General features: G+C 41.7%; 1 protein-coding gene across 1 annotated transcript; it reads left to right on the top strand.

Annotated features, from left to right (window-relative positions):
* Positions 1-39050: 39050 nt before the first annotated feature.
* Positions 39051-64487, top strand: LOC105030120 (adhesion G protein-coupled receptor B1). The gene is made up of 30 exons (XM_020050038.3): positions 39051-39478; positions 43700-44582; positions 45449-45598; positions 45725-45823; positions 45957-46127; positions 46413-46577; positions 48146-48310; positions 48442-48606; positions 48763-48864; positions 48989-49095; positions 49318-49512; positions 49739-49807; positions 51830-51938; positions 52510-52653; positions 52887-52956; positions 53199-53301; positions 53521-53564; positions 56176-56302; positions 59703-59806; positions 59912-60014; positions 60217-60367; positions 60585-60654; positions 60772-60838; positions 60969-61226; positions 61377-61475; positions 61619-61655; positions 61912-62573; positions 62805-62912; positions 63188-63238; positions 63472-64487. Exons 2-30 carry the CDS (start codon positions 43850-43852, stop codon positions 63658-63660), a joined length of 4617 nt encoding a protein of 1538 aa, XP_019905597.1. The 5' UTR covers positions 39051-39478; positions 43700-43849; the 3' UTR covers positions 63661-64487.
* Positions 64488-72089: the final 7602 nt, after the last annotated feature.

The raw sequence follows: 72089 nt of genomic DNA, 5'->3' as shown, positions 1-72089 counted from the left end.
GAATTTTATAGTTAAAGAGATCGCATATGCCTCTGAGTTGAATAAAGTTATTGAATGTTATGTCTTTGTCAAATATAGTCATTGTACATATTGTACAAAACAAGACATCCATAACAACCCTTTTATCTGTGGAAGGGGAATTTTTTTGGTGGGATCTGTCTCATCTCAGCAAACTTTTGGTGACAGAAAGTATTGACTGGATACGTAAAGTTAAGCTTCTTCAAGTGAGCCTCAGTTGTTTATGTAGGCTGGCTTCTGTCACTTATGTTATTTATTACCGTGGTGGGCGTGCCCGTCAGTTGGGTGGGAATTCCTGTGTGACGTATGATTGGGTGGGACATCCTGTATGATGTTTGCATGTCTGGTGAATGAAATATGACAGGGGTGAGGTTGGGCTACGATAAACAAGCGGCGTGTTATTGGGGATGGAAAGAATGTTGTATATTATTGCTGTGTTGTGTTCATAGAAGTTTGATGTCATGGAGGGTTATGCACAAAAAAAAACTTTAGAATGAAATACCATTGAAAGCTAGAAGTACAATGGTTGATCAGCAAGTTGCCAAAAGATTTCATATGGATGATGAAGATGTGACCAGGATGTCAGCCCTAAAGAGACCAGTTTCGCTCAGATTCTTCAAATACAAAAGGATAGGTTGGTACAGGAGTTGAAGATGGAAGAAGGATGGATTGGTGGAAACATTTTCAACCTTTAATACCGGAGGTCACATTTTATGCTTTGTCTGAAGGCGAAGGGTTTGGGCAAGGTTTGATTGAACAAATCAACTTTAATGGTAATTTATGGAGTTTGTTTGGAAAAGTGTTTTATAATTGATGCTGTAAATACTAGTTCTGCCTCATGGGGGCAGGGGATGTGCGTTATCATATGCATATAGTATCTGCGTCACAATTTATCAAGAAATTGACTGTATCACCAGCTGTGAAACTTGGACATGCTCAAGCGCTACTCTCAACCAATGCAAAGTACCCAATTGAGAGAGTGTGCATTAAGACATTTAGTTCACCTGCAGGGAGTCGTGTTTGTAATGAGGAAAACCAATTTTTAGGACCCCTGCCAAAATGTATTGTTGTTGGATCAGTGGGCAGTGAAATTTTTTCAGGGAGTTATTCAAAAAACCTTTTAATTCTAAACACTTTTATTTGGAGTTTATGGCCATGTATGAAGACAGCAACTTCCTGACAAACCATTCCTGCCAGATTACACATCAGGATCAGCAGTGCATATGTTTTACCAATTGGCCTTAGTTTCAGGAAAACACCTGAAGGATAATGCATGGTTTTGTCTCTATTAAGTAAGTAAGAATTTATATATAAATAATGTAACATAATAAATGTATTATGTAACACCAATTTGCTACCTTTCAATTACATTCAAATTGCCCGTCAACCCTCACATACACGCAAACGTTCTTCTGTAGTTTGGGAGACTTCAGCTCAAGCCTCTGATTCTACACTACCTCTGATGTCCTCAGACCTCTTTGTTACATTCTTGCACTTGGCAGGGCCCATTTGTGTGGCCCTTATCATCCTTCCTCTCTCCCCTCTCCTCCTTAATATGTTCTCCTCCTCCGTCTCCTCACAGAAATATTCCCAGAGTCCACTCTGCTCACAAGCCCAATGCTCATGAAGGAAAACCTGCTGAAGGATATTGTTATACATAGCACAGATATCATGACAAATCTGAAAACAAAGAGGAAAAACACCTTATGACAGAAAATGTAGGAGGTATAAAAAAAAAAGCATGTATCATTTGTGAGGCGAAAATAGTTTAGGTCCGGATATGCCTTTGTACTCATTCAGTTCCTCCACAGAACTGCTGTTCAGTAGAAAATGACAGTGGGATTTCCTGTAAATTCTCTTTGGCCTGGTGTCTCTTTAGCCTTTGATTGACAGGTAAAAAAAAAAATGGTGGACCATAGTGTTTCTCAACCCTCCTTCTTGGTGCCCTGCGTGTTTTAGATCTCTCCCTGCTCTGTCATACCTGATTCAAATGATCAGCTCATTATCAAGTCCTTTATTGGCTACATCAGGTATGTTAGAGCAGGGAGAGATCTAAAACATGCAGGGTAGGGGGCGTCCAGGACCAGGGTTGAGAAACACTGCCATATAAGAATGCAAAGCACACTTCACTGTTGCTTCACAATGTAGTGCATTACTTGCACAGTATAATGCACATAAAATGTTTTGCATTATGTTCTTCTCCACTGGGGTAACGCATTGCCGTCTCATGATTGTGTATAAGATACTACCAAGCAAACACAGAACCAAACAGGTGAAGGCAAGGGGTATGTGGATTTGCACATCAGACTTAGTAGCCTGATAATTAAATAGAACGGTATAAAATCTGCTATAGTGATAGAGGCGATCACACGTCAGCTGTAACACTTAAAAAAGTACCACTCCGGTTTCCTGGCTGAACTGGCAATGCTTATTTCAGCCAGAAAATGCCCCACACACTTTAATCCATTTATTAGGGAAGTTATTGGGGATGCACAGCAATGGACAAACAATATCTTGGCATTAGGTTTGGCACCTCTGGGTAACTCTTTGCCCTCAAATGATCGTGTATACAATACTACAAATAATAACATTCCTGTAATATTATTAATAGCAATCCCCATAGGCAGTGAGCAAGGTACACAATACCAGCCCCCGAAAACAGCAAAATCCACTGCCAGAAACTACGATGTACAGCAGAGCGCCATCAAATACTCTATTGAAACCGGCTCCCCAGGTCACCCATACAAGACCAAGTATTCATTCCCACATAAACACTGCCTCAGTGGAGCAAGATGAACCAGCCCTCTTGAAGTTGGGAATGAATACTTGACCACAGGCAGACAACAGGAATCATCTGGCAGCAACCAGTGCTGATGCAAAACCAATGGATTCTAAATGTGGATAGACCGTAAGACGTCAGCTGATCGAGTAGATCCGGGGCGAGAACCTGTATTGTGTCATCAGCTTGCCTGCATTGATGTCAAATATTTGCTCTCCATAGCGTCTCATGACCATTGTGGTAGGTTACGAGAAAAATAATGGCATACAGAGTTAGAATAGAAATGCAGCTTTAAGACAATGAAACAAACCCTCTCATACAGAAAGATTAATATAATGACTTAGAATGACAAGTCAAATCTACTGTCTGTCATTGTGAACTCCTGAACCAATACCATGCACCACTGCACAAAAAAAACAACCTGAAAGCGTATCCCTCCACAAAGCATCCACAAAGAACATCCACAAAGCAACATGCATAATCCCCCTGAGTAACATAAATGAATGCAACACCTCAGTACCCTAACTCAGCACCCTCCTGACCACAGTGTGCACCACATTGCAACTAAACTACGGAGTGCAATGCAACAGCCACAAATAAAACCAGAACACACAGATACCACGCTAACGACAGCACTATCGAGAGCACAACATATCCAACAACCAACTTGACGCCAGGTCTAACAGCAGCATTGAGCTCTGAAGCAGCAGGCCCCTACTAGATATGCACGCCACCATAATCACGCTAGTACATATCAAGACTGAAGGAGCAGCCTGACAATTATATAGACAGGTATGACATCTGATATTGTAATAGGAGCAATCCATCGTCAGCTGATGCGTTGCTGGCCAATTACCACACAGGTTTCCTGGCTGAACTGGCTATCCTGGCTATTACAACAATTAAATGTTGTTTCTGTAGCACGAGGCAGCTTGATGCGAGACAGGACGGGAGTCTATAGGAGGGCCTTTCATCGAATGGATCTCCTACTGCTGATTGAGAAGAACCTGGTCACACTGGCATTGTCTTTCTTGGCATTGAACTTGCAGCCTTACCATCTCAGGTTGAATATACTAACTACTGTACATGTCCACCAAGTTGGTACACTTTGATGCTTTTGTAAATGTTTTGTCCTTAACTAATGGGACAAAGTAGTTCACAATATAGTGCTGTACAATGCCTTTCTTTCAAATTGAAATTGTTAAGGATTGCATTGGTAAAAGTGGCTTTGACCATGAATAATAATGACGAATAACAATGGACTGGATTTAAATAGCATGTTTCTATCACCTGAGATTCTTAAACATTTGACAAAGGAGGAATCTCCATGGTCTTATCTACTAAGTTTGAAGGTTGAAGAGACAGTTATAAAAAATATATAAAACCTTATGTAACATAATTCTTAAAGTGCTGCCGTCTGCTTGTATTTGTTTATCTAGTAACAACCCAAGTGTCACAGAAGAGCATTTAGAAAGTGGGATGAATCCAGTAAAAGGTGAGGGGAATTGCATAATAGGACACTGTACAATGAAGAAACAATTGAGTGCATCTACAATAAACATAGTACACATTTATGAACCTAAACATTTTGCTGTCATACCTGGCATTTAATATGAGGCACACCTTTGCCCCAGAAAAATAAAATATTCTAGCTTTAATTTCTAAAAAATTAATTTCTACCATTCAAAAGTTTGGGATCACTTAGAAATGTCATTTTTTTACGAAAGAAAAGCAATTATTTTGTCTATTAAAATGACATAAAAGTGATCAGAAATACATTGTAGACATTGTTTATGGTGTAAATATTTAATACATTTAAAATACCACACAAGCAGGTTGCTTTTCTGAAATATATTATTTCACTATGAATGCATTAACATGTAATGTATATATTATGATTAATTTGCTTTGGATTATGAAGTGAGTCTCTGTTATACTTAGTTGGGAAATGTGTTGTTCCAACTATAAAGCTTTCTATGTCCTGATGATGACTTCAACTTCTATGGCTTTTGTGGAGACGTGGTGCCAGGAACAACAAATGGGTATAAAGAGAGTAACCTTAATGTGAGGGAAAGTGTCATTGGGTGAGGGATTATATTTTGTAATCATATATTGGTTGTATGTTTAAGATTTTCATGTCTTAATCAGGCCCTATATTTTTCAACTTATGTACAAAAGCTTCTTGTAAAAACATGTAATCGTAGAAACCTCTGATGACCAGTTTTCGTCTGATAAGATTGAAAAGCATTGTTCATGTTTTGAGTGATTGATTGAAGTTTTCTCTTCGTAACCAAAAGTCTTTACAGAAGCTTCCGAGACTGATGCTGTTCATTTGGAGTCAACTGAAGGATGTAAGGGTAGTTATTTTATCGATTGATCTTTAGACCTTTTGTCTTGAGCAAACAACTTCAGACTGTGGTCAAAAACAAACGGTGCTTAATCACATAAAGCGAAAGACTGAGATATCTTATTGTAATAATGTTTCTTTTCATACTGTGGCAATATAGAGTATGTCCTCATCTCCATAGTAACGTGGGAACCTGTGTTCCAGCTGAGTCATTTGAGGAAACCATTTCCTAATATCTACAGAGGGAATACTTTACGTTTCCATGGCAACCTGAGGAGATTGGATTTAAAGTAGGTGTGTGGGTTGGACAGGAAGCAAACTTGATGCAAGGTCAGGCAGTAGAAAAAGGGCTTTCTGATGGTTCACTATTTCCGTCAGGAATACAAGGCCATAAGAGCAGTAGCTTCAAACTCTGTAATACTGCTGATGACACTACAGAGAACACACTGTATTTACAATCTGGGATCATGTAAACAAGTAAGTGAAGCAAATGGGCCCTCAACGCCTCTTCAGACATTCTGCACAGTCCGAGAGATTCATAAGGGGCTGTGAGGGCCATCCGAACATGATGTAGCAACAGTTGTCAAAATGTATAAAAGTTCAATAAGACAGTTCTGATAAATGTCTCAACTGAATAATAGGGGAAGATATTCCACTGAGGAAAAAGTCAGCTGTCTATCAACTCTGTTATAGCACGTTTAATTGCATAATGACAGCCAGAGAACCAGGTTTGGCAGGGGCGGTTAGATCATCTGCCCAGTCATATCAAATCAATCAATCAAATGTATTTAATAAAGCACTTTTTGTGACAGTAGTTGTCACAGACTACTCATTCAGACACTCAGACTAAAACCCCAAAGAAGCAAACAACAAGAAGAACATGATGCACAGGAGCTTGGAAAACTCTCTAGTAGGGTTGGAACCTAGGAATGAATTTTGATAGAACTGCAACGACCGGCACAGCAGGGGCCTATGTCTGTTTTAGTTCTAGTTATCCTGTCTCATCATTGTAACGGTTTTCCCTTGTGTGTCGTTAACCCTTTGATAAGTCCCTATTTAAGTTCTTCCTGTCCTAGTTTCTTGTCAGTCATTATCGAATGTCATTGTTGCGGTGTGTCGCCAAGTGATGTTTCATGCCTCTGAACCCTGCGATTAAACGTGAGTTTATTGTGGATACCTCTGCGGCTGTGTCCTGCCTTCTACTGAAATGTGACAGTATGATACCATCCCTCCCGAAGGTTACTGGAATTCAGGCTCATTCTATTGGTGGTGTGCAATAGCCTGGGGATGAAGTTAGCAATCATTGAACACTGACCAAACGAGAAGTTATAGAATGCCTGTAATAGAGTCTGCTGCCAAACATCACTGTCTGACAGAGCTTTAATCCACAGCCAAACGCATTGTAAACCAGAAAAGAGCATGGCACTGAACAAGTTGATATGCTAGTATTTTTGTCAAACATCAAATGGTAATGATTGAATTCCACATTATGCAATTAAGTATATAGTAGTGTAACGGTGGTGGTAGTGGAGGAACCAGGCGCAGGCGAATACACTTGGTGTAGGGTTTTTAATGAAAATCAAACACGAGCATACAAAAACAAACTTAAAGAAAACAAATCTGAATCCTTAGACAGCAAACCGGAAACACTCACCGGTTATGTGTGACATACAGTCAGTACCAACAATGATCGACAGATGTGGTGAGCGGAGGGGAAACATTTAAACACATTCTAACGGGATGATAAGGACCTGGTGTGAATAGTTGAAGACATGTGACACAAAGACAAGTCCGGGATGTGTTTGTGGAGTGATGGGAACTGGAGGTGTACAGGACGGTGGCACTGATCCTCACAGCACCGTGGCGCTGATCCTCACCGCACCGTGACAAGTAGCCTATATCTTTTTTTTTTTACAACCTACTGATCCCCAGAACAATTTATCTATTAGTTGCTACCTTAACGTGGTGGAGGGGTTTGAGTACCCGAGTGACCCTAGAAGCTATTTTGTCTGGGGCTATATGCCCCTGGTAGGGTCTCCCAAGGCAAACAGGTCCTAGGCGACGGGTCAGGCTAAGAGCGGTTCAAAACCCCTTAATGATGAGAAAAATGTAGAGGTCCGTAACGTCACCCGGTATGGCGCAGCCGGGGCCCCACCCTGGAGCCAGGCCCGGGGTTGGGGCTCGTACGCGAGTGCCTGGTGACTGGGCCTTTCTTCATGGGGCTCAGCCCGAAGGAACGGCGTGGGGCCGCCCTCCCGTGGGCTCACCACCCACAGGAGGGACCATAAGGGGCCGGTGCGGAGAGGATCGGGCGGCAGTCGAAAACAGGGGCCTGGACAACCCGATCCCTGGACACGGAAACTAGTTCTAGGGACGTGGAACGTCACCTCGCTGGTGGGGAAGGAGCCTGAGATTGTGCGTGAGGTTGAGAGGTTCCGACTAGAGATAGTCGGGATCACCTCTACGCACGGCTTGGGCTCTGGAACCACACTCCTTGAGAGAGGATGGACTCTTCACCAATCTGGAGTTGCCCATGGTGAGAGGCGGCGGGCTGGTGTGGGTTTGCTTATAGCTCCCCAGCTCTGCCGCCATGTGTTGGAGTTTACCCCGGTGAACGAGAGGGTCGTTTCCCTGCGCCTACGGGTCGGAGATAGGTCTCTCACTGTTGTTTGTGCCTACGGGCCGAACGGCAGTGCAGAGTACCCGACCTTCTTGGAGTCTCTGGGAGGGGTGCTGGAAAGTGCTCCGACTGGGGACTCTATCGTTCTACTGGGGGACTTAAACGCACACGTGGGCAACGACAGTGACACCTGGAGGGGCTTGATTGGGAGGAACGGCCCCCCTTCAGCATGCACTGGGACGGTTTGCAGCCGAGTGTGAAGCGGTGGGGATGAGAATCAGCACCTCCAAATCCGAGGCCATGGTCCTCAATCTGAAAAGGGTGGCTTGCCCACTTCAGGTTGGTGGAGAGTGCCTGCCTCAAGTGGAGGAGTTTAAGTATCTAGGGGTCTTGTTCACGAGTGAGGGAAGGATGGAACGGGAGATTGACAGCAGCTTCTGCAGTAATGTAGTCGATGTATCGGTCTGTCGTGGTGAAGAAAGAGCTGAGCCGCAAGGCGAAAGCTCTTGATTTACCAGTCAATCTACGTTCCTACTCTCACCTATGGTCATGAGCTTTGGGTCATGACCGAAAGGACAAGATCCCGGATACAGGCGGCCGAAACAGGCGGTGTGTGTAAACCTGGTCAAGAACTACAGGAAACGTATGATCTCTGTAATTGCAAACAAAGGCTTCTGTACCAAATATTAAAGGTCCCCTGACATGAAATTTACATTTTGTGAGGTTTTTTAACATTAATATGAGTTCACCTAGCCTATATATGGTCCCAAATTTTCTAAAAATTCCATTCGGTGTAAATTGAGCATTTTCTATCTTTCTCTGACTTGGAGAAAACGGAGAATCAAACAGGCTGATCTGGACCCGTCTCTTTGTGACATCGCAAGGAGAAATTGTTAACTCCCATGGTAACTTCCCTTTTTCTGCTTTGCCCGCCCAGAGAAAGAATTTAAATAGAGCCAGGTGTGAGGCACACATGTGTGTGAGCGTGACTTCAATTTGTCTACGCGACGAGGAGGGGCATCATGGCTTTTGAGCGAAGGAAACACAATAATTGCTCAGTAATAGGATGTAGAGATGAGCAACGAAGCCTTTTTTACTTCCTTCGTACATGCCACAGAAGAACCAGTGGAATGATTTCATTTTCTCCGGAAAAGCGCCGACACAGCTTCCCAAAGTTTTGCATGTCTGTGGCAAACATTTCACCGACGACTATGTACATAATGTTACACAACAAAATTATTTACTCCTGCGCGCACATAAATATATAGGCTTTATATATCTTGTGTAACGTGACTTCATGATCTTCTCTAAACTAGAATATTTACTGATATAGATGCTAACACAGCTTTAAAATCATCACATATCAGAGAAACATGAAAAGGCAAAAGCAGATTAGCTTTAGCTTTAACTTACATGATAATCAGACATCCTAACAAAGTATCATATAGACATAATATTTTTAACTAACCATTCGGAAACATCCTTCTTCATCCGTTGCTTCTCCATCTGGATCGGATTCTGGGTCAAACTGAAATGCTTCAATGTGTCTTCGTGCCATTGCAATATGATTCAGACATACCGGTAAACATGCACGTTACCTTTGCCGCAAGATAGTAAAGGCCACGCCCACCCACCACCTTGCCCCGCCTTTTTCATCCTCATTAAAATTTAAAGTCACAGACACCAATACGGGCCGTTTGAAGGAAGCTCATTCTGTGACTGTATTGTAGTGACTATAATTCTGCAGCAAGGCTGAATTTTTGAAAAAAGATTTCAGATACAGTACTAGGGACCACTATGGCCTATATTAAAGCCTACAAAAAGTAGCATGTCATGGGACCTTTAAGTTATGCTTTTCTGATGTATCAAATACTTATGTCATGGAATAAAAAGCCAATGTATTACTTCAAAATCATACAATGTGATTTTCTGGATATTTATCCGTCACTCACAGTGGAAGAGTACCTATGATAAAAATTATAGCCTTCTTCACGCTTTGTAAGTGGGAAAATCTGCAAAATCGGCAGTGTATCAAATACTTCTTTTCCCCACTGTAGATAAATCATGTCAGAACATTTTGCACCTTTAATGTGACCTATAACATGAACAAATCAATTGAAAAACAAACTGAAATCCTTGAGGGGGAAAAATAAAAAATAAAAAACTCACAATAACCTGGTTGCATAAGTGTGCACACCCTTAAACTAGTACTTTGTTGAAATACTTTTTGATTTTATTACAGCACTTTTTGGGTAGGAGTCTATTAGCATGGCACATCTTGATGTGGCAATATTAGCCCACTCTTCTTTGCAAAAGCGCTCCAAATCTGTCAGATTGCGAGGACATCTCCTGTGCACCCCACAGATGTTCAATTGAATTCAGTTCTGAGCTCTGGCTGGGCCATTCCAAAACCTTAATCTTCTTCTGGTGAAGCCATGGTGAACTTCCTCTTCATCTTCAGCTTTCTAACAGACGCCTGAAGGTTTTATGCCAAAATTGCCTAATATTTAGAGCTGTTCATAATACCCTCCACCCTGACTAACGCCCCGGTTCCAGCTGAAGATAAACAGCCCAAAAGCATGATGCTGCCACCACCATGCTTCACTGTGGGTATGGTGCTATTTGGATGATGTGCAGTGTTGTTTTTGCGCCAAACATACCTTTTGGAATTATGGCCAAAATGTTATGACCATAACACATTTTCCCAAGAGCTTTTGGGGGACTTGATGTTTGTTTTTGCAAACTTCAGCCAGGCTTGGATGTTTTTCTTTGTAAGAAAAGTCTTCCGTCTTGCCACCCTACACCATAGCCCATTCATATTATGAATACAGGAGATTTTTGTCACATGTAGCACACAGCCAGTATTTGCCAGAAATTCCTGCAGTTCCTTTAATGTTGCTGTAGGCCTCTTGGAAGCCTCCCTGACCAGTTTTCTTCTCGTCTTTTCATCAATTTTGGAGGGACGTCCAGTTCTTGGTAATGTCTCTGTTGTGCCATATTTTCTCCACTTGATGATGACTGTCATCATTGTGTTCCATGGTATATCTAAAGCTTTGGAAATTATTTTGTACCCTTCTCCTGACTGATATCTTTCAACAATGAAATCCCTCTGATGCTTTGGAAGCTCTCTGCAGACTTTTTGCTCTGAGATGCAACAAAGAAAATGTCAGGAAAATCCTACTAGAACAGCTGAACTTTATTTGTGATTAATCAGAGTCCTTAAGAGTTATGAGTTTGAATGTGATTGCTTAATTCTGAACACAGCCACATCCCCAGTTATAAGAGGGTGGGCACACTTATGCAACCAGGTTATTGTAAGGTTTTTATTTTTCCCACTCGAAGATTTCCGTTAGTTTTTCAATTAAATTGTTCACATTATAGGTTACATTAAAAGTGTAAAAATTCACGACACGATTTATCTTTGTCTCATTGTTTTACAACACAAAAACCTGGCATTTTCACAGGGATGTGTATACTTTTTATATACACTGTATGTTATTTTATCAATGTTGGATAACAAGTGAGTAGTTCACAAATGGCACTTCTCAACAGCCCCTTACTGGCTTTATAGATACCGTATGTAGTACACTACTTTCGACCGGAGTCCAACTGCATGTAGGGGGCTACTTGGTATTCAGCCACTGATATTCCTTATGTGTAAATGGGGAAAGTGGGTTTTTCACTGTCTGTGAAGAGTCTTTGGCCCACCTGCTGATTCGGGTGACTCAGAGACTTGTAGATGGGCAATTATCATTGTGCTACCACTGCATTTGTTTTCTTCATCAGTTCCTGGTTAGCCTGACTGGACTTCTTTCAGTCCTCACAGAACAGTGTCAGAGCTTTACGCCACACATTAGGGGGCCATTAAATTTATCCGTTTTTTATGGATGTGGCTATGAACAAAATGTATGAAAAATAACATCAACGTCATACTTCTATAAATGTAACACTGATGATGTCACGTCTTCCTATTTCTGCACTTTGAATAAAAAAAATTACTGGCCAGTGCTGTGTAATATTTGTTTTTGTTTAAATATTATTGAATAGCAACATAAAATAATATTATAATTGTAATACAGTAATCTTCCTAATCAAACTCAATTCAAATCTAGGTAGTTGTCACAGTGCGGGAGACAGGACACAGGCGCAGAGTGGTGGTTCAAATCTATTCTTTTAATACGGCTCAACAGAAACAAACTAAAGTACCGAACAAAATGCACTTGGCAAAAACAGTAATCCACACAGGGTGTGGCAAAATGCTGAACTTAAATAGGATCCCCAATTATAGGAAACAATGTACAGCTGCTTCTAATTGGGAAAAACAAAAGCAACTGTGAAGAGATGCCTAGAGGCCTCTCCTCTGTCAGGTCTCGACTATGGCCCCCAGTCCAGCGCAGAGATGGCTGGGGGCATAGCCAGGATCGGACAGTAGTGTTTTCAGTAGTAATTAGTTTTGCCAGGTTGTGGTGTTGACTATAAAATATATTTGTTTGCCAAAAAGTATAGTTTAAATGTTCATTGGAAGATAATGAAATATATTTTTAGCCTGGCATGGTATAACATGTTATGTCACAAAAAGGCATGCCTCACTAAAAGCATATAGGGTGGTGGTCTACCCCAACAAACAACTAGGTTTTATCGCTCCTACCAAAAATGTCTAGCTACAAGAATCAATGGACCAAACAGAATCGTGACCCCAGTGTAGAAACAAACAACTCCATTACGACGCCATTACAAATACGTGGGCCTTGCACAATGTCGAAAGTCACGAATGACAGAGGGTGTGGGCACCGAGGCACCAAATCATTAGGTACTTTATCAACTAACACCACGACCTGTAATACACAGACACAATAGCAATAATACACAGGTAATCTTGGCACAAAGACCCATTCAGAACTCTACGTCCTCTTACTCTTACGCCTCCACCTGCCCTAATTTATCATTCTCATTTACCTTTGAAATACATGAAATTGCCAGATCGTGCACTTCGAGACAATCAGTTCTGCACTGACTTTGTAAAATGGATAAATGGTTAAACTGCCTGGACAGATGTAGTGGACACAATTCTTTTGATGTAGCATTATATTAGGATGCCCTTTTTTTGGCTTCTGCCTAAAGCAGCATTTACTTTTCCTAGTTTCAGCACAATGACATAAGTATTATCTAGTTTGGTGTATGATCAATTTACCACATATATTTCCATTGAAAATATTATTATTACCGTCCAAACAAATCTCCAATCACTCCAACTAAAACAAAAAAAACAAACAAACATCAAATTCCCTTAACAAAATCAACACAGTGAGCATTTATTTATAATGACATTTCAAATCATGTTGACATGAAGACATGAGATACTCATACCAGTTATTTTGATAACTAATTATTCTCATGGGATTCACAGTTTGCTGTGTCAACATCAAAATGTGAATTTGCATTTTGGAGGGAGTGCTGGAGGAGAGAACAAAGTGGCCAGCTGGGACAGAAGCCAGGGGATCACAGGAGACAATCCTGCTAGGCTGTCTCCAACTGTTCACGTCTCTCTCAGTCAAAACAATAGCACTGAGACCCTTACTGGTATTACTGTGTGTGTGTGTGTGTGTGTGTGTGTATGTGCATGTTCTCTCATCCTGGGAATGATCCCCCAGAGGCACATGCCAGCCTCTGCTTGCTAGGAAGTTTAAAACAAGTGCTCCGGGAAGAGCCAGCAGAAATTGCTCTGTTATTTTTCATTTATTTCATTTGTTCAAATAGAAAGAGGCTATCGAAACCCTTTCCTTGATAAATGTTCCTTTATAAACATTATTATGCGTGATAGAGTTTTTTTTGTTTCCATCTCAAACAAATTATATAAACCTAAACTTAAGTTCTAGTGGAATTCTCCGGAATCTTTTGCAGAATCTTCCCCCAACTTATTAGAATTGTACTTTTCTTCCATCAATTTGAATAGGGCCTTTCAACGTATTAATTTAATGCCCCCACAAAGTGTGATCGATGGGAATCAAATTTTCCTGATGTCTTTGTATCTAGGCTTCTACACCTCCATGCCTGATGATGACTGTCCAGTAATAGCACCATAAGCCACATTCATTAGTAGGTGGCTCCTTGTGACGTGGTATTTGTGGTGGCTCCCCATTGTGCTGTGTATAGATGGCCGAGCGGAGCGGGGATCCATCCGTCACAGGCCAACCACAAGTCTCTCCTGTGATGCTTCGCCCCTTATGGTGCCTGGAGCCTGCCAGTCTCTTGCTTGGTTCCCCAATTGCTTGGACACTCTTCATGCAGACTGCCAGTCAGATGCTACCCAACGGAGGGTAAAGAGATGGGTGTTATGCGTCACAGCAGTGGGCTGCAATGATCAGCCTGCATGGCGGGGAGCCTGGGTGCAGTGTCGTGGGCGCAGGCCGACGAGGAAGCGCTAATTTAATCAGTGACTCCCGAGGTGTCATTTCGGCATCAGCGGCAACTTCACGGGTTTCTCTCCTTCGTCATAGAACGTCTGGGTGGGCAAAGGCGACTCGCCATCCAAGCCTTTTTCACACCGTCTCACAGCAGGGACGTGGTTTTTTCAGCTCGATTTAGGATATTTCCATTTAGCAGGCAGGAATAAACAATAACAAAAAACATTGCTGAGATGTAAACGTCAGAGATGGGTGAACATTTTTCTTTATTTATTTATTTGGATAAAGTATGGAGGTTTTACAGATATTCATATTTTGATCTCATTGGGAATGGGATCAATATACCCAAAACTTATTTAGAAATCACACTTAAAAACTAAAATCCAGGTTGTTTTCTGGTATTTACTCATTTTCCAGTCTTGAGTAATGTATAAAACTCATCTACTACCAGGGAAAACCCTTTCATATGTAAGCTTTCACTTACAAGTGTGTGGGCACCAAATTAATATTTTAAATGAAGACTTGTTTAAACATTGGCTGCTTTGAGTGAATCCTTGCTTCAAGGTTTTACACAAGATGCTCTCCCTTATTCAAATTTCTCAATTGACACACACACTATTCTGATTAAAATAAGCTCAATGTTTTAACTGTTTCATCATGCCACCTTCTCTTCTCACCATTTATTCCCTTCTCGACCTCCATCCTGCCTTCCTCCATTTCACTGAAGTAATTAACAACAGCCAAATGACTTAAACACAATTGACAATGAGTACCACGCTGATGACTTGTTTTTACTTTCATTCTTTCCTTTCAACATGTGTTTAAATGTTTTCAAATTTTTATTATTATTTAAACATGAAGAGGGGTCTTACAGAAACACTACACATGTGAAGCAACTTTTTAAAATACAAATTAAATTGATTTTCCTGTTACTGTTTTTTATGTACAAGGAATTTCAAATACTTTCACCAATTTTTATGCATTTCAAAATACATAATTTGTCGATTTTCTATTTCAAATTGTATTATGTTTTCCAAAAATTTATAAAAAAATTGCATTTTTTATGAATGGGTTGAGAGAGACAGTTGCAGTCAGACTACAAACCTAGAACTCAGCGGATGACGTTTGGCACTATCGCCAGGCAACCCTTTCCTTCCTCATGATGAAGTAAAAGGATATTGTGCCGGTATGACGTTTCCCTTGTTGCTATTTTGAACTTCCCAAAATATAGTACCCCTGCCTGAGGCGTTAGTTCCCTGGGCCAAACTCCCTTACTGCGAGTGAGAATCAGTGTCTACCTGATTGATTACTGTGAGGGTTTGTTGATTGTTTTCCAGACACATTCCATGTTGGCCTGTGTAAATATCAGCATCTTCACACATTCTGTATCTGTTATATGTATTTTGAGGTTTCTGCTTCTATATCAGTCCTTGGTTACTATATTTTTATCAATGGCTGAGACATTTTGCAGACCATCTGAACAGTAAGAAATAGGTTTTCTTTTCTGTTATAGGAAATGGTATCTGAACAACAACCAAAGAATAAACAATAACAGGTAGCCTTAAATGTAAAGTATGTATCATACACTGTAAAAAAAAAAGTGTACAAAAAATTTAATATTCTGGCAGCAGATGCGCCAGAAAAATACCGTAAAATAACGGTAAATAACAGTAAATAACTAACTAGTGAAAATATAGTAATTTTCCATAATGAAAATACAGTTTTTAGCCTTAATTTTACTTGAAAGCTAGTAAAAATGTTTGGCTTTTTAATGTTTAGAACAACATACACACCTATAAAAACAATTAACTAACTATTAATATGGTTGATCACTGCTATACACTGCGTGCACACTTATTAGGCAAGTGAGTATTCTGATCGTATCATTATTTCTACGCACATTTTCCAACTCCAAACCATATAATCTTCAATGCTCATTGGATTGAATCATGTTCAGGTGATATGTATTTGTGTAATGAGGGAGGGTGTGGTGAGAGTGAATTACACCTTATATCAAGGTGTGCATAATTATTAGGCAGCTTCATGACCTCAGATTTAACTGACACTGAAAAGTCAAAATTTTTAAAATACCTTTCAGACGGATGCAACACTCTTGAAATAGCTGAACTATTGATGCGTGGCCACCAGACAACCAAATGTTTTGTTGCAAATTGTCAACTGGGGTGCAAAAAATGCATGGAGATGAAAAGACGCAAATTAATTTCAAAAGACTTGAGAATAATTAAATGTGAAGCTACCAGGAACCAGGAATTCTTCAGCGCCACCATATTCCAGGACTGCAACCTACCTGGAGTGTCCAGAAGTACAAGGTGTCAAGTGCTCAGAGACATGGCCAAGATCAATAAGGCTGAAAGAAGACAACCAATGAATAAGATTCACAAGTTGAAGCGTATAGATTGGGCAAAGAAATACCTGAAGACAGATTTTTTTATGGACAGATGAAATGAGAGTGACTCTTGATGCCAGGGCCATTGCTGGATCGAGTCAGGCGCCAGCAAGGTGGAGGAGGGGTACTGGTATGTGCTGCTATCATTAAGGATGAGGTAGTTGGACCTTTTTGGGTTGAAGATGGACTGAAACTCAACTCTCATACCTTCCGCCAGTTTCTGGAAAATACTTTTTTCAAGCAGTGGTACAGGAAGAAGTCCTCGGCATTCAAGAAGGCCATGATCTTCATGCTCCATCACATGCATCCAAGTACTCCACCATTGGCTAGCAAGCAAGGGCCTCAAAGATGCCCAAATGATGACCTGGCCCCATTCCTCACCTGACTTAAATCCTATTGAGGATTTGTGGGCCCTTCTCAAACGTGAGATTTACAGTCAGGGAAGACAATGCACCTCTTTGAACAGCATTAGAGAGGCTGTGGTTGTTGCTTCAGTGAACATTTCTTGTGAACAGATCAAGAAACTGACAGACTCCATGGATGGAAGGCTCATAGCAGTTATTGCAAAGAAGGGTGGCTATATTGGTGCGAAGACACACATTTTAACTAATTGTCATTTTGAGTTACTTACAGTGGGAAGAACAAGTATTTGATACACTGCCGATTTTGCAGGTTTTCCTACATACAAAGCATGCAGATGTCTGAAATTTTTATCATAGGTACACTTCAAATGTGAGAGATGGAATCTATAACAAAAATCCAGAAAATCACATTGAATGATTTTTAAATAATTAATTAGCATTTTATTGCATGACATAAGTATTTGATCACCTGCCAACCAGTAAGAATTCCGGCTCTCACAGACCTGTTAGTTTTTCTTTTGATAAGCCTTCCTGTTCTCCACTCATTACCTGTATTAACTGCACCTGTTTGAACTCGTTACCTGTATAAAAGACACCTGTCCACACACTCAATCAAACAGACTTCAACCTCTCCATAATGGCCAAGACCAGAGAGCTGTGTAAGGACATCTGGGATAAAATTGTAGACCTGCACAAGGCTGGGATGGGCTATAGGACAATAGGCAAGCAGCTTTGTGAGAAGGCTGTTGGCGCAATTATTAGAAAATGGAAGAAGTTCAAGATCACGGCCAATCTCCCTCGGTCTGGGGCTCCATGCAAGATCTCACCTCGTAGGGCATCAATGATCATGAGGAAGGTGAGGGATCAGCCCAGAACTACACGGCAGGACCTGGTCAATGACCTGAAGAGAGCTGGGACCACAGTCTCAAAGAAAACCATTAGTAACACACACAGCCGTCATGGATTAAAATCCTGTAGCACATGCAAGGTCCCCCTGCTCAAGCCAGCGCATGTCCAGGCTCGTCCGAAGTTTGCCAATGACCATCTGGATGATCCAGAGGAGGAATGGGAGAAGGTCATGTTGTCTGATGAGACAAAAATAGAGCTTTTTGGTCTAAACTCCACTCGCTGTGTTTGGAGGAAGAAGAAGGATGAGTACAACACCAGGAACACCATCCCAACCATGAAGCATGGAGGTGGAAACATCATTCTTTGGGGATGCTTTTCTGCAAAGGAGACAGGACGACTGCACTGTATTGAGGGAGGATGGATGGGGCCATGTATCGCGAGATCTTGGCCAACAACCTCCTTCCCTCAGTAAGAGCATTGAAGATGGGTTGTGGCTGGGTCTTCCAGCATGAAAACGACCCGAAACACACAGCCAGGGCAACTAAGGAGTGGCTCCGTAAGAAGCATCTCAAGGTCCTAGAGTGGCCTAGCCAGTCTCCAGACCTGAACCCAATAGAAAATCTTTGGAGGGAGCTGAAAGCCCGTATTCCCCAGCGACAGCTCCGAAACCTGAAGGATCTGGAGAAGGTCTGTATGGAGGAGTGAGCCAAAATCCCTGCTGCCGTGTGTGTAAACCTGGTCAAGAACTACAGGAAACGTATGATCTCTGTGATTGCAAACTAAGGTTTCTGTACCAAATATTAAGTTCTGCTTTTCTGATGTATCCTGCTGCTAGAAGAAAGGTAATGAAGCCTCGTATGGCCATCACTATTTTAAACCCATTCTCATTGTGATGGAGTACAGAGCCAAAACAACAAAACCTGTGCTGCTGTCAAAATACTTATAGAATGCCCTGTAAAACCCCTCTTAGACCGAATTTCTCAAGATTCAGAACTCCTCAGACAAATTGTCTGTTGATTGAAGTTAGACAAACAACATTTTCCCTTTAAAGGAAAGTTCCCCCTTCTGATGGATTTAAAGCCCTGTTAACATCAGCTGTTGTCACAAAGCTCATATATAGATATTCAGACTAAAATCCCAAACAAAATAATTATAATGTCTTGTACGATATACAGAGGGAGATAAAGGCTATATGTAGCAGTAATGAATACAAGGCACTACTCAAAACAGACGTTTTGTTGCATATTCGCAACGTTGCTTCTCTTCTTGTTCATAGCTGATCCAAAGTGACTGCGTGTAAGTTGTGCAAGAACTAAGTACAGGAAGGCAGAACAATCATTGCAATATAATTCATTGTATTAGGAGATGGACTCAGTTATCAACCCATTCACGTAGGCATTTTTAATAGGATATAAAAATGCCTTTGTTTTAGGATTTGTGGCATATATATTAGATTAGATTCATCTTTAGTACAAGTCCAGTACAACGAAATGCAGTTTGCATCTAACCAAAAGCAAATAGAAGAGGGCAGCAAATGTAAAAGTACAGTATTAAGTATAATGTATGTTACAATTGGGATGTATAGATGTGCAATGAAGGCAAATGCAAGTACAAATGTTGATTCTAAATGTGCGATGAGGGCAAATTGAAGGTGCAAGGTAGCATGTGTAACTGAAATGCCGGGATAGCAGCAATGAGGTTCCTGAGGTAGACATGTACATGTAACAACTGAAAAACATCCTCATCAGACTTTTCAAAGCAGTGTCAGAGTCCAGTAGTACAAGAAGAGAAGTGCAACAAGGTCCCTGAGAAGCAGTACTATGTAGTGGGCGGGTGGGTATGGTTAGTGATGGGTACAGAGTTCCTGAGCCTGCTGGTGTGGGAACGAAGAGACCTTTGTTCTTAGTTTGTAGACCCCATCTTAGTTTGTACTATTTTCCAAAGGTCTAAAAACAACAGAAATACCCCATTTAAATAAGTATTTGCATCCTTTGACATGACACTCGAAATTCTATTCATCCTGTTAACATGATCCTACAACTTGATTCTTCCCCTTGTGGTAAATTTTATTGATTGGGCATCATGTGGAAAGACACAAACCTGTCTATACAAGGTCCCACAATTGACAAAGAATGTCAGAGTAAAAACCAAGCCATGATGTCAAAAGATTTTCCGTTGAGCTCCGATACAGGATTGTGTCGACACACAGATCTGGGTAAAGGTCCCAAAACAAAATTGCATCATTGATGGTCCCTTAAGAACACAGTGGAAGTTTGGAACAACCAACTTTCTTCTTACAGTATAATAGAGCTGACCACCCAGCCAAACAGGGCTATCGGGGCTATGGTGATGGGGAAACCTTCCAGAAGGACAACCATCTTTGCAGCACTTCACCATTCAAGCCTTGATGGTAAAGTGGCCAGATGGATGCCACTCCTCAGAAAAGGGCACATGACAGCCGCTTGGAGTTTGCCAAATGGAACTTAAAGGACTTAAAGTGGAGTTCTGAATGCACTGTATGTTTTCATCTTAGTTTAGACTAGTTATTCTAGTTATATAGCTTCATACAGGTTGCATTATATTCAAGTTATTTGTGTAATAACAATTTATCTGGTTACAAAAAACTCTGGACATTTTCCGAAAAGGATTCAAATGTGTCAGGTTTCTTGTTGACCTGACGGTTATCAAGAAGACATCTTGATTAATTGTAAACCTATTACGCTCTTATGCCGGAGGTACACACGGCAAGAGCCCATTTAAAGTGTTCCCAGAATGGCTTCAGCTCATCATGCTGTTTTTCTGAAGTGATGAGACTCTGTTGATTCTTGTAGCTGTATTGTAGCGGTACTGTTGTCAAGACAAACTGCTGTGTAAATGTCCTCAATGATGTTCCTGCTCTGGTCATTATTTTTGTATATACAGACTATACGTTGTATCCTTCATCAGAAAAATATCAGAAATCTAAAATATCAGAAAACATTTCATAAAAAAATATTCATACGTTAACAGTGAAATATTTAGACACAGCAAGTGTGAATGGGTATATGTTTCCTAACATTTGACTGGTACTGTACATCCCTTCTCAGGCTTTCAGAAAATATGTGTATAGTTTGATTAAATTGCCACCACTTTTGGCATTGGAGACAGTGTTTGTTTTGTTTTTTGAAAGAGCCTGCCTGAGGAAAATTGCAAACCATTAAAGGTCAGCTTGGCAAAACAACGTTGCCCCTCTCAGCACTACAGATATTGTGATGAGGGAGATGCAAGATTTTGCTCTCAAACAGTCATACACAGTGTCTGCACTTGTGTCTAGTTTCTCGCCACACTGTTGAAACAACATAGCAGTTTCGCATCTCAATGTTGTAGGTTGTGGAAATTCATCAATGCTGCCATTAACTTTGTGAATTTATGTCATATTACTGAATCTACACTCAATTGTTGCCCCCAATAAAGAACAAGATTGTGAACAGTATTATTTAACAACAAACCAAAAAATCATTATACAAATGCATTATATTTTTAAAGGTTCTAAATAAACTATAAATAGTATAGTCTAGTATAGTATGAATAGAGAAAATGACATGTTCCGGTTTTGTGTCCCAGTGTGTGCTGCAAGGAGAAGGAGGAGGAGCTCATCCTTGGCTATATAAAGTGACTTGTATATTGCTGTTATTTTGCCCTAAGGCTGTTCAACCATATACTGAAATTAGGGTGTGTATAACGTTGTCGATGCCATTCATATTGTAAGTTACTTGAAAAAAGTGCTAATGTGCCATTACCTTTGTCCAGAACTGTACACCATAATTATTGTTTTTAACTGTTTTTAAGCCAAACTATCCCCTAAGTCTCAGTACTGATTTGTGCCCAGGCACAAGCTGTGATCTGTTCTATATCCTCAGTGCTCTGGTGGAAAGCTTGCTATTCAACTGACATCTGCTCTCTGCCTTGGACCACTAGATGGGCAGAGTCTGTAATTTTACCTCAAAATGCAATTGCTATTGAAATAACTGTACAATTTCTATCCTCTATCGTCCTCTGTCGTTTCTAAAGATGAGTGTAACACAAAGTATGAGATTAATGTTTAAAATCTTTGTACAAACATCTGTTTGAATTTCAATATTATGCCAAAACATTATGACCACTCACAGCTGAAGCGAATAACGTTGATCATTTCCTAACAAGGGCACCTGTCAAGGAATGTGTAGATTTGATTTATTTGGTATGACCACCCTTTGCTTTCAAAACTGCATTAATTCTTATAAGTACACTTGCACACAGTTTTTGAAGGAACTTGGCTGGTAGGCTGGCCCAAACATCTTTGAGAATGAACCACAGTTCTTCTGTGGATGTTGGCAGCCTCAGTTGCTTCTTTCTCTTCATGTAATCCTAGACAGACTCGATAATATGGAGATCAGGCCTAGAGTGAATATTAAAAGTCTAAACACCCCTGTTAAAATTACCGTTTTTTGTGATGTAAAAGACAAAGATAAATAATTTCAGCACTTTTTACACATTTAATGTGACCTATAATGTGAACAATACAATTGAAAAACAAACTGAAATCTTCAAGGGGGAAACATTTAAAATAAAAACCTTACAATACCCTGGTTGCATAAGTGTGCACACCCTCTTATAACTGGGGATGTGGCTGTGTTCTGAATTAACCAATCACATGCAAACTCATGTTAAATAGAAGTAATTGCACACCTGCCATCTTTTATAGTGACTCTGATTAATCACAGATAAAGTTCAGCTGTCAGAGAGGCTTCCAAGAGGCCCACAGCAACATTAAAGGAACTGCATTAAAGGAGGCCTACAGAACTGCAAGTATTGGCTGTGTGCTACATGTGACAGCAATCTCCTTCTTCATATGAATGGGCTATGGGTTAGGGTGGCAAGACGGAAGCCTTTTCTTACAAAGAAAAACATCCAAGCCCAGCTGAAGTTTGCAAAAACAAACATCAAGTCTCCCAAAAGCACATGGGAAGATGTGTTGTGGTCTGATGAAACCAAGGTTGAACTTTTTGACCATAATTCCAAAAGGTATGTTTGGCGCAAAAACAACACTGCACATCACCCAAATAAACACCATACCCACAGTGAAGCATGGTGGTGGCAGCATCATGCTTTGGGGCTGTTTATCTTCAGCTGGAGGGAATTATGAACAGGCGTCCTTTAGAAAGCTGAAGATGAAGAGGAAGTTCACCTTTCAGCACCACAACGACACAAAGCACACATCCAAATCCACAAAAGCATGGCTTCACCAGAAGAAGATTAATGTTTTAGAGTCCAGACCTGAATGCATTTGAACATCTGTGGGGTGATCTGAAGAGGGCTGTGCACAGGAGATGTCCTCGCAATCTGACAGATTTGGAGCGCTTTTGCAGAGAAAAGTGGGCAAATATTGCCACGTCAAGATGTGCCATGCTAATGGCTCCTACCCAAAAAGATTGAGTGCTGTAATGAAATCAAAAGGTGCTTCAACAAAGTATTAGTTTAAGGGTGTGCACACTTGTGCAACCAGGATTTTTTATTTTTTCTAAAATATTTCAGTTTGTTTTTCAATTGAATTGTTTACGTTATAGGTCACAGTAAAGGTGCAAAAAGTTCTGACATGATTTATCTTTGTCTCATTCTTCTACATCATAAGAATTTGGCATTTTAACAGGGGTGTGTAGACTTTTTATATCCACTGTATGCGGGGGCCATACCATCACTTCCAGGACTCCTGGTTCTTCTTTACACTGAAGGAGACATTTGTGGCAGCGGTAGAAGTTCATAAGGATCTGGGAAGACAGGCGGGCCTTCTTCAGCCTCTTCAAAAAGGACAGGCACTGCTGAGCCTTTTTGACCCAGTATGGGGTGTTGAAGTTCGAGGAGAGGTTTGAGGAGACATCCTTGGAGATGTGGACACCCAGAAATTTGAAGCTGGACACATGCTCCACCTCAGTGCCATCGATGAGAACTGGAGCGTAACTCCAGCCATTAGACTTCCTGTATTCCACAATGAGCTCCATGGTCTTCTTTGCATTTAGTGCCAGTTTGTTGTCAGCGCATCATGCCGCCAGGCATTTTACCTCCTCCCTGTAGACTGAATCATTGTCACTGATCAGGCCTACCTCTGTGATGTCATCTGCGAAACTTGACAATGGTGTTGGAGCTGTGTACAGGAATGCAGTCATGGGTGAAGAGGGGGTACAGGAGGGGGCTCAGCTCACAGCCTTGTGGAACACCAGTGTTCAGGATCAGGGTGGAGGAGGTGACGTTGTCTTACCTGACAGACTGTGGTCTGTTGGTTAGGAAGTCCAAATTCCAATTGCAGAGAGTGGCGCTGATCCCCAGGTCATGGAGTTTGTTGACCAGCCTAGAGGGGATGACCGTGTTGAATGCTGAGCTGAAGTCTATGAATAGCATTCTCACATAGGTGTTGGTTTTGTCCAGGTAGGTCAGGTTCAGCTTTATTGGCTGGCTCTTTGTGTCCCTGTCAAGGCAGGCTTATGATAGATGATGAGTAACTATCTGTCTGTACTTCTCAGCATTGAGAAGACCATTCATTCTGACCAAATCTCCAAATCCATTTGCGAAAATGCAGCCCCAAACTTACAAGGAACCTCCACCATGCTTCACTGTTGCCTGCAGACACCCTTTTGTGTATCGTTCTCCAGCCCTTCCGCTACAGACACATGATGTGTGTTTCATCTGCTGCACAAGTTTCCTTGGCCGACCATTGTATCTGTATATCATTGTATCAGTGTTGCCCATTTCTTTGTGCTTCTTCAAAAGATCTTCTACAGCTATCTGGAAACCCCTGTCTGCCTTGAGATTTCTGCCTGGGAGATAAATTGCTGATGCAGTATAATTACCTTGTGTCTTGCTGCTGTTCTCTGTCTTGCCATGGTGAATGATGTTTGACAGTAAACTGTCTTCAGCAACCTCACCTTGTTTGCTGAGTTTGGCTGTTCCTCACCCAGTTTATTTCCTCCTACACAGCTGTTTCTGTTTGAGATAATGAATGTGTTTCAACCTATATACTGAATTGATGATCATTTGCACCAGTTTCATATAATTGTTTAATCGTACACCTGACCATATGCCTACAGAATTTCTGAATTTGTGCAACTGTACCTAGAAGAATTGATGCTGTTTTGGAGGCAAAGGGTGGCCACAGCAAATATTGATTTGATTTAGATTTTTCTTCTGTTCAATCATTTTGCATAATTTTAATTGATAAATATAAACTATTAAAAAAGATTCACACATGCTTAAAACATTTGCACAATACTGTATGTTTTTTTATTCCAAGCAATTTCTTAATTCTGAAGCAATTTGTACCCAGTCGTGTGATTTATGACAGTCAACCACCATTTGTCATTATTAATTTCTGAGCTTTTTGCCTTTCCCACGGTGATGGATGACAATGGGATTTTCTCAAATGAAATTCCTCTCCTCACCTCTGGCCTCCTTTTGAAAATATTTAAAGGTAAAAATAGGAGAGGAGCCAAGGAGAGTTAACTTCCATGAAAATATGCAGATATTGGACATTCTTCTTCCATCTTATCTACTTGACATGTACACCAGGCATCAGGCAGTGTTTCAAAAAATAAGTGTACAGTGAATAAATTATAAATTATCTCTATTATGTGAATAAATAGAGATTACTTCATAAAACAATAAGTAGCACATCGTTTTTTAACATCTGCATGATGTTCTCATCTGACAAAACAAAAACTTCAGATTTATTTGGCAGTAGGGTACAGATGACTGTCCTCAATGAACAGGCGCTATCAGGGACTTAAAAAATTCTAGTCTCCTTGACCATTCAATCACTTAACTGTTTTCTGGTCACAGGGCAGAATTTATGACAAATTGCTCTAATTTAAGACAAAACATGCATAAAGCAGGTATAAGCTACATCAGTCTTTGCAGGACTTGTGTTTTTTTATCCTTTACTCCTACTAAGAGACTACTTTAGACCTGGGACAAGATAGGATAATTGACTAAGTAAGGGAAATTAATTAGCAGGTACAAAAACTGAAATGTTTTGGTCTTCTAGGACTGAAATGGTTAACCCTTTGATTTCCCCAAGAGAATTCACCTTTTGGTTTGATCACCTACATACGGCTAACGCACCTTTACCATAATTATTCTCTTTTTGAACCACCCATGATGGTGATTTGGATGAGTGTCAATAAATGGAACACTTTAATTGGCTGCACTGAAAGATTTATCCACATAAGAGGATGACATTGCCTTGATGGCTATTTAAAAATGCTGTTGTCATTTGTCAATGTTGTTTTGAATGTTAGAGCTTGTTGGCTCACTCTGATGTATTCAGCCTCCATTACTGCCAATTCACTGTCCAGTTTCTTACTTCCTGAATTCATCAATGTATATTTCTGCGTTCCAAATGGAACCCTTTGGAACCTGATCTAAAGTAATGTATCGTAAAGGCAATAGATTGCCATTTAGGCTGCAGAATATGTCAGTTTGATTTAAGTTGCTCCTGCCACACTGACAGATTGTTGTGCTGTTTAATAGTATTATTTCCATCCAGAGCCCGTCAGAATAAGGCAAATGTCAATTTAAACAGAGTGATGTACTCTGACAACTGGGAAAAAGGAATTTATTTGGATTCCCATTAGCTACTGTCAAAACCTGCTCTTCTTGGGTTACACACAAAACTACAAATGTGACATAATACTGAATGGATAGGCACTGTACAAAGGCAGAACGACCTGCCTTTTAGAACAATATTGCAATACTATATTGTCTACTTAGATCGCTTAGGCCTTTTGTCATGTGCTGTTATCTATGTCCCAAATAGTATTTGTGTAAGGCTATGGTCCAACATGATGCACTGGGAGGAGAATAAGGTGGACAAAGGTATTGTATCAAGTAATGATGCACAGTTATGTCCGTAAATAATTGGACACAGACACAAGTTTTGTTATTTTGGCTGTTTACCAAAATATATTCAAGTTACAATTAAGTAATGGAATTGGAAAGTGCAGTCTCTCAGCTTAAATTTGAGGGAATTCACATCCAAATTGGAGTATGGGTTTAGGAATTACACCTCTTTAATATGTTGCCCCCTCTTTTTCAAGGGACCAAAAGTAATTGGACAATTTGACTCAAAAGCTGTTTCCCAGGTGTGGGCTATTATTTCATTATTTCTTCATCCATTAAGCAAGTAAAAAGGTTCTGGATTTGATTCCGGGTGTGGCATTCGCATTTGGAAGGTGTTGCTGTGAACCCACAACATGCGGTCAAAGGAGCTCTCAGTGCAAGTGAAACAGGCCGTCCTTAGACTGCAAAAACTAAAATCCCTCAGAGAACATTAGGAGTGGCCAAATCAACAGTTTGGTACATTTTGAGGATGTACTCACTAGTGAGTTCTGCAACATAAAAAGGCCTGGATAACCATGGAAGACAACAATGGTGGATGATCGTAGCATCCTTTGCTCAAAACCCTTGAATTAAAACTGAAAGTCTGCACTTCAATTGCATCTCGGCTGCTTCATTTCAAATCTTGTGGTGGCATACAGGGCCAAAATAATGAAAATAATCCAAATATTCGCTGACCTAAGAGTATGCTAAATAATAAGGCTATAATTTGTCATGAAGCATGTCTAGTGTATTATATCCATACATTATTTACACACACAAGGTTTTTCAATGCAGAACACAAATCTGCACACACGCACACACACACACAAACACTGAAATATTCATTGAGTATTACTGTCTGTAATACTACAGTTGTGTTCTCTGTGTGAATTGGTCAAATAAAGACTTAATTAGGTAGCTTGGCACAATATTTACTGATTTGACTAATACGCTAAACAGAGGAACATTGATAACATACGACAGTGTCCTCAGGATATTTTTCCCCTCTGCCAATATAAAAGACTGAACAATCCATTCGAATGGTTACACACTGTATATGCCAGTTTATGAAGGAGGCCCAAACTACATTTCGTTGTTGCAATTAATAGCCTGATTTATATCTTTATGCAGACAAATAAACAGGAGCTGTGCTTCCTATTTGTCACATATATGCCACCCATATTACAGCCAGGGGGGCTTTCCATATACAGGAATGCTATAATTGGATTGTTCCTTATGGGTAAGAGCATACAAAGACCAAGATTTATGCATGCTTGAGTCCACACCATTTTTAATTTTAATATAATATGCCTGTAGGCTACCAAAATACAGCAAGAAACTCTCCTCACAGGTCCGTTGATCCAAACTTATCTTACTTTGTGCATATTAATCCCTTTTTACAAGTCAAATTACCCTGTTTTTGGGAATGCCCCGATTTTTTGAAGAGGAAAAAAGACTTCAGAAATGTGTATATTACTCAGAAGTAATTCAACAGATTTTTGTCTCCTTGCCTACATATATCTGCTTTTCTAATAAAAAGTACACAGGTAAAGTAAAAGGGAATATCTTCTCATAGATGTTATTGCATTGACATCACACTGAGCCCCTTACCAAATTGATAAAAGAAAGTCATCAAAATGACTGGAAATGAGAACTATTGTACTAATAAACAAGATGCCCTTGAAAAAAAGCTGTGGATTCAAAGTAGAAAACAATGGTAGAGAATAAAAAGCCCAAGCACACATCTGCGCATTCGCCTGTCTCCACAGTATCACTGTGGTGAGAAAAGGACTTCCTGGCAGCCCAAATATGGGCAGCCGTGGATGAGGTGTGCAACCAGTGACTCATCGGCTAGCCACCCACGTCTGCAAACCTCGCATGTGAACAAGAGAGAAAAAAATGAAAGACAGGAACAAAGACGTACAGTATCACTGCAGTGGTGAAAAAAGCTTCCTAAGGGCACACAGACAGTCCTCCAAATCAAAATGCATGTTAGGCTACGTCCATAGATCTCACAGCAGAGGAAAAGCTGCAGAGGGAAATGCCCAGTTTCTGCAGACTGTGATGTAATGGTTGTTGTGCAGAGAGTCCTTTTGAGCCGTTGTAGGCAGTAACATGTGGACCCTTCCTACGCTGATTGTTCTGTAGTTTGTCCCTGATACGTCAATATTATGCAGAAAGCTTGACAGAAATGATGCACCGGCATTTGCTTGTTCAAAGAATAGGCATTGTTAAAAGGATCCCGACAAGCTTCTTTTGATTTATATAAAGGGTGTCATAGCTAGATTCCGTAAGTTAAAGGATTCTATTTGATTATTACACTTGTCAGTTGCAAACAAGGTCCGACTGAAGATGTACTTCAATTTTTTTCTTCTAATTAAAGAGGTGTGTGGGGCTGACACATTATCTGCAGAAGGAGCAATTAGGAATAACTCTCCTGCTCAAGCGCAGAATGACATATAACACCTTGTCTGCTGTGAGATTCGATCTAGCAACCTTTAAATTCCTTGGCATTTTGCTGTCTGCCATCAACGTGCACAATAGCAGGTTTATCACTCTTAACCATGCAGACATCAATAAATACCCTTGCCTTGAATCTTTTCAAGGCTCTGTGTTCAGTGCAGACAAATGTAACAGATTTGGGAAACTCATGTTGCAATGAGACTCATCTATTTCAAAGTGACATTTGATTCATTATGCATGGAAAGTGATGTAAACCTAACTAGAAACACCCCTCTCAAACTTACAGACCTGCTATCAACTCAACTGGGCTGCAGTTGTGGTTACAGCATCTGACCAGTAAGCAAAAGGTTGCTAGATTGAGTCCCTGAGTAAGTGAAAAATCTATCATTCTGTCCTTCAGCAAGGCACTTAACCCTAATTGCTGCTGTAAGCTGCTTAGGATAAGAGCTTCTGCTAAATTAGTAAAACATATATTACATCTCCTTAAAGGTGTTATGACATTCTCAGCTGACCTAGGTTTCCCTCAAAACAAGTTTTATCACCATACCAACCATCCAAATGATAATGACTTGGAAACACAGAACAGTATGTAAAGTATCTTCCCTGGCACAGCTGTTGTTATTGTTGATCCGGAGATGAACAGCACGCTTGCGTCTTACAGGGATTGTTGATTTGAACTGGGTTTGCTTCACTGGCAGGGACTGTGGAAGAAGCATCCTGCTGATCAGCTCTGATACCCACACAAACACAAGCACCATTGCATCCACACTGACAATATTGACCAACTGCAATGCAACGCTAGGCGTACTACCACCTGTAAAACTCCTTTATTGATCTGTGATTAAAGGTCATGAGGTGTATACAGTAATGGTCATGTTGTTTCGGCATTTTATAGTCAGGAGGCTTTGGAAACACGGCTGGGTATTACATTTGCCCAAGTCAATTTCGCACAGTCAAACTCCCTTTGTCATTTAGAACGGTGAAGTCCGTGAGCCCCATTGCAAACTACTGTTTAGCTCTGCATGTTCATATTGATTCCTATTCATAGGTGTTGTATACGCTGACATTCAGTAGAGGCAATCATTATTTGACCCCTCGGACAATGGTTTATATTTCAGCATCATAACTTTGAGATGAACCCCCCACTGTATTCCAATATTTACCCGCTGAAATTATTAAGCCTTGGGTGTTAGCCCTTGGATGTGTTTTAAGTGTAATTATTTTACTCATCCTGCATGCAGGCAGTATAATTTCTTGGGAAATTTAGAGGGTTTGTTTTTGTTTAACTAAGAGAGGCTTTTTATCATTACATGACAATGCTTTGTGGTTACTCTTCCTTTTTTGCAATCCAGTCCCTCTGATGAATGGCACTCAGTCCCCATCATGAGGTGCCTGGGGAAAAAACACACTCTGTGTGCAAACAGAAAGCAAAAGACAAGTTACATATAAAGGCAGAGGTGCACCATGAGAATTCAGCTGATAGAGCAGGTTACCTGTAACAACATAAGAAAGGGTTCAATTTCTAGGGTCACCGATGTGTAGAAATGAATGCATGACTCTTATTTGCCATTCGCTGTCTGATTAGTGGTATGCAGTATACATTTATGCATGATATATACAAACAGTGTGAGGGTATGTAGAGTTTAAAGCCTTGTCTGTGCCACTTGCTGCCCAGTGGCTGGGAAGAGCCCTGGACAAAGCAAATTGGCCAATATCGCCAAGGAGAGGGAGGTATCTACATCAGGGACTTCATGCTTTAGCAACTACCTAAGACAGCTTGACCTGAACTTTTCTTTATTGTACTTTACTGTATTCTACTGTACTCAGCTTCCTTGTTACTATGCAGAATGTTTCAAAAGTTACATTAATGACTTATCATTAAAGAGTGAATGCAGGTGTATGCTATTAGAATTAGAAAAACTACAGTCCTACAAAAACACTTTGTGTTTTGCATTCTCTTCCCAATGGTCTGGATAGACCACAGCACTATATTTTCGTTTAGGGTTCCCAAAAAAGAAATACACACTGTTAAAAACAATGGACAAGAAAGAGATGAGTTGCATCACAAAAAGTGATTTTCATATTTTTGTGGCTATTATGTGATCTTACAGATATTGAGTGAACAATATTTTTCATCACAGGCACACTTTTGTACCAATTCACTGGAGTAGTCTCTAGCATGATCCGCATATGTGCCAGAGAGACTAAACATAAATCTAAACAACGGCCTTATTGGTTGTGTGTTAGTTAATCTTTAGTTAAGACACCTTATTTTATTTCTTATAACTACCATCCAAATTAACAACCAGTTTAGTCTTTAGACAAAATGAACGGTATCAAGAATGAACGTGCCCTAGACCTAAGCTATAGCTGCTGTCTTGATGGGCACATCTAACAACTGATTTTGTACTTTGATTTCTAGGTGGAAGACCACTTGACATAACAAGGACTGCCAAATGAGGAAGCTAAGTATTGGTTTCATTAGGTCTTTTTGGAAGCATTTCTTGTATTCCATTCACTTATAGTTCTGCACGCTCATCTTTGCATCGCTGTCGTGGAAGACCAAGGCACCCCCATTAGGGTTGCCCAGGAATAAACACACCTTGCTAAAAGAAAACAGATAATACATAATTACATAAAAAGACCATGTGGCACCCATGAGAAAGATGGATGCTAGTAAAACAGGTTTTCCGTTCGTACAGGATACCTTGTATCTACATGTTTCTTAAGAATAAAGGCCTTGACATGGACTAAAGAATCATTCGATTCTATGGAGTGTTAGTGTCAGGAATATCTTTCGTTTCAGTTTTTTTCGTTCAGTGGGGAGAAAAAGTATTTGATACACTACCGATTTTGCAGGTTTTCCCACACAAAACATCATAGGGACTCTTCAACTGTGAGTGACGTAGCCTGTAAATGTAATTTCTAGCCTGGCTGTGTGTTTTGGGTCGTTGTCATGCTGGAAGACCCAGCCACAACCCATCTTTAATGCTTTTACTGAGGGAAGGAGGTTGTTGGCCAAGATCTTGTGATACATGGCCCTATCCATCCTCCCCTCAATACGGTGCAGTTGTCCTGTCCCCTTTGCAGAAAAGCATCCCCAAAGAATGATGTTTCCACCTCCATGCATCACAGTTGGGATGGTATTCTTGGGGTTGTGCTCATCCTTCTTCTTCCTCCAAAAACAGCGAGTGGAGTTTAGACCAATAAGCTCTATTTTTGTCTCATCAGACCACATGACCTTCTCCCATTCCTCCTCTGGATCATCCAGATGGTCATTGGCAAACTTCGGACAGGCCTGGACATGTGCTGGCTTGAGCAGGGGCACCTTGCGTGTGCTGCAGGATTTTAATCCATGACAGCGTAGTGTGTTACTAATGGTCTTCTTTGAGACTGTGGTCCCAGCTCTCTTCAGGTCATTGACCAGGTCCTGCCGTGTAGTTCTGGGCTGATCCCTCACCTTCCTCATGATCATTGATGCCCCACCAGGTGAGATCTTGCAATGGAGCCCCAGACCGAGGGAGATTGACCGTCATCTTGAACTTCCATTTTCTAATAATTGCGCCAATAGTTGTTGCCTTCTCACCAAGCTGCTTACCTATTGTCCTGTACCCCATCCCAGCCTTGTGCAGGTCTACAATTTGATCCCTGATGTCCTTACACAGGTCTGTGAGAGCCGGAATTCTTACTAGTTGGCAGGTGATCACATACTTATGTCATGCAATAAAATGCTAATTAATTATTTAAAAATAATACAATGGGATTTTCTGGATTTTTGTTTTAGATTCCGTCTCACATAGTTGAAGGGTACCTATGATAAAAAATTACAGACCTCTACATGCTTTGTAGGTAGGAAATCCTGCAATATATGTAGTGTATTGAATACTTGTTCTCCCCACTGTTTCTGGCCTATAAACTTCGGTCCCACAGCAAAAACAAATTAAACATTTCTGAAAACATTTCCTATGAATTAGAAATATTTCAAAATAATTCAAATATTTTCAGAAATGTTTTACATATTTGGGTATCCTCAAATGAAACCAAAAATATTGATAAATTTTAGGTTTTTTCTGTAAGCGATCATTTAAAACTATCACCACTACATTTATTTCTGTGTGGGTCTAAACTGTATGGGCAGATGACATGTCATTTTTTGTCTCAGAAGACACATACCAGTGGTATCAAAAGATTTGCTACAGTATGAAGAAATTGTCTTAGGTCACACCCAAAGTCCTTTCCAATCTCATACACCTTATTGCAAATCCTTGCAAGATGAGTGGTACTGGGTTTTTGACTAAGAAAGTGGGGATAAAGCGCTGCTACTGTATGATATGGTATGGTAGTAAAGTATAGTATAAATCTGGTTGGTGTTGTGGCATTTATTATAGAGCACAAACACATTTTATTTGAATTTAGGGGGTATTTTGGGGTCCCCAAGGGGTCATGGCGATTGGTTGTCTACTTGTCATGTTTACTTGGGGAAGAGGTCCCATACATATGGTCGAAGGGAAGTCAAGGTGCCCATTAACACAACACAAAACAATCCTATACAGATGACACATCTTTGAGCCGTTCCAACAGGACTCAAATGATCCATCAGCTGGAGGATATGATTGTTCTCTGAAAATAAATATTTTCTAACTGGAAATGTGATTTTGACAAACTATGTTTAGGAGTAACATATGGCTGCACTGGAATACACTATAATATAATATATATTTAAAAAAGCTACTTTATATGAAATGATGTGTGCATCTTTTTTGTGTGTGTCGCTCACTTGTGTGTTTGCATGCATGTTTGCATGCACGTTTGTGTGCTTTTCACACAATTTCTCATACTTCAAACAACAGGTGGGTTACAGACAGTTTAGTTTTTGTACTCTTAATTGTAGATTTTACACTTGTTGAAGAAGATTGTGGACCTTTACATGAAAAATCTGGAAATGCATTAAAGATAGCAGTTTTTTAACCATTTGTGTGTCTTAAACGTTAAGCATCAACATGATATTGCAATCTTGTATATGATTCACATTTAATAAGCTTGACTTGAACAACAGCAAACCCATTTCTTCTCAGCCATCACTGAGTTTCCTGAGCTTTCTAAATGTTAACATACACAGACAAACACAGCATATCCACTGTCTCTGCTCTTCTGGATTATAAAAACAGCTCCCTCTAGAGTATATATTGCAGTACAACCACATGAATGAGGAGGCAATATACTGTATGTGTTTGACACTGAGGATTTTCAAAGCAAGTGCTGTTGTGACACTTTTGTGATTGATGGAGTTAAGCTAAACATGAAATGCAAACACTGAGATTTATATAATGTTTTTGATGATGACAATGGCAGTAATGTGCTCCTACTGATGATAAAGAGAGTTGAAGAATTAGTGGTGGTATTAGCAATAATAAAAAAATAATAACATGTTATTAGAAGTTATAATATTTGTATTAGTACTCATAAGAGTAATAGTAGTAGTAGTAGTGGTGGGGTTAGTGTTAATACTAGTAGTGGTAGTGAAAATAGTAGTATAAGTAGTAGCATTAGTAGTAGAACAGGTAATACCAGTAGTAGCAGAAGTAGGAGCAGTTGTACTAGTAGTTGGAGTAGTGGCAGTAATAGGGATAGTGCTAATATTAGGAGTCAATGTAGTGCTAATAGTACTAGTTGTACTGAAAATAGCACTAGTATTAGTAGCAGGAGTAGCAGCAGCAGCAGTAGTTTCATAGCAGTGGTAGCAGTATGAGTTGTATAACCAGTTAAGTAGTTGAAGAACTAGTCCAAATTAGTTAAATCACTATATTGCAGTCATCTCCATTGGCCATAGATTCTTGTATTTTGTGATACAGTCTGTAACTATGGCCTGCAATTACAATTTGTACATTGTACATTGTTACATGCTACTGTAATAATTTGGACCGTAATACCCAGTATTTTTTACTTTTGTCAATGATCCAGGGGGTGGCTTCTGTTTGGGCACGACGCTTACACCTCTACCAGGTGTAAGCGTTTCCAGAAGCATCTGAAATAGCATGGTGAATGGCTGGCCCTGGACCGTGTGGGCTGGAGTATGGAGGTGGTGGTGATTCCTCACAATGTTCCTGCTCACCGTTATGGGCATTTCTGTACATACCGGTAGCAGTAGGCTACATTACTCTCCAACAGTTTTTCATGGGTAGGGACTACTAGCTTCAATAGCCTAGTAGGGTAAATTCAAAGCATCAAGTTAGATTTGATTTCAATTAGTTTAGTTCTATGCACGTCCCTTTTATCCATTAGCCTGTTTAGTTCGCATAAGGAACATTAAGATAGTAATGTCCCAGGTGAATACATAGTTCAGAGAGGCATTTCCTAAATCAGGGGTTTTCAATATTTCTTATTTTCCATCAATAATCAAATAGCCTGTGTAGTCACTTGTATTATTCTGTACAACACCGTTACTCAGGGCTTCTTCACTGGTGTGCAAAGCAAGTGCTCTGATGGCCCAACCTCCCAATTGTTATCATTACTTCTACTGACAGGTGCAGAGACCCCCCAATGAAAATTTCCTCAGAGGCCTGGACACAGCAAGGTTTCCTTGGCCTAGAACCTGGCCTAGATCCTATCAGTATGTAAGTTAGATGCTTTGGTTTCTGCTGCTGGTAAGGTGCCCAGCTATTATCCCACAGCAGACAGTGTTGGCACTTGCTACCCTGTCTTCTCAAATCATAATTAACAGCGTTGGAGCCCTCTGCACCTTCTTTTGTTTCCCCTTTCAGCCAGCCATATCCGAATATCTCCCAAATGCCATCTTCTTCCCTACATTGTGCGCTACTTTTACCACAGCCCTATGAACCCAGATCCAAAGAAGTCCACTACTGTGTGTAGGGAATATCGTCCCATTTTGGACGCTATCACTGTCTTACAGATTTTTTTTGTCTTCCTGAACCACAGGTGAACCCCGCTCTTCACTGCTGAGAGTCAAATGACTAATCTGATTGCACAATTAAACTTGACGTGCTATCTCTGTGTGGGGTTTCTGCAAATTAATTTAGCTTTTTTGTGTCCCAAATTATACGCCATTAGTGTCCCAAAATGTACGCCATTCACTGTATAATGCTCTGTTGTCACCCAAGGCCAAAATATAGTCCTACTTGAAAAAGAAACCATTTGCAAGTAGTTCTTCACATGGTCCTTAAAAAATACCTTTGGTTCAGAGAATGATTTTATTGATGAATATGAAGTGAAACCTTCTGTTTTGTCTTATTTAGCAGTATAACAGTATTGAATAAGTTGTTACATTTTCACCCGAAGTACATTTATGGCCAGGATACATGCATGCACAACATCATAGCTCATTGTCAGCATGACCCATAAATGGGACAGACTTCATGAGGGAGGTGAGCACCACACTGGCTCAGATGACGCTGTGACTCAACTCCCTTTTGTGTTTCATTACCATAGGTTACCATGATGATGCTCACTGTAACGGAAGTCGGTTGTAGTAATTTGCACAACCTTTTTCCGCCACCACCACAAGTGACTAGGCCTACACGTCATTACTGTTGGTTTACCTTGTACTACAGTTATTTTGTCACTAGTTAACACAGCCACTAAGTATTATATAATATGAGTTAAGGACATTGTGAATGGGTCCAAAACAATATGTATCAAGAGAATGCTCTTGTAATAGGCTGTGTCAATTAGTGACAACTTTCTACAGGATGCTACATGTCAAATCCTTAAGACGTGACGTGAACTTTAAGCACTCCCCCGTGACCCCAGTAAATCGAAATTAAGTAGTTTTTTCTCATTAAGTATTTTATAATATAGTACTCTAATTGGAGCATCGGTTAGAGCTACAACTCGTGTTCCTTGATGTTTATGTAATGTTGAGTCATGTAGTCCGAGTTTACTCAAGGTCCAAAACATGCACAAGCCGCCCCCATAAGTAGTTTTAGTTAGGCATGGCTATAGCTGAGTGAAGCCAAGACATCCACCGACACGACGCCCCCATCTGCATCGGTGCTCTCCCTGCTAGCAGATCCCTCATGGAAGGCCGCACGTACGTTTGAAAACCAAAGCCAATATACTTGTAAATGTTAACATTTTGAATTTAATAGGACTTTAATCATGATTTAATAACATTATTTTGTTGTGATTTTAATGCCCTACAAAAGCGTTACACTCTGGTGCCTATTGATAACACAGCATGTAGAAATATGGTTTGGCAAGGTTTACGCGTGCTAACTAGGTTTTCTTTTCAATGGATCCCTGTTATAAAGGCTGCTTATGAACTTCATCAAATGCCACAGCTATTACAAAAGTTGCTCTTTCCACAGACGCTGTTTCTTTCCTTCTCTATTGCACTTGAGGCAGTGAGTTGTGTTGTGTCAAATTAGGGTTGGTATACAGAAGACCATCATCATCATCATCAACGATAGCTTTAATTAGGACCACCACAGGAAAGGAATACTTTCCTTTGCTGCCGAAGATAAGTTCTTTAGAGTTACCTACCTCAAAAATCGCCAATTACCTGCACCTAGGATTGCATCCCAAAATAAATGCTTCCCAGAGTTCAAGTAACACATACATCTCAACATAAACTGTTCAGTGGATACGATATAATCATGCCTTAATTGTTGAATTGCTGCTAAGAAACCACTACTAAAGGACATCAATAAGAACAAGAGACTTGCTTGAGCCAAGAAACACAAGAAATTGACATTAGACTATTGAATATCTATCCTTTGGTCTAATGAGTCCAAATTTGAGATTTTTTGTTCCAACCGACATGTCTGAGACGCAGAGTGAGTGAGCGGATGATCTCTGCATGTGCAGTTCCAAGCGTGAAGCAAGAGGAGGAGGAGGAGGCGTGATGGTGTGGGGTTGTTTTGCAGGTGATTCTGTCTGTGATTTATTTAGAATTCAAGGCACACTCAAACAGCATGGCTACCACTGCATTCTGCATCAATTTGCCATGCCATCTGGTTTGGGGTTAGTGGGACTATCATTTGTTTTTCAGCAGGACAATTACCCAAAACACACCTCCAGGCTGTCTAACGGCTATTTGACCAAGAAGGAGAGTGATGGTGTTTTACCAGATGACCCGGCCTTCACAATCACCCAATCTCAACCCAATTGAAACTGTAGAGTGAAGGAAAATCAGCAAACAAGTGGTCAGCATATGTGGTCAGCATACTCCTTCAAGATGGTTGGGAAAAAATTCCACATGACATGAAACCAACTGTGAGAATGCCAAGAGTTTGCAAACTGTCTTCAAGGCAAAGGGCGGCTACTTTGAAGAAATTTACACGTTTTCACTGTGGGTTTGATTCCCACATGGAGCCAGATGGAAGAATGTATGCTGGAAAATAGCATCTGCTAAATGTTTAGTTTATATTTCACATAAAAGTGTGTGAAGTTCCTATGGAATTCAATTGACGAAGATGTGCTTCTGCAGAAGAAAAAACCTTCCTATTGATTTTTCCCATAGGCAAGGCTACTTCACTGTTCAGAAGTCAGGGGATGTGACAATATTTACGGACATATTCACTTGAGGTGTTTACGAAGTCCCTCAAAACCCTATATCTACTGTAGACGACAGCTCCCCTTTCCGGTGCCTAATTTCTTGCGTCCATCTCTGCGCAGTACAGTGCTAACATCATTTTTCTCTATTCCTCCACTTCTCTCCCTCCCTCGTCTGTCTTTACAGAACTTGCACTACTCACACGCGTGTACACACACACGTCTCCCCCGCGCTCCCCCTGTCTTCGCGCTGTCTCATTCACTTGAGTGTGTCATCCACGCACAGACTCCGACTCAGAGCGGGGGGGGGCGGGGTAGGATAAATACTGTTGAGAGGAGGCCACAAGGCACACCGAGAAGGATCCCACTTGCAGTGCAAGAACAAGCAGGACTCCGAAGCCGGGAGTAAAAGTACCAACAAACCTACATTGGAGCTCGTAAAGGAAAGACAAGAACACATCTTCTGATTTCTGGACTTTTTGGAGCTCCGATATAAAATCAATTCGATATTTGGCTTTAGCCAGTTCACCTGGATCTAGCAACCAATAAAAGTTGGTAGTACACTCTTTGGAGTTTGGTCAGAGTCATTTTATTTTACATTGCTTGTTGAAGTGGACACTGCAAGAGAAATTGGGATAAGATCCGACACAGTCGGGTCTGGACTTGGCATTTTGTTTATGCCGGTCGCCCATTGCTGAAAGTTTTGGCCCGAACCCTCTGCGATGACAACCTGAAGACATCGAAAGTTGCTTCCAGTTCGAGAAATTGTGAACGTTTGGTTTGAAAGTGCACAGCATACTGCCCTAACAAGGCACTTACAGAACTTTCTCAAGGTAAAGTAGCCTATATCCTTCTTTCTGTTGATTCATGTGTTTTGATATTTGTATGTTTGACAGTTGAATCTTGTGAATGGCGCACCGTGCTTGGAAAAATACACGGATTTGCAATTCATATAGCTTCGTCTTAGTGTTTGCATGAAAGCTTATGTGAGGAAGTTGTCTCTGCATAATGTTAAGTCCTGACTGAGTTTTGTAGAGTTGGAATGCTGGAATGTTAGCTTAAGTTGAGTATATGCAGTGCAGAGCCCATTGAAAGTGTGTGTGTAAATGGTACAGAAAGAAAATATGGTATATTCTTCGCTGTCCATGGCGCTGAACAAGATTCCGTTCTGGTTGCTGTCCATGGTTCTGAACAAGACTGCTCGGGACCAGTCGCTGTACAAAACCCTGTCAAACCCTAGTCCCTAACCTCAAAAGTCTTTTGGGAGAGTATAGAAACTATTATTCCACCTAATATCAATAGCCGTCCAGATTCATATGAGCTACACCGATCTGTACAAATCTAAACATTGTACCATCCCGAAAGATTCCAGATACCTATATTTCGTAGTTGCTTCTCCCTGGAGATATTAATTAGAGTTTGCATTCAGCTGGCAGTAGGCATTTCGTCAATGTCCCTATTTACCACTGCCTCTGTCTAATTCCGTGTATGGTTACTTTAGAATGCATTACAACGGACAAAAACAAGACACAGCACGTCTCACTCTTTGGGATGTTAATTATAAATTATTAGAATTTTGCCGTGCGAGTGGGGTTACGTTTTTGTCTTTTGTCACAAAGAGAAGAAAGGTAGGCTCAGACTCATTGCATTCATCAACAGGTTGCACAACCTCCTAAAGTTTCTCAGTGTACATTCTTTGCCAGCAGATAAACAGTAGCCTATTTTCCTATGATCACTGTTTAATTCTCCAGTCTTGCTGATTGTCTCAGTCAAACCCTGCATCTCTGAAATTGATGAAGAGGACTGATACGAAGCTATTATTTGATCATGCACGATGTTCGATTCATATTGCATGAATATAGAATACCCCACTAACTACCGCACAATTCCAGTTTACTTTTGTTAAATTAATATCAAACCAGAACAACTTTTTATTGACCATATTGCTTGGACGTGTTTCTAAATAATGCATGGAATCACTGTACTTGTTGTTTTATAATTTCATTGGCTTAGTCTTTATGTGACGTTTTGATGGATTACAATGGATGTTTGAATACAGATGTTTAGTCAGTCAATAACTTGCAGTGTGAGGTTTGAACATTAACCTTCACCACCAAAAGCGCATGGGGAAAACACACTGTCGCCACAGCAACTGAAAAGCATGAGTCCTAAAAACATGAGTCCTAAAAACAGAGGGGTAAGGTTATGGGTTGTGGTGTTTAGAGCTTATTATTATGTGAATAATTAGGACTGATTATTCAGAGACACACAACAGAGACATGCAAATATTGCAAAGACAATAGGCATGTTTTAAGGTTACCAAAAGTGATGCCCTTCTTTAGTACCATCACAATAACTTCCTTAGTCAGGGGCTTTGTTATGTTCCCTTATTAAGTCCCTCTACTTTGTGTAGCATAGATTTGTAGAAGGATTGTCAAACGGCCACAGTGATTGATTTGTTTGTGCATGTGCCTGCCTTGGCGTGCACATGGCAGCAACGGAAAATAAACGACAGGAGCCATTTAAATTGCTCCCATGGTCATCCCAATGTCTTTGCATTCCTCCTGAATTCTTTTTTTTTGTTGCCTTTTTGCACAAAGAGAGCAATCTTGCAGAGAAAGGAAACATGGGGACAGAAAATAAAAGAAAAATGGCCTACACTTCCTCCCCTCATCCACCCCCAGGGCTTCCATCACAGATGGTTAAATTGCAGTTTGGTTTACTCTCATCTTCCCTTTCTTCAACCACTGCATAAAAAACGTACAGAGTGATGGAAGATTCCGGAATGGGTCTGGCCCCTAAGGCAGCAGTGATCTTCACTTGCTGCACGTGATCTTTAGAGAAGTGGAGATGTCCCCATCCATATCCATAGCATATGCAGCTTATAGCACAGCCAACAACAATCTGTACTGACTGTGTGGTAATAGAATGGTAGCCTAATAGAGCATGATCAGACACAGGTAGATACACAGCTTGTAGAGAAGTCAAAACAACCACAGCAGCAACAGCAACACACATCCCCCCCAACCCCCCCAAACACACACATACACACCCATCACAGCCATTCAGCCATGGGAACTGTGTCTACTCCCGGTGATTTCCTGTGTTTTCCGCGGATCATTGTTCTTCAAATTATGCGGTGCACCTTCCTAAGTGCAACTCCCTTGAGGAGAAAAGGGAATATTTTTCCGCCGGGATGTTAGTGTTGTTGGTAACATGGCGTTATGCAAAGCAGATCATCATATCTGATGGAAAGTGCCACTTGAAAACTGTGCCTCACAGCACAAACAGAGAGAGCTACAGAGAGAGCGTCTGATGGTAATTTAGCCCTTTCCCCTCTTCTCAATTTTACACCAAGTTGCACAAAAAATAAATAACAGCTGTTTCCATAACTACGGACTGCTAACATCCAGGCTGTCTGCTTTTTCAGAAATGTTTTTGACGACAGAAAGAGAAAGAAAGAAGGAGTCAGAGAGAGAGAGAGAGAGAGAGACAGAAAGAAAGACAGACAAAGAGTACCAGATAAAGCAAGAGGCTGTAAACATGACAGCAGGACAGTATTTCTTTTCTGTCCATGAGATGCCCATTCATGGAGCTTCCGGGTAGTTCCTGGGAGGTGGATGGAAGCGAGGAGGGTGAGAGACATGACCTACACCCACGCAAAGCATAGGTCTTACACAGAGGGCAGGTGAGAGGGAGGAGGCTGCTGCAGAGACGGCAGGATGGAGAAAGCTGTGGTCCAGCTCAGAAGGGTGCAGGTGCACTGTTGTGGAGAGAACAAATGAAGCAGTGGGCACTGCTGAAGTTGCATGGCACATGTTCATGCATATCGTTCTGCACCTGGTTGTACCTCCTGCTCCTCTGCCCACTCAGTAACTTAGCCAATAGTTTGAGCCGCCTTACAGTCTTGCTAATATAAATTATTCACGAATTACTCACCAACTGTCGGCAGATAAGAAATATTTTAGGTCTTTTTCAGACATGAGTCATTTTGCTTGAGAAGACTGGGCTGCCATAGTGACACGTGGCGGGAAGAGTAGCCCTGTATGCTTGAGAATGTTGTTGCTGAGCAACAGCCTTGCTCTCTCCTTCTTCCCACCTATGCTCTATGGGTCATTAAAAGCTAGTTCACCATAACACCTTGACAATGTGCTACCTCATCAAGGATAAGATGCCACATAAAAAGTCCTTTACATTAACATACATGTCGTATGCTCTTTGCACAGGTATATTTTGTTAAAATGAAGCATCACTCTCCACAGGAAGTTGTAATGTTTCAACCACATATCCTCAATTATATGTTGTTTTACATCAAAACACATTTAGGGTGGCCAGAATAAATTAGGTTGCGTGAGTGTCATCCTAATGAATGCACCCTGCAGCTGCATGTTCTCTGTGGGAACAGGCAACCGAATAGACTCACTTCAGTCCTGCCTGAATGGGTCTCTTGATAACTTAGGCTTCTTCATGTTTGAATGTCACAGACAAGGGTCAAAAAAAGGCCATGCACCTTGTCTATCCCTAAGTTCGAACACTCTTCACTTTACCATGGTACCGCACTTTTCTGTTTCCACGGAGAAGTACCTTGAGTGACTACTGCGATGTCTGCCGTTCCCAGTAGCAACACACGGGCATGGACGTCATCCTGACGCACATTGGAAAGCATTCAGCAGCACATTCCTGCGTGTGGGAGGAAATGGCGAGAGAGAGCGAAAGAACGAGAGTGAGCGGAGGGTAGCCCACTGTGAAGGACCATAATTGCAGGCCCCACAGTTATTATACCCTTGATACTCCGACCATTTGTTTCACAGGAGCAGTTCACTGCTGCATAGAAATACACAGCTCTGCTAATCAGACTAAACAATCAGATACGTAAATGTAATCAGGAGAATGAGAACACAGCACTGGTTTGGAATGAGAATGATATGTAAAACTAATATTATTAGGTCTGAAGATGAATTCTCAAAGGAACCCCCACCGCTTGGTTTGTCTTGATACAACAATTAGTACACTTAGTAACCCGTTGTGTTTTTTTTCTCCCTCTCGTCTAACAGAAACATATTGGACACCCTTCTGCCTGCCTTTCCCACTCCAATTCCCCAGTCCAATTCCTCAGAGAAAAAAACAACAAGGCAACCCAAGTCGCTACCCATTCCATAAATATAAAGAGGAACATTCTTACACCATCCTATTGAAGCGACCACATGATGGAGTGGTCATCTCCCATCTCGTTGCCTTTTGTGGCCCTCCTTGTCCTCTCTTTCCTCGGTTTGACCTCCAGCATCCCGTCTGGCCCGGCATCTGACACCTGTGCCACCCTGGAGCAGAGCCGCTTCTTTGGCTTGTTTTCATCGACCATCAACCTGCCTTCCACACCATGCTCCTGGACCCTGCAGAACCCAGACCCCCGCCGATACACTGTCTACATGAAGATCACCAAGCCCACCGACTCCTGCCTGCCTCGCCAGGTCAAAACCTTCCAGTTTGATTCCTTTATCGAGACGTCTCGCACCTTCCTGGGTATGGAGAGCTTCGACGAAGTGGTTGGCCTCTGCGACGCGTCCACGTCCGTAACCTACCTGGAGTCCAGCAAGCAGTTCCTGCAGCTCCGCAAGGTGGCGCCAAGAAACGGCTTGGAGATGGCAGAGGGAGAGGGCGATGGCGAGTTCAAGGCCGAGTTCCTGGTGGTGGGCAAGAGGAACCCCAGCATGCCAGCTTGTCAGAAGCTCTGCCAGTGGCTTGAAAATTGTTTGTCCACCAGCAGCCATCCCAACCCCTGTGGAATCATGAACACCCCTTGCCAGTGCTGGGAGACCCCCATCAGGAGGCCCGGCGGCTGCTACCGCGGAGGAGTCTACCTGGAGAAGTGCGTCCCAACACCAAGAGACATCGGACGTGACATTGGACGTGATATCGCACGCGACGCAGAGATCATGAGTGAGTAGAGTTCTGGCCTGCTAATTGTGTTACGCTCAGTGTCCGAGTCTCCATGTGTCTGGTTTTGTAATCACACCCACCGGAGGCTAGACTAGAGCTCGATCCTGTTGATGGGGCTGTCTTGCCTCGAAAGCACAGCCTTCCGACTCGTCAACTTTGCGCGACATGCAGTTTAGATGGTGGGCTTGGTAATTATGTAGACTGTAGGGCATTCTAGAACTTTGGGTCCTAATGAAGATGTGCCCTTTGCTGCCTCAGAATCCTGTGTTGGAAGTTAAGTTCATTAGGAAGACTCTACAGGGCCCCATAAGGCTAAGTGGTCGGATCAGTCCCAGTGCACAGAGTCGGTTCCCGTTTCGATTTCTTGGAGAGAGTACATGTTTGCTGGCTCCGCAGACCTGGCAGGGTGGGCGTAGTTAGGCAAGGGGATGGGGTGGTTAATTGACGGATGCGAGGGCCACACACAGAGTTAGTGGGCACAGAAAATCCAAGCTGAGCACTTGAGGTAACCATAGCAACACGCCAGTATTGCAAACACATACTTTTCCCGGGCACTGAAAGCAAGTAATCATTTCAAATAAAACGTTAGATCGGGTTTGGTTTTGCACAAAAGAGCTGTCCTTGTGCATTTCATCCAAGCATACCAATATTATGTAATGTAATTACCCATTTTTTTTGCATTAATATCCTTGAAGCACTTCATCTGAGTGATTCATTTACATTTTTACTGATCTGTAGCATTTTATCAACTGCCCTATTCTAACAGGTTACGACATGGTTTGAATAAATCAGTCTATTCTATCATCCTCAAGATAGATTGGTCTCTGGACTTGTGCATCATGCCATGTGTCTCTTCTCTTCTTCAGAGGGCTGGAGTGGGTGGAGCCGCTGGTCAGAGTGCAGCATGGAATGCGGGGGTGGAGTCCAGGTGCGCAACCGGGCCTGTCAGCCAGAGGAGAGTGTGTGTGAAGGTGTGGTCGAAGAGGGGCGGGCTTGCAACCCTCAGCCCTGCATTGGTGAGTCTACCTGCCAATTACTTGTTTTCCAAGTAATCTCTATCAAGCAACTTACTATCTGATCTGTTTGATATAGAAGCTATAGTTGAATCTAAACTACATTGCCATTTGCCTTTATCACTACAGGTCAAGTGCGCGCCCGTAGCCAGGCCCTGGCGTCTATTGTCGGCCTTAAGCGAGAGAGCACTGATGTTCCTAGCACTGGAGTCGTAGCCACTCAAACAGGTGAGGTGGACATTCTGGCAATGAAGTCAGTTAAAATACATAACATTTGAGGTAGGTATAATTTTCAGCTACTAATGAAGTGTTACAGCTGCCCGAGCTCTAGCACTGACTCTTTGCCCCCTGACCTTCATAGTGAACTCTGCTGCACCCGTCGATGAGTGGTCACCCTGGAGTGTGTGTTCAGTGAGCTGCGGAGAAGGTTGGCAGGCACGCACCCGTTTCTGTGTCACCTCATCCTACAGCACGCAGTGCACTGGCCCTCTCCGCGAGAACCGACCCTGCAACAACACAATGGTCTGCCCCGGTGAGTGGCATTTCATTAGTGTGGTCTGTGTGTGTTTGTTTTTGGGTGCACAATCAACTCTAGGCAGGTTGGCAACTATGACAAAGATAACAACTCCACCTAGTGGATTTCTTATGAAATTGTCCCTTGTTGTCCCCTGCCTGAATATTAATACTGAATAATAATCACAATCAGACTAAGTTACCTCTATGTATTCATATTCATTTTGAGGTCAAATAAACTTGAACTATGAATAAACAAAATTGGTATGGTGACAAGGGCTGACGTTTTTCCTCTTGTTTTCAGTCGATGGAGCTTGGGATGAGTGGTCTCCATGGAGCCTGTGCTCATCCACCTGCGGCCGTGGTTACCGTGACCGCACCCGCACATGCAAAGGGCCCCAGAATGGAGGAGAGCCCTGCAACGGGCCCGTCAAACAGACCAAGTTCTGCAACATCGCAGTCTGCCCAGGTATGCCCTATTACATTTTTAATTACATTCCCAACTACATGTGTCATTTAGCATACTCGTCTACACACAGGAACTTACAGTGTGTACATACATGGTTGTACATATGTTCTTCACTGACCAAGGTTAAACCACATTCAAGGGTTCTTTCTTCCTCCCATCCTTCCTTGCTTGATATGGCACCCGCTCTGAATGACACTGAATTGCTTTAGTGATGGCTGTTATCATAGGAGTAAAGGGTTGGTTTGGCATCACATCTGACGTCCTGAATTTGCCGAACAAAGCCTTCAGGGATTAGTCATGGGTAGTTCAGGCAGTGAGTCACACACACTTCATGGTCATCCTCACCACTCACAGCAATGTCTAAGCTCCGGGTCTCTCTCCGGTGATACAAACACCTCCGCCCACTGACAGTGAAGTGGAATAGTCCTCTCCTCTCTCACCTGCAATCATGAATATTCCATCCACTCAGCACTTCAATGTTTTTGTGATTACAACAACAATGGTGTATGTAATTTTTTGTTATTTGCTCTGCATATCAGTGACTTTCAGCCACTCTTCAATAGAAATGAGTTGGTTAGTTTCATTTGCCTGGCCTTGTAGTGTCATTCTGTGGACAGTAGATGGCCCTAAGCACCAACGAGAGACGACCACTGTAAATTAATGTCATTACTTTGGAAAAACTAAATTTAGGAAGAAAATACACATTTCACTTGAAATTGAGAGTTCTGGGGACAGTTTGTCTTCAATAATCTATTTGGCTTCCTAGAAAAAAACCTATTTAGCCTGCATTACATTGATAATTATCATTCTGAAAAAGGGTTTAGAGCTTTTGAGTGGGAATTCATAAAAATGATGGTAATTACCCTCAAACTGTCATGCTGTGTATTTTTGCAGTCAGGTTTCCTTCTTGCCCATCCAGTAGCCCACCAATGAATAAGACAATGGAGAAGGTGCTTAGAGCAGCTTTCAAAGTAGAGCGTTGCACTGAATCAAGTCCCCCATCCATTCCCATTTAGATGACACTGGACTTGGCAGTGGGAAAAAAGGTTTCTGCTCATCCGTGTGGCCTGAAGGGCTGACTTAATGAGCTGGAACTCTGGGAGCAATGGAATCCGATCTCCTCCAGAGACTCCTAATTAGGCCTCTCCCCCTGTTGGGAAACGTTGACTCTGACCCAAATCCTATAAAGTGCGCTTACTTGTGACCAATGCTCTTATGTGACAGCCATTGGCAAAAGCAGTGCACTATATTGAGATTGGCACATTACAGAAGATCTTTTTTTTTTTTACTGTATTGAGTACTCTGCCATTTGATGAGTCTCTTACTGTATTACTAAGGTTTGTGTGTCATTCCATGTAGGAAATCGGTTGATATTTCCTCCCTGTATCCAATAAAAGTATAAAAATGTAATGGTGCACACTTCAAAGGACAAGAAACGTATAGAGCTATTCTATCTAACCTCAAAATAGGACATCTTTGTTAATGGTAACTTTGTCATGATGATTACAATAGCAGCCCTAGGCCTTTTGGTGCTTAATACTTCTGCCTCTCACCCTGGTTCCCTCTAGTGGACGGTGCATGGAATGAATGGTCTGGTTGGTCCCCCTGCTCTGCCACTTGCTCCAATGGTACCAAGCAGAGAACGCGCGAATGTAACGGACCGTCCTACGGAGGCTCAGAGTGCCGTGGCGATTGGCTTGAAACCGTCAACTGCTTCCTGAAAGATTGCCCAGGTAGGAAGAAGGCGCCCGCCAAGTTTGCCATGGAAAACCTCTTCAGGCCCGTTTTCAGCATTCTTTGTGTGATGGGAACATGTCGGGTGTGTGGCTGTTGCTCACTAACCTCTCGTTTGGTCTCTCCGTAGTTGACGGACGCTGGCTGTCCTGGAGCTCATGGGGAAGCTGTAGCAAGACATGTGGTGGAGGAAGCCAGCAGAGACAGAGGATGTGCGAAGGACCTTATTTTGGTGGAGAGCCTTGCCCTGGAGAGAGAGGAGACCTCAGACGCTGCAATGAGAAAAGATGCCCAGGTCAGAGTCGATAAACAAAGACCAACGTGCGAGGCGCATAGAAGTAGTTCAACACGCCATAATAGTATTCAAACATTGGAACACACGAAAATGAGCCACGCTTTGATTCGATGCAAGAAGAAAAGGGTGTAACCAAGCTTCCTTTTTTTCCTCCAGAACCCCATGAGATCTGCCAGGAGGAATCCAATGGTGACGTTGTATGGAAGAGAACTGCTGCAGGAGATATGGCTGCCGTAACCTGCCCATCTGACTCCACTGGTACAGTGCACCTAACACCTGCTGCCCTTCATTCCTGTACAGTGCATGCTTCAGTCGTTTGTTACGTTGCCAACCCTGTGTGCGATGACCTCTTGCTGACCTCTGGGGACTCTTTCATACACAGGCTTTATCCTGCGCCGCTGCACCCTCGGCGCTGTAGGGCTCGCATATTGGGAGAACCCAACCCACATCAAGTGCGTCTCCAAGAACTACCAGGACATTTCCTTGTTGGTAAGTTGACCAGTACCAGAAAAGAGTTTCCAGAGATGTAATTCACAAACAGACCTTCCTCCAAGTCATTAAAAAATATTCCAAACCTGGAGGCCGTTCAAAACACATATGGCTCTCCTCAGTATATGGTTTATCCCAGCAGTGTTCTCAAGCATATTTATGAGTACTTAGACCAAAGTATTGTGGACCTAGTGTTTGAACTCAACCATCCTTCTTTCAAAGGCCCAGGACGGCATTGCTAAAACTCAGAAGGGCCTGATGGCTGATGGGCTTCCTGAGGTAATCTCCCGACTGCGAGCCACCTCTGACGAGGGCACCAAGTACAGCGGAGACCTGCTCTCCATCATGGATGTCCTCCGAAACACCACAGAGATCTACAAGGGAGCCGGGTATAGCTTGAGCAACGCTGATGTGGAGGTCAGTGAGAGATACTTGTGCAACTTCTGAATCAAGCATTTGAAAATAAAATACTAACATGCATTGGCACTGGAACTGCGCAAAGTAGCTTGATTACAGGTCAAAGGTCGGCTGGGCCTGTAATTGTGTCATGTTTATGTCTTAACACTCCTCTGGAAAAAGTTATTTGGCAACACTTAATTTAATCAAGTCTAACGCCTATCATTCATATTCCCCACTCCTACAGAACTACGCCCAGACAATCAGCAACCTGCTGAAAGAGGAACATCATGGCAAATGGGAGGAGGCACAACTGGTAGGTGACAAGTTCCTGCAGGGCATTTAGACACTGTGACATACGAACGGGTGTGAATGAGCGTACGTGTGTTTGACTGTGTGAGTGTGTGTGAGAAAGAGAGTGTGTTTGAGCTTATCTTTTTAAGGTTTATGTTACTGACAGACAGAAGTGGGGTGCACATTCTCTCTGGGTTGTTAGCGACGTGTTTGAGGGTGGACCAGACAACAAGAGGTGGTCATGATCTGATTATCACCCAAACAAGAAACTCAGTCCCAAATTATGAAGAGAATGGACCCCAAATGACACCATTGTATTTGAACATGAATGGGCTCAAATTCAAGAAAGCAACAGAACAAGTGTCATGTGAATTTATACCCTCTTTGACCTCGCACCATCCTATAGCATGGGTTTGATTCCCTGACACTGTTGTTCCACCTCGCTCTCTCTTTGGTCTTTTTGGACTCTATCAATAAGAAAACATAAAATTACCCACTCATTCATGGGTATTTCTTTTATTTTAGCTATTTTCCACATTGTATAATAATAGTGAAGACATTAAACCTATGAAATAACACATATGGAATCATTTAGTAACCACAAAGGTGGTTATATAAATTATACATTTATTTTAGATTCTTCAAAGTAGCCTCCCTTTGCCTTGATGATTGCTCTGCACACTCTTGGCACACTCTTGGCATTCAACACTTTTTTGGTCACTGCATGATTACATATGCTATTTTTGATGTATTCTCTAATATTCTACAATGTGGAAATAAAAACATAATAAGAATTCTCTCTGTATCCCACATTGACCAATAAGAATAGTGGTGAGTGGAAATCCATGGAACTCACTTTCAGCATCTAGTGCTCTAAATCAGATGACTCTTGAGGGTTTTAATGGGTTTTCTTTTTCTACAGAAGCCATGTCTTAATTTGATCATCCTATTGTTACAAGAATGTAGCTGCCCCTGAGAAATCCAAACGTTCAGTGTATTTAAGCTTAAAATGGCTCCAAATATGTTTAGATGTTTATTAAAATGTCTGACTTAATTTACCATAATGAAAAAATTAATAGAAAACTATAGAAATGTCCATTAATTCTAATCCACATACCAATTCAAATTTTATTTTGGAGAAGGAATTTTGTTCTGCTTTTCAAAACTGGCTGAAAGTAATGTACAGCTTTCTGTATTCGTCATGACATTCTGCAAGATGCTGATTTTAATTTGTGAAAGATGAAACACCTGCTCACATTTTCTAAGCTAAATTTAGCCTCTGGTCTCATGCAAGTTGTTATTGTAACAAAGAATGTGTTCTCAGTAACCTACCTTGTTAGCTAAAGTTAATACATATGAATATAACCTGGGGGAAAATCCAGTTGGCTTACATTCATGGTATATCCGTTTGCGTGGCAAACTAAAGAAAAACTGATTAGGAATTTAGCAGTGTGTCAGTTGTGAGAGAGTTAACGCTTGGGGCAGAGAGGACAAGTGAGGCAGGCAGGGAGAGAGAATCACGACGCCCACCCTACAATCTGCGCATCTCCTTTCCAACCCACAGACTATGGTCGTTGTAAAGAACCGACGCGTACACAACGTGCAATATGCGTTGCACAGATGTACACACACCTTTCGCCCACATCGCTACAGCCCTGCGTCAGTAAGACGTCAGAGCCCTCCCTATCTTTCCAGGAGAATGGTTTGAAAAAAAAATAGGGCGAAATAAAAGTGAATCAACAATCTGTTGCTTCAGTGTGGCTCCACTTTGGACAATTATGATTTCCACTACTCAGGATTCTTTCCATTGTGAAAGAATGAGATTAGTATTGGAAAGATATAACATGTACCGTGTTGTATAAGGCCTATAGAGTGAAATGATTGTTCCTCTATGCTGTTTCAACCAGATAACAACCATTTGTGGTTGTGCAATGGTTGCAATGGTGTTATCTCAACCAACTTCCAACCATCTGTGGGATGTTAGTGACTTTCCTTTGGATTAACCTATGCTCTCCCCTATTCCTTTTTTGTCCTTCTTTACTAGATGGGCACTAACGTCAAGGAGTTCCTGCAGCTCGTTGAGGACTTTGTGGATATGATTGGAATCCAGATGAAGGACTTCCAGGACATTTATGAAGTCACTGAGAATTTAGGTGAGACCCTTATTTCCTTTGCCAGCTGCTCTCTGACTGGCTGAGATTATTTATCTTTACCTTTATCCAGCCACAGAGTGCATCCATCTTAATCATGTCACTGAATAGAAGTTCTATCTACATTAGCAAGGGAAAAAGCATCAGTTAGCTCCTTCGCTATTCATCTTCAAGAGTGCACAAGACCTGAGCATCCAAAATATGTTTAGCTGGAGGCGAAAGATAGTTGCAAAGATTAACGCCATCCAGCATGTAACCAATTACGTGGGAGAAATCTTAGCTGCAAGCTGGGTTTTACATAAGATCGCTGAAAAGCAAAAAAAATTGCAAAACTCACACCTGATTTTTACCATGTTGTCTGGGCTGAAGCGAAGGCGGCATTTATGATTGCAGTTCACACAGGATTCCCAGACAGATAAAGACATGATGTGTGAAGCCTGAAAGTGTCATGGACTTGGCTTGTTCCAAATTCAATGAACTGTACTTACTAGACAATAATTGGATTAGATTGTACTCAAAATGTATCTGAGGAATACTGTTTAACGGAGCACCTTTTTTCTTTTTTCATCTCCAGTGTTGAGCATCCATAAACGCCCCACAGCCATGACCACTGACTTTACATTTCCAGTAAAGGGATGGCGAGGCATGATGGACTGGGTCAGGACCTCTGAGGAGAAGATCTCTGTCTCCCGCGATGCTCTGTCCATCAAGCCATCTGGTGAGACAACATTACATATATGTGCATTCACAACCTCTATCGGATATAGCACTGAGTCCACAGACTCACCTGCACTGAGAGCTCACAGATTTGGCTGATTAAAGAATGAGATTGAAATTATCAAACTAACAATTCCACAAACATTCTAATAATTGGTTATCTAATTCCTGTTGGCATCCACCATTTTTTCATCTAGAAAAACAGTAATAATATCTGTGTTTGGTCTGTTACAGAGGGCACCTCTGCTTTTGTGACCGGCATTGTTCTCTACAGAAACCTCAGCTCTATCCTGTCCTTCCAAAAGTAAGTGTTTCCCACTAATTTAATGATAGTATAATGCCATCTTGGAGACAGTAGACAGTTCTCAGTTGAATTCTAACAGTGGCTAAGACTCAACGTGCAAAAACCTATTTGAATCATTTGAGTATTCCCCTGATATATCCTGCCCAGTCTTGCCAATATAGAAAATACAGGAAACACTCCCATGGAATGTTTTGAAACCTTTGCTTTTGTTTGACCAAATGTCCCCTCATCTCTTTCCACAGTAACAGCACCATCCTCAACTCTAAGGTAGTCACTGTTATAGTCAAGCCCACCCCTGGCCTGCTGTCCTCCCCAGTGGAAATCGAGTTCCCCCACATCCAAAACGTAAGTTCTTATTAAGTACCCATTTAGTGGACCTTTAAAAGTACAACTCCCCTTAGGGTTAAATTTGCCTGCGTCATTATCCAAGTGACAAACGTGGGATGGTAGTTAGCACTGGGCTGTTGCATCTCACACACGGATATAGAGAACGCCGACTGTGCATCATTTACACTTCCCACGCTTTTCTTTTGCTACAATACTTAGCTTGCCATCTCTTTCCAGGACACCATCAATGAAACTTGCATCTCCTGGGAACAGAGTGAAACGTAAGTGGTGACTCATGTTGTTTACATCCCATTTGTGTACCACCATTCATAAATGTATTACTATTAATGCCCATACATAACATTCATACATAAATGTCGAAAGCCTCAACTTGTTGTCAGCCCATTTGGTGATCGTTGGCTATTCCGGAAAGCTAAGACTTCCATCCGCTCCGGCCTCGACCACTTCATAGGAGCATTCATCCATTAGCTATACTGTGAGTCGCTGTGATGCTGTAGTGTTGGATCTCTTAAAATGTCAATCATCTCGACAGCAGGGCATGCAGAGCACATAGACTATGTAGACATGACCCATCTCTTTGGGTTATACGGATAGCAGGCCATCTTCTCACATATTATTCCACATAGTGTAGTACTTGATGAAATTACAGCTCCTGTCCTCCTTAGAGCTGATCATCTGGATCAATTTATACCACACACTTACTAGAGGGGGAAACAACACAGATGAAAGCTAGATGGATGAAAGGTCATCATCCAAAGACGATGCTGAGACTCCTTAATCCAGCTCTCGCAGTGTCCTTTTGGTAATTGTCGAGGTTAACCGAACTTAACAAGAAGTGACATTATGAATACCGTCCAACCTCCCCTGTTTGGGCTTACAGTACATCTCAAAAGGAATTCAGTATATATATTTACTGTATATATATATATATATATTAAAGCAGTGCACTACTTACAGTATAGACATCCATTTTGAACATCTATGTTTTCTTGAAACACGGGGGGGGGGGGGCGCATTTGCATTTAGATTTGATTTGTACACTTTTGTGGAGCACAGATAAGCACCAAAATGCATCCCCTTCCACATATACATCCCCTTCCACATATACATCCCTTTCCACCTGAGAGAAGCAGCCTTAGGTACACGAAAGACACACTGAAAAACATGGAACAGGACAGGAAATATAATTCACTTGTACACTTTACAGAGGGGGCTCAGGGGGTACGTGCCTCCAGTGAAATTTGATTCATTTTGAATGTGATTAATGCGTCGATGGGAGAATGAGTAGAGGAAATGGATGACAGGGGGAGCAGGAGATGCCCCCGCTCTGAGTTTGGCTCAATACATACATCCGGGAAGCACCTCTTATTTGGTTAGCAGTCTCACTGGGTAGATGCCATTATTCTACATGTCCATTTGCGCTCAACTGTCTATGACAGTCAAATAAAGACCAAGCAGCTGGAAGTTACTGTCCACTTCTAATTGGGATGCTGAGTGATACACATAAGACTCCAGTACCATCCGATAACCATTCCTAACTAAAGTCAGACATTTACTGTAACTGAAGCCTCTCTGAGGTGCAATGTCTTACTTCGACTCGATCTTACAACCTCTAACCCATCGAAGTCAAGTTAGCCCAAATTCTCCTTTCTCGTAGATAACATTCCCCCTCGTCCCCCATTCCTGCTGTGCGTTGACATTGTGTGGGCTCATGTCAGAGCAGGAGGGCTGGTCGATGATGGTGTTCACAGATTCACAACCCTGCGCTCTGGCAGGCTCACTAGTAGGTAGTTCGTGCCCAGGGCCACGGTTCATCATGTGAAACATTGCGAGGCGACAGCATCTGTCTCTACACAGTTCAGCCAGCTCACTTTACCCCCATGTGTCAAAACAGGGGCCGTGTCGCATAACTAAAATGGCACCATACTGTTTTAGAGTTCCGCCTTGTGAGTGAGCAGGATTGTTGCTGGTTGAGGTAACAGAGACTACGTATTACAAAGTGTTGTAGTGCTCATCAATGACAGAGGTGTGCTCTTTGTCTCAAGAAGACCTTCGTCGACATCCAAAACAGAGAAAAGTTGTTTATGGCATAGTACAACTGCAGCATAGGTTCAAATCCAGCCCACTGCCCACATTCAACAAAAACATTCTCTACCTTTCCTGGCCAATAGAGCAAAGAAATGTATGTTTAAAACTGGATATACGATTGCGTAAACATCAAAGTAGCCATGTTAAATGAGAGTTCAGCACAATTTTCATGGGCGACCTAGAAGGCTATAGCCTATTTAGCAGAAGTACACCAGAAATGAAATCCCGTCTACTGAAACCCCACTGTCCTGTTTCATATATTTTTGTCCTAGATTTGAGTGTAAGTGAAAGAAATGTATTGTTTTCTACAATCCCCATCATCCATTGTATGGACTATAAGCTTGGTGTGCACATGTTTATCATCTTGTGTTTACTGCCTGTTTGGGAAAGATTTGCCAAAGATTTGAAATGATCCAGATTACATTCAAATATGTTTTGTAATATCAGAAATGTTTTTTAGCGCACAGCATAGGCAACACCATTTCAGGATTTAAAAGTACAATTAGAATGAGTCATAGTGACTCTTTGTCACCTGCTCATTATATCAAAAACTGCTTGTCTTGTGAATACAGCAGGTTAATTCGTATATTAATACAATGCAATAACAATTTAGATGTGAGGACAAATCACATTAAGGGAAATAATGTATTCTGGAAAGACTTGATACTGTAAATAGTTTGGGCATCCAGTGTTTTATGTGGTCTTATTTTAGAGATGATGTATTTCTCTGAGAAATGTTCCCTCACATAACCCGCTGTTCCCCTTCACTCTCGCCCTGTGCAGTTCTTCGCTGCTTGGATCTTGGTCTGCGCGTAGCTGCAGAGCGGTCGTCGTTGATTCATTCAGAACCAAATGCGTGTGTGATAGTCTCTCCACCTTCGCCATTTTAGCGCGGCTAAACCCTGATATGGTAAGTGTTCCGCTTTTACCTTGTGTTTCTTGAATGTTCAAGTTCGTTATGTGTAATGAAGGAAATTAAATGTAAACGAAGGCGTTGTTTTCGAATACTCGGTTTCGCGCTGCCAGCCTCTCTCTCTTTGTCTCTGTGCTGGTGCCATTGACCATATAGCCTATAAGATTTGATAGATTGGTGATATTAATTACCAGATAAATAACAGCAGTATGTTAAGCTCCGGTTGTTATAACACTCCATACTAATGAAAACTGTCAAATATCGGTGATAATAATCGTTACATTTTAAAGATGGTTTCCAATTAATTAATGTACTGTATTCTAGGAAGTGGCATGCCTGTATGTGCATTAATAATAGCAAATGGGCCACTTAATAGTATTTGTAATTAAGCAGATACATTCTTGTTTAAAAACAGCGAAATGTTTTAATTGTAGCCTACACATAAAGAGAGTGAATAGCCACAGGCGTCACTTGAAGAACGTGTATCGCGGGGTATTCGGGTACTTATGGTTTAATCCTATAAGAAAGGTCATTTTCCTCCTGCTATTATGATCTATGCTTTAATTCCATTTTTGCATTTTTTCAAGTTTATTAATTCATTAATTAATGGCATTCTAATACACTGCATGCATTATTGGGACATAGCTTGCTTTGATGAATGTTCGCTATCCCTTCTGTCAATGTGCATAGAGCTCTATTGTACGAAGCGAAGGCAATGTGTAATTATCTCGTTTAGATTGTGCCTCCATAGCAGTTCATCCTCTAGTTGCCCTGGTAACGACTTCTGCAGCGCAAGCTCAGTCCATGTGATTTTTGATAACTGAGATATTGAGGAAAAGCAATCACCCTCCCCCTACAAACCCCCAGGTAAAAGAAGATGGTTTGCCCATTTTAGCAGTGCTGCTGCTGAGGTTGCAGCAATGAACAAAGCAACAGATGGGACTGATGTACTTTTATCTCCAAATCTATTTAACTGGGCGTACTGTTACCTTAAATTGCACTGCATAGATCACATAGCAAGATCAAATGCTAACACTTGGTGAGGGATGGGCTCGACCAAATAGCTATATTGCCTATATTTAACTCACAGTCTGTCAGTCAGTCAGTCTGGACTGCATCATTCTGCTGCATCCAGTGGAAGACACTGCCAGTCTGGACATGAAAGATCTTATCTGGCCTTTGTTTGTCTCTAGACCTGTTGTCATCGTTGATTTGATTTGTCTCAGTTGCCAGTCTGGAAAAGAAAAGGGCAGCAACAGCGCCACCTGTGTATGTGAGACAACAACAACCCCCGCCTTCTATCCGCCCCATAGTCGGCGGCCAGCTGCGTCAATCATTTCGTCTGCCAATACCTCTCAATCCCTCATCCCCGTATCCCCCTCTCTCCCATCTCACCGTCTTCGGGCTGCACCGTGTTGCTCTGAAAAATGCCAAAGATATTGGCCAATGAGAGGCAGGCGTCTGGTTGTGCATTGACAGTTCTGCCCATCTCATGATAATATTTCTACGTGTGCTATGGACTTTTTCCACTACATTCCCCTCTGCCTGCCAGCTGTGTGGGAGCGGAGAGGAAAGAATTAAGGAGAGAGGAGAGGAGAGAAAAGCCAGACACTGCAGTGTTTCTGTTCTCATTCGATATGGTCTGCTTCCTGGGCCCTGCACCAATGAAAAACGTGTCTTGGACTCACAGTCAAAGAGCCAGGAGTGGCCCGCTGTTAGTCAGTGTAGTTAACCTTGACCAGTGGAACCCTGATTCAAGCGTTGCATGCTGGGTAATCGAACCTTGATGCATATGGAGAATGTGCACTTCATAGGTGGCGTAAAGGACTCATTCTTCTTCAGGAAACCTGAAACACTGGGATTGTTTCAAGGGCAGAATCGAGACATAGATCGTATTTAGGTCAATCTCGCAGTTCCATTTTTCCAGTCCCACTAAATAGCCCATGGCAGCATCAACCCAGCTAGACAGACACGAAGGTAGACACTGAAGACAGAGCTCTATTGCCCCGGTTCCTCTTCTATCTTATTGCGGAAAGTTTGGGCAAAAGGCAGTTCAGCTCAACTCGCTGCTGTAAGCCGTCTGGCTCGGGGGCCTCTGAAATGTGCTTTGATAGATTTCTAAACATATTTGCCGTGCTAATTTAGTATTTGGCTGTCATCTGCAGCATATTGTACTTTTTATTTTGTATGCTAGAGATGGGCTTATAATAAAAATCCAGTGGAGGGATTATGCTAATTCATTTTCCTCTCATAGGTTTATCCCATTTGCAGCCTACATCTTTTTATTCAATTTTCTCCACTCAATATTCAGCATGAACTTTAGCCTTTTCCCACTTCTTGATAATTGCCACAATTTCTAACCCCTATCAAAAGGCTTTAATTGGACTATTTGCCATGAAAGGCTTCCACCTTAAAGGCACCGGAACACAACTCCTTGTGCATTTCATCTGTGTCTCGTTTGCACCAAGGTGATGCAGATTAATCAAAGGTGTTAAATGAACTCGACCCCAGCGAAAGCTATCAAAGCGGTGTGGAGGCGGGAGAGGCAATAAGCCCCAACCAATTAGCTTGTCAGAGCGTGTGTGAGCCGCTGGGTCCCTCTCCTCAGTTTTGGTGCCCTTGCGGCCCAACAGGTGAATCAGCAGTAGTGCCAACAGAAGCGCGAAATTCTCTTCCTGGTGCAAGCGGCCAAGGGTTCAATGTGCCAGGGCTGTCTGAGACACAGACAGGCACAGCCACTGACACAAACAGGGCACTAAGCTGTCATCAGAGGCGTTGGAGGATAAGGGGTGGCAGATTAATGCACAGGTGATAACAATCCACCTGTACACTCCTACAGCGAGGGCTGAAAAGCATAACTGGTGATAACTAGATGGTCAAAGCTCTGAAATCGAAGGGAGATTTCTTTCTCTGTCACGCTTTCTATCCCTCTCTCCTTCTCTCTCCTCTCTCTCTCTCTTGCTTTTCTCTCCTCTCTCCCCACTTTTCTCTCCCTCCCTCTCCCTCTCTCGCTTTCTTTTTCTCTCTCTAGCCCTCTCTTGCTTCATAGCAGGAGATAAATGTTCTTTGTCTTCCACGCCTCATTTGCTGGTTCAAAAGCTCAATGGGGAAATGCTGTGACCTTGCCCGTGTCTTTGGCTCGCCGCTTCATCTTTCTGACACATTCACCTTGGGGTCACCTTGCCTCAGCCGTTGCCCTAATTGTGCCATTCAGCTGTCTGCCCACAGGGAGCCGTCTGCTACTCCAGATAGCACAGCAGAGCACAGACCCACAAGGCTGAATGCCAGTCTGTCCGCATTGAGTCTACGCATTTTCTTGTGTCGGACGCGTTTTTGTCTGTCTGTGTGTTAGCTATTGTGCACCGTGCCAAGGGAATGTGTTGTTTCCTCTCTGCAGAACATGGACAAGAATCAACTTCCCTCTGTGACACTCATCGTTGGCTGTGGGGTCTCTTCGCTAACCCTGCTGCTCCTCATCATCATCTATGTCTCCGTCTGGAAGTAAGTGCCCCCTCAAAGCAGTGCCACCAAATTCTGGCCGTATCATACATCTTTTGTGTGCTTGTCTACTTCCCTTCCTCACTTTCTCTCCTTTCCGCCTTCCAGGTATATCCGCTCGGAGCGTTCAGTGATCCTCATCAACTTCTGTCTCTCCATTATCTGCTCCAATGCCCTCATTCTGGTTGGACAAACTCAGGCTCGCAACAAGGTAGGGAGAATTCCAAACCAATCCATTATATTATTTCTTTCTTCTTTTTATCTTTCTTATCCCTTTCTTCTTTCTTTTGTTTTTTCCACATTCTCGTTCTTCTTCTTCTGTGCTATTGACTTTCTGCTTTTGGGCCTCAGAGATTAACTGCCCCCCTGACACCGTATTTCTCTCTCTTTCTCTTCTTCCCATGTTCCCTCAGGTGGTTTGTGGTGTGGTGGCTGCTCTCCTTCACTTCTTTTTCCTCTCGTCTTTCTGCTGGGTGTTGACGGAAGCTTGGCAGTCTTACATGGCTGTCATGGGCCGTCTGCGCAACCGCATCATCCGAAAGCGTTTCCTTTGCTTGGGCTGGGGTATGCGGCCTTTAAAACAGCCTTCCGTCTGTCTCTCTGTCTGTCTGCCCCCGACTGCCTATGATCATTGTAATATAATTACCACAACGAGCAGCCCTATTTGAAGTGCATTTCCATAAGTCTTTGTTACTGTATTTCCTCATATGGACTGGGATCATTTTTGTATTCTGTTGTTCCATCCTAATCCGGTCCCACCCCTCTCCTCTGTGTTTTATAGGACTCCCTGCTCTGGTGGTGGCTGTGTCTGTTGGATTCACCAAGGCTAAGGGATATGGCACTGTCAATTAGTGAGTGTAACCTCAATCTGTCTGGTACTTACCTCCTTTATATCCCTCCCCCTTCCATCTGACCCCCCCATCTCAAGCTCGTGTAATAATTGGTCTTGTTCTGTTGCTTCCCTGCAGCTGTTGGCTCTCTCTTGAGGGTGGACTTCTTTATTCGTTCGTTGGACCAGCTGCTGCTGTTGTTCTGGTATGCGTCAATTTGCGTATCCTCATCATTATGAAAGATCTTAAAATGAATATAAATGACCATTCTAAGACCCCTTCCGTATTATACGACCAAGTAGCTCACTAATATTTCTTTCACTCCTTTTTGACAGGTGAACATGGTCATCGGCATCCTGGTCTTTAACAAACTGGTGTCCAAGGACGGCATCACCGACGTGAAGCTGAAAGAGCGAGCGGGAGCATCACTGTGGAGCTCCTGTGTGATTCTGCCGCTGCTGGCTCTTACCTGGATGTCTGCCGTCCTTGCAATGACCGACCGGCGCTCGGCTCTCTTCCAGATCCTCTTTGCCGTTTTTGACTCCCTAGAAGGGTTCATCATAGTCATGGTGCACTGCATACTGCGTAGAGAGGTAAGCACAAATGTTTTCATTGTTCTATTGTTCTGTTGTTCATTGTTCTAGTATTTTATTATTTTTGGGGGGTTTTGTCTGTAAAGTATATTGACAAATGCTGTTCAGAATTCAGCTGACTTTTTGGGCATTTGTCTGCCATTTTGTTAGGTCCAAGAGGCAGTGAAATGCAGGGTTGTTGACCGTAAGGATGATGGCAATGGAGACTCTGGCAGTTCCCTTCAAAACAGCCACCATACCCAGCTTGTGGTAAGTGTCTTTTGTTACACTTATAACATTTTGAATAAAGTTATTATGAATAAAAAAAAACATTTGGTGTTTTCACTGTAAAAGTTTCATATAAACACCCTTTCCATCAGTACTAATAAAACCAATCTCTTTGTATTTTGCAGTCTGATTTCGAGAAGGATGCTGACTCCAACAGACCCGGTGAGCCTCTTTCCTTTCTTTAACTCACTAACCATTTTTCCATTCACCTACTTACCTAGTGCTCTTTCATTCCTGGAGGATGATTCCATTAAGAATGAATATATCTTAGTCTATGTAAAAGAAAAACATTTATATTCTGTTGTTTACATTTGCCCATCCCTTCAATCCTTTTCAATCAACAGAAATAATCAAAAATGTTTGCTTCTTACTGCAAGTGCACCTTCTTACCTGTTTGCCTCCTCCGTCATCCTTGTAGGTGGTATGAACTCCTCCTGTGAAGAGAAGATGCCCCTCCCACCCCAGATGCCCCACCCCATGAGCTCCAACTTCCATACCCTGCCTTCCCACACCGTCAAGGCTCACATGCAGGCCATGCCCGAGTACTCCAGCCACACACTCACCCTAAAGAGGGAGAAGAGCCGCCTTCAGGGTGGCATGGACCCTACCTGTGGGAAACCCGTCTATGTGTGTGACAGTGAGCTCTTCCAGCAGCTGGACGCCGACCTGGTGCGTGGCCAGGTAGAGGGGAGCAGCCCAGACGGTAGCGGCTACGTGTTGCTGCCCAACACCACCTCCACCCTTCGCAAACCCAAAGAGGACCAGTCAAAGTACAACATCAACTTAGAGCAGCTCCCTCAGACCAGGCTGGTTCATCTCAGTGGGCCCTTCGCCGAGCCTCAGGCTGCCTTTGGACTCAAGACGCTACCGTCCGACCGGGTCAGCGTGTCCTACTCGGAGAGGGACTCTCCCGTCCAGAACATTCACAACATGTCCAGCGAGTCTCACATTACCCACAGCAGCCTGGGAGATACCTTTGACTCCATGAACTCCATGATGTCCAAGAGCGAGACCATCTCCACGCTGTCTATGAGTTCGCTGGAGAGACAGAAGTCCCGTTATGCTGAGTTAGATTTTGAGGTTTGTATTTACAATGTACCCAATGCAACCATTATATAACAATTACTAGGTCAGTGACTCATTTATAAATGTCTAATACCCTAAGAGAACTAAATGTGACCACACTCATGTGCTTATGTGTTGACAATCTAACAATCCAGATTGAGTTGAACAGAATGAAATTTGATTTGTCTCAAATTGAGCCATTTTGTGTCACTTGCTAACTACTTTTCTTTGTCCCATGTTTTGTAGAAAATCATGCACACAAAGAAACGTCACCAGAACATGTTCCAGGATCTCAATAGGAAATTACATCATGCTGAGAAACATGACAGAGAATCTCCTGCTTCAGACAGCAAGGTAGACTAGTTTTTCTAGTCCTTTTAATTTAAGATAAATTCAGCAGAAGATAAATTGATAATTGCTAGACTAGACAACATTAATAACTATACCATCAGAGAGGTCATTCTAAGCCAATTCGTCATGCAGAAATACAGTATTGATTTACAGGACATAAACATTTTGTTTCTGAGGAATATTGACCTCAGCAAACCACGGTGACCTCAGCACTTTCATAGACATTGTAGGTACAGTCTTTTAAGGTCATTTAAATATGTTTTTCTTCATCCCTACAGTCTGTGAGATGGAGTGTGTCCTCAGGAGGAAGTGACAAGACAAACCACAGCGTGAGTCCTTTAACCCATACTTAATGTGACTTTTAAGTAAACTGAAGTTGGTTGACAGTCATTGGAAATAAACAAGGAACATTACAATGAACAACCTTTCATCTGCTCTTAAACCGTTTGAAAATCTTTCATAGAAATATATGTCCAGTATTATCACACTGAACATTCAGAATCCAAATGTGGGTCCGTCAATGATACCAATACTCATGGCTTTACTGCTTTCACCCCATCAGGACAAGCAGCAGCCCCAAGTGGAAAGACCTTGGGAAGGGATCCAGAGGACGCAGCATTCACCCCCATCCTGGGTCCGGAAGGACCTGGAGCCCCTGGCTGCCTCGCCTCTGCAGGTGGAGTGGGAGAAGGCTGGAGCTACCATCCCAATGGTCAGCCAGGACATCATTGACCTGCAGACGGAGGTCTAAGAGGAAGAACTTTGAGAGCGTTCCTTATAGTTCAACCTCAGTCACCTATTCTATTGGTTTGGGTTAAAGAAGAGCAACAGAGAGAGTAGAGGAAGCCACGGGCATGTCTGGAGAGGAGAGGAGAGGCAAGTGAGAGCAGAGAAAGAGCTGAACCCAAAATCCATCTTGTCAAACCCTCAGAAACAAGGGAAGATGGAAGAAGGCTATCGTGTTGTGCTATTCGATTTTGTTTTCCAGCAAGGACTTGATAATGAGCAACACCTACAAGAAGTGTGTCATACTGACCTGTAAGTTAGCGACCAATGGTTCAGCGTTTCCAAGGATTGGTCCTGGATCCATTTGCGTTCTTACCAGAGAGGGTCCTTTACAGGGCTCAGGTGAGCTGCGGTTGACATGGTCAACATGTAGTTAGCATGCCCCTTCGATTCACTTTAAAGCTGTGGGTTTCCCATTACCCGGGAGCTTCAACCAAACCGAACACTTGGCGGCTTGTGTTTGCGGCCAGTTCATCTTCCAAGTAAGTTAGGACAAGGTAAGAGGAATGGACTGGATTTGCATCAGACGTGGGGTCTGACTCAAAGCTGTGGTTTATGGACAGGTTATTGCCATTCTATATCGTGGCTGTTTTTATCTCCCTTCACATGAAAGTTCTTTTAAAGAGCTTCATAGACTCTTCCATGGGACCTCTCTTCTGTAAGTCTATGACACCTACACAGAAGGCCAGGCTTGATCATGCTTACAGAGCTGAGCATTATTGTGATTATCATAATTTTTTTGTTTATTATTGTTATTATCATTGTTATTATGTTTATTGTTGTTATTATGGTTATCGTTGTTATTATTACGGTTATTATTGTTATTTTGATTATCATTATAATTACATAACATTCTTATTATAATTATTCTTATTATTACCACTTGCATTATGTTTAAATGTTTTAGCCCATTTTTTGTTTTCATCTATTTGTGAATTTACAGTTTTTTGCACTGTATCTGATTTATCAAGAGGTTCAAATTTGTAATTTGAATTGGAAACACAAAAGGACTTCAAGCACTGAGACAGTAATGGGAATTCAGCCCATCTTCTGCCAGCCTTTAGCCTCTGCAGCACGAAAGGCACCTGGAAGAACATCTAACTCTTTTACAGGAAGAGCAGTGTGTTCTGGAGACTGCTGGGCTGCAGAGTCATCCGGAAATGGGGGACAAAGATTCCCACCACTTCTCTTTCTCAGCTGGGAGCAGAATGCAGGCACTTCTTGTTGGTAATAAACAATTAGACCTATTTTCCATCACGCTAACTACACAGCCTTGTAGAAAGAACTCTGGACCCCAGGACTATAAGCTGCGAAGCCCTAGGCAATGACATTACTTCACTTCCACAGTGCCAGAGCTACAAAAGACTTCAACACAACATCCTTGTGTTTTAAAACCATAGGTGTAATCCTAGTGCAATATGATGGCCGCTTGATGCTCAAGCAGGATTGATTTTAGGATTATAAGGCAGATTTTTCGTACAATGTTTCAATACTCTTTTATAATGTGTTCCTCATATTTACAGAGAATATAGATACTTTATTGTATACCAAATCTGTATTAATAACTAAACACATAGAGGTTTGGTTGTGTTCTGAGTGAAAGTGCAAGACTACAAATTATTTGGAGGCCTGTGATTGGTAGATTATTGTAATTCTAAAAAGCTGATTTTATATAGAATGAATAATAGCCTAAATTATTATATATATATAAATACTGTGCTTCTGGATATCTGTTTTGACTCCATACCTTACATTGTGGAGTTAATGAACCTCATGTCTTCTGTAATAGTGTGTTTTTGATAATCTTGTCAATATTACACTACAGTATGTGCCAAACATCTTTCCTGTCTCTGATGTCCTTCCTAGCCATAGTGCCAAAAACATGTGGTACCTCCTTAGATTACCTGAATCAAATATCCATTTGTATCCACCCCTTATAATTAGTTTTTGGTTTCTCTTGTTGTAAATGTACAGTTTTCAGAGCACAAGATGAATGTGATTTTTGCTAATAAATAAAAAATATATATCTATATTACAACTGTCCTTGCTGTCCTTGTTGGTACCCGAATGTATGTTGACAATGGCATGGTCTTTATTGTTTATGAGAATAAGTAAAATAGTTTAGCTGGATCTGTCACTCAACCTTATTCTCATTCACCCCTACCTTAGTTGGATGACAGATAGAATTTGGATGACAGATAAAATGACAGAATTCCATATCATCACATACAGGATCATCATATACAACTATAACTCCTACTATCAAATTGCTAAACTCTCAGAGCTCATTTGTATATATATTTTTTAGTGAACCAAAAAACCCCTTCACCATTTGCTAGTCTACTTATAGTGCACACCCTCCACTATGACCTATCACTAGGCTTCAAGCTAGAGATGAACTTCACTGTAGACTGATGTGTCGCTGATATGCCAAGCACCAGATCAAATAAAATCATAGAAACTGGAAAATACTGCAATAAGAGAGGGAACTGAGTAAAATGTGATTCTGATTTAGTTAGTCGCATAGCCTTTGTAATCCTGTCAAACAACAGTCTCTGGCAGAATTTGGGTCCCTAAATATAGAATTAAATCTAGATGAATAAGCAACACAATAAAAGCGTGCCGCTTCATCACAGGTTATGTATTAAAGCTTTGTGACAATTCGATGTGAACCATTCCAAAAATATGAAAATATACATAATTATGCAGAAGAAGCCAAAATAGCAGATTGACCTTTCACAAAAATAGAGTCCGTCTCCAACAACCTAAATTTAGTTTACACCTTTATTAGTCTACAAAGATATTACTTAGTGTATTATTCTAAAGATACACATCACAGCCTGAGTTGTTACAGTGACTTCAGAAATTATTCAGACTGCTTCACTTTCATTATGTTTTGTTGTGTTATGGAATTAAATGATTTAATTGATTACATTTTTTGCCAAATAATCTACACAAAATACCACATAACGACAAACAAACAAGAAATGGAACCAGGCAAGTGTAGTTCAACCAGACCGCAATAAGAAGGGATGAATGTGGTTGCCCTGGCTGGATTCAATATGATGTTTCCTATGTGACAAACAGTGTCTTTAACCACCACACTATTTAAAAAGCTGGTGTTGTTGCACGTGACACGTGTTCAGAGATGGGGTGTTTTTGTTGAGAACTCCATGGTTCTCAAAACTAGTTCCCTGCATTCACTAACATCCAAACCAACAAAAGGTATAACAGGATCGCAACACTACATTCAACAAGTTAAATTAGAAAGAGATTACTGTAGATGGCTAGCAAATAGCTATACAATAACTATTATGAAAACAATTACTCCAATCACTCCATGACTGGTTTATTTCTTTTGAACACAATGAGACTAGCCAAACACGACACTATGTGAACTACACTATGCAAATCAAAATCGAGAGCAATAAGTTCGTTGTCAGTGCAGTTCGTCCATCGCAATATAACCATCAAGTTTTACTTTAGACTTACTATAATGTAGCTACTGAAGCTTGTAGCCAGCAAAGTTTCAATCTATCCTGAACAAATCCTAATGCCTACGCATTAGGATAGAGTGGCTTGAGGACACGTCTGTTAATGGGCTTAAGTGACCCAGTGAAAACCCAGACTTGAACCCCATTGTACATCTGTGGGGAGACCCGAAGATCTCAGATCTCTCAAGCGACCCCTCTAATTTTACAGAGCTTGAAAGGATCTGCAAGGAAGAATGGGGGACACTGCCCAAATCTAGGTGTGCAAAGTTGGAAGAGGCCTACCCAGTAAGACTAAAAGATGTGGTTGTCACGTCCCCTGCTATGCCAGTGAGATCCAGTGCCCTCTCTCCCTCGTTTGGATCATGGACATTTGTTTTGTTGTTTATCACCCTCACCTGTTTCCCTAATCACTCTTCCTATTCAAGTTTCTCCTTTTCCACACTGTAAACCCTAATGTATTGCTCACTCAAATGTTTCTACTAAGGGTAGCTCAAAGTCAGAAAAAAATTCTCAAAATGTTTATGTTATACTGACTTTTACAACATTTTTAAATGAAGATGTTCCCAGCATGCTCTGCATCAGGTTGATATTTTGGAATTGTTTTATTATTCTTTTTTTGCATGGACATCATCTTAGCTACACAAACATTAAACACATACATTTGTCTAAAGTAATCCAATCATTTAGCCAAACAAATCTTGCACCCACTACTGAAATTATTGTATTTTGCATTCCTTTGCAAGCCAGTGCCTTGTGGGTAGCTTTGCTAAATTCTGGTTAAGTTCCCAGGTTTTCCAGAAATATCAGTGGAAACAGTTATTTCAGTTTTGGAAACCTGGGGATTTCCTGAACGTTTCTTTAACCAGGGCTTTCTGGCAACTTGTCAAAATACAGCACACGTTATTTTATTAAATGTGCTCCATTCTCCCTGCTCTTGTGTCCATGCCTCATCAACCGTTACAGGAATATTGACCTAAATCAGGACACAGCTGGTTAATGGAAGACACAGGAAAGAGGGTATGTGAGTGGTGGATAGTTCCCCCTTAAAAATGTTTTTTTGGGTGTGTGCAGCAACCACCCAAAAACTGCAGGGCAGTTTTCATGAAATCCGTTGTCTGTTCCCATGCTCTACTCTTGATTCAAAAAGGACTTTTTATAATATTGATTTTAGTTTTTACATTTAGATATTTCAGTTTTTATTTTCAATAACATTTGGTTTGACATTACAAGGTATTGTCCGTAGATGGATGGCAAAAAGATAAATGAAACATCTATAAATTCATTCAATAAGACACCATCTAGAGTATGTGAAGGGTCTGAATACTTTCAAATGGCACTGTACATATTTTATCTTCATTCATTTAAATTAAATTTTTCATTTCAGCATTGACTTTGCTAATAGCTACATCATTAAGGAAAGTGCATTTACTATTGCTGGTTTTGTCTAGTTGCTCCATTAAGCTATGTTAAGATGAATGCACCAAGTGTGAACTCTCTCTTACTCTCTCTCTCTCTCTCCACTAAATAACTAAAATTTAAATGTACATTTTTCTCAATAAAGAATTCATCAGCAGTCAGAGCTAGAAGTGAAGTGCAGACAAAAAAAGGATTTCTTAAGATACGCTTTGAAGAGTTGGGGTTGCAGATGTTTTGGGCAAATGGGAAGGGAACGGATTGCAAGGATTGAGAAGCACTTTCACTGGGCTGAGTGGAAGCTGACCACATGTATCAATGGGCCAGCCACGAGTTGCAGTGGTCAAAACTGGATGTGAAGAGTGTGTAAATTAGGACCTGCATTGCCTTTCTCTGAGGAAATGTCGTATTTCTCTGATCTTCTTTAGCATGAACCTGTCAGGGTAATGATCCTGCTTTTGTTTTTTTCAGAGAATGACAGGGTGTCTAGTGTCACACATGTCTGTTCTCTGGGAGGAAACACCATGGAGTTTTAATCATAATGAAGAGGTAATGGAGCCGTCAGGCCTTCCCTGGAGCTTGGGCAGAAATCCAAACAGGTATTTCCGCCACACATGCAAATATGTGTGTTTCCATCTGAGTGTCAGAAGTGGGAACCTGAAAAGCACATCTGCATAGCAATAGAAGAGACCAAGAGAGAATATGACAGAGTTGAGTGACTTTGTGGAGATGGAAAAGTGATGGCCTAGATCTGAGCCTTCAGGGACACCAGTAGTCAGACACTGATCATCACTGCACCATGTTGTAGGAGTGACCTGACAAGTATGGTATAATCCAGGAGTGTGAGGAGGCTGAGATGCCCTGAGAATGGTGAGAAAAGGACCTGATGGTTCTGCGTCAATGGAAGCACATAGATCGCCAATGACAGGAACAGACGTGTCCAAAAAGAGAAACAATGTGTTCTTCTTGACACCAGAGGGGTCAAGTGTTGTTTTTCTTGAGGCCAACTAAGAGGGTGGTGAGTGATCAGGGTTAGGGTTAGGGTTGTGATTAAATGAGGAAAGTAAAGATTGCAAGGTCTCTCAGGAATTGTCAGGGGAAAGGAAAAAGGAATGGTGATGGGAGTGGAACTGTGTGAGTAGGACTGGTGGAGTGGTATTGGATTGCAGGGAGAGGAGAGGCTTGCATGTAATATCTGTGCTCATGAATTTTGATCACATCTAATTCTGCTCTAAAGCATAAGAATGAAATGATTTGCATTAATCAAGAGTTGAGTTGGTTTGGTTAAGAGCTCTCCACATCAGGGCCCTACTTTTACTGACCAAAGACATGATGGATAATTAGTGTAGTGATAATGAGATGGTGGTTATTAAATACCCAACTCCCGGTTGTAATCATAGACATCGATAGAGGACCCAACTTGGATATAAAAATGTTTTTGCATGGACATTGCCATTGGGGGATTCCACCATCAGGAAGGGCCTCCAAGCATTAAGGATGGATCACATTAAACAACCAGGTCATCCAATACATTTTACATTTAAAGAAGAAAACGTAATACTTTGAAATAGAGACCAACTAATTGGCAGTGCCATTGCTATCACATATGTTGTCATAAAACAGGTACAGAGATGAGAAATTTTCAATTTCAATCAGGAACTTAACATCGTGATTATGTTTAAGTAGCTGGCATCCAGCCATTTATAAGCAATTAGTATTGTTATAAGGTATTGTTATAACCACGTGCTAACTAAAGGCAGGGGTGAAAGATTCGTTTTAGGGTTCTGGTTAAGCTTATAGGGATAATAATAATAGTTTATTCCACATTTGCAGCACTCTCCATTATACAGCACAGTCCAGCCCAACCCACCCATGAGCAAAAAAAGAAAGCCCCAGTTCTGACCAGCTGTCCAGATCATGTCCCTTTTGTTACTCGTTTTCACGATTATCAAGAGGGCTGGTCCTCTGGGCTGCTCATTCTGGATGTCCTGGAAGTTTCGGAACAAGTATTGAGCCCAGACAGTTTCATTTTGCATTTTTCACATTGTATCTGGTCATATTCATTTGTGGGTTGTAATACTGTATAGAGAGAATGCAAGAGAAACAATTTAAGACAGAGTCAAATGCATTTGATAATGCCTGATAATGGAACTTTTTCTGTTGTTGCAGTTATTACACACACGTCAACCTCAGGTACCTTAGTGCTGCAATCTTTGCATACCTTTACTTACTCCTTTATTTGCCTCGTTTGCACATCTAGAATGGCATTGCCTTCATTGCACATCTCCATATTCTACTTGAAATATACATATTCTTAATATTTGTAAATCCATCCAATATTTGTTCACAAGTGAGGGAAGGATGGAACGGGAAATTGACAGATGGATCGGTGCAGCCTCAGGTACCTCAGTGCTGCAATCTTTGCATACCTTTACTTACTCCTTTATTTGCCTCGTTTGCACATCTAGAATGGCATTAAGAAATTGGCAATTATCCCACTTGTAACATACACTCTACCTACACTGAGCAAAATTATAAATGCAAAACTTTTGTTTTTGCCCCCATTTATCATGAGCTGAACTCAAAGATCTTAGACTTTCTCTATGTACACAAAAGGCCTATTTCTCTCAAATATTGTTCGCAAATCTATCTAAATCTGTGTTAGTGAGCACTTCTACTTTGCTGAAATAATCCATCCACCTCACATGTGTGGCATATCAAGATGCTGATTAGACAGCATGATTATTGCACAGGTGTGCCTTAGGCTGGCCACAATAAAAGGCCACTCTAAAATGTGCAGTTCCATCACACAGCACAATGCTACAAATGTCGCAAGTTTTGAGGGACCATGCAATTGGCATGATGACTGCAGAAATGTCCACCAGAGTGAATTGAATGCTCATTTCTCTACCATAAGCTGTCTCCAAAGGCGTTTCAGAGAATTTGGCAGTACATCCAACTGGCCTCACAACCGCAGACCACATGTAACCACACCAGCCCAGGACCTCCACATCCAGCATCTTCACCTCCAAGATCGTTTGATACCAGCCATCCGGACAGCTGCTGCTACAATCAGTTTGCATAACCAAAGAATTTCTGCACAAACTGTCAGAAACCATCTTTGGGAAGCTCATCTGCATGCTTGTCATCCTCATCGGAGTCTCGACCTGAATGCAGTTCGTCGTCCTAGCCGATTTGAGTGGGCAAATGCTCACATTCAACGGCATCTGGCACTTTGGAGAGGTGTTCTCTTCACGGATGAATCCCGGTTTTCACTGTACAGGGCACATGGCAGACAGCGTGTATGGCGTTATGGTATGGGCAGGCGTGTGTTATGGACAACGAACACAAGTGAATTTTATTGATGGCATTTTGAATGCACAGAGATACCGTGACGAGATCCTGAGGCCCATTGTTGTGCCATTCATCCACGGCCATCACCTCATGTTGCAGCATGATATTGCATGGCCCCATGTTGCAAGGATCT

The sequence above is a fragment of the Esox lucius genome, chromosome 10 (assembly GCF_011004845.1).
Source record: "Esox lucius isolate fEsoLuc1 chromosome 10, fEsoLuc1.pri, whole genome shotgun sequence".
NCBI classification, from domain to species: Eukaryota; Metazoa; Chordata; class Actinopteri; order Esociformes; family Esocidae; genus Esox; species Esox lucius.
This window is presented reverse-complemented; position numbering and strand designations above follow the sequence as displayed.

Excerpts from the sequence above, each read along its gene's own strand:
- LOC105030120 (XM_020050038.3), top strand. The coding sequence starts at position 43,850 with ATGATGGAGTGGTCATCTCCCATCTCGTTGCCTTTTGTGGCCCTCCTT. Across the intron at positions 45,824-45,956 it reads AGTCGTAGCCACTCAAACAG|TGAACTCTGCTGCACCCGTC; the intron begins GTGAGGTGGACA and ends TGACCTTCATAG. Across the intron at positions 56,303-59,702 it reads CGCGGCTAAACCCTGATATG|AACATGGACAAGAATCAACT; the intron begins GTAAGTGTTCCG and ends TCCTCTCTGCAG.